Source organism: Trichosurus vulpecula, chromosome 8, assembly GCF_011100635.1.
Source record: "Trichosurus vulpecula isolate mTriVul1 chromosome 8, mTriVul1.pri, whole genome shotgun sequence".
NCBI classification, from domain to species: Eukaryota; Metazoa; Chordata; class Mammalia; order Diprotodontia; family Phalangeridae; genus Trichosurus; species Trichosurus vulpecula.
Window position 1 is genome coordinate 176,450,772 of NC_050580.1, and position 72,089 is coordinate 176,522,860.

The 72,089-nt window shown below is 40.2% G+C and overlaps 1 protein-coding gene across 1 annotated transcript; it reads right to left on the reverse strand.

Annotated features, from left to right (window-relative positions):
• Positions 1–2,822: 2,822 nt before the first annotated feature.
• Positions 2,823–28,837, reverse strand: LOC118828144 (dehydrogenase/reductase SDR family member 4-like). Its single transcript, XM_036734564.1, has 8 exons — positions 28,580–28,837; positions 26,050–26,227; positions 19,439–19,540; positions 17,184–17,254; positions 16,984–17,035; positions 5,764–5,898; positions 5,162–5,217; positions 2,823–3,145 (listed from the first exon to the last, which is right to left on the reverse strand). The coding sequence occupies exons 1-8, from the start codon at positions 28,717–28,719 to the stop codon at positions 3,031–3,033; spliced, it is 849 nt and encodes a 282-aa protein (XP_036590459.1). The 5' UTR covers positions 28,720–28,837; the 3' UTR covers positions 2,823–3,030.
• Positions 28,838–72,089: the final 43,252 nt, after the last annotated feature.

The window sequence follows — 72,089 nt, forward strand, 5'->3', positions numbered from 1 at the left end:
ACCCCGGGACTACATTGGCCAACAGGATAAGGATGCTCAAAATACAGAAAAAGCCCAGAACAGAGAAAAGGAGAAGAAACCAAGGAGGGGCGGCCGCAAGAGCCTCACTACTCTTCTTGCCGTGAGGATAATTTCAGGGATGAAAGAAAATAAGACCCACTAGGCATGTATGCCTTTTCTACCTTGGTTTAGGCTCACCACATGGTGGAATACAACCAAGCTGCCAGGCGGCCTTGAACTTGATGTCTGGTCTGAACAGACAGGGTGACATGGTCACTATGGGCCCCATCACTGTGAATCACAGTATATGGTACACACATCATTCGGGGGAGGGGGATTACTATGTACAAGCTTGTCTCTCATATCCCTATTTCTTTGTATCTACAAATTTATGGCATAATCAAAATGTGACATGAGATATAAGTGATTTAGAATTTATCACCCACCTAATTGAACACAGCAAAACCCCAGGAACTGATCCTGAAGGCATCACCAATGAGTTATTGCAACTCCTAAAGCAAGTCAACCCATTAAGCAACATTGTTGCCTTTTTTATTCTACTTTCTTCCCTTGCTTGCCTTCCTAACACTGTTGTGTCCCTTAGGGCACTGTCTTCTAGAAGTCATTATTTGACTCATCATTAGTTTAAGCTCCATCTTAAAAAAAATCGGGGGGAGATGTAGAGGTCCAGCTCTGAGAAAGTCCATTCCGGGATAAAATACAGGCCAGGTTTCCCCTGAAGCCTGTTCTTGCCCTTGGGCTGATAACTGAGGGTGTAGGCTCTCCAAACCCCCTCATCACACACATGCTAAACACCACCTGAGGGCTGTTAACACGATATTGTTACACCATAAAGGGAAGAAAGCACGAGGATGTCACGCAATGTTTTGCATGAGAACTTGTTGATCTGTTTGCCTATAAGATATATAATCCTTTTCCCTCAGCTTAATAAATGGAGTTGAGCTATACTCTTCCACCTGGACTGTGTATTCTTTTCACTCTCCACAGGATTTGGCCATCTCCGGGTATTCTGTGCCACAGCCAATGGCGGCACTTGACTTGTTTGCTCCCTTGACCGTGTCTACACTTATCCTCACAGGAAGCTGGAGGGGATGTAGTCCTGTTGCCATGGTAACTAGTGCATCAGAAAGAAAGTGCTGAATCACAAGCCCTTATTTCTCTCTAGCACCTGCCCTCAGAAGCTCTGGCCAGGACCTCACATACCCTCATAGCACATCCATCCACAGGTGTTCACAGAGTAAGGGCTGGGTGTATCTGAACACTCTGAGATGAACTTTACCATTGGCAGTTTCCCACATGGGGAAAGTGCCCTTGGACAGGTCAGACTGCTTTGGAGCTTTTCTCATCTATAAAATGAGAGAATTGAACGAGGTGATCTTTAAAGCCAATTGAGGGATGGTCCAATGACAATGCTTGCCCTGGTTGGCACACTTGAGCCACATTCCATGTATGCCTATGTATTTACCCAATAATACGTTTTCCCCCACCCCACACCCTTTTGAAAGAAGGGAAATGAACTCTGGAACCAAGAAGCTGGTTGAACTCCAGTATCTGGGAATCCTAATGATTCCTTCAATTCACCATTCAGTTCAAATCAATTCAATTAGTATTTATTAATTACCTTCTTTATGCCAGGCATTGTGCTAGGCACTGGAGTTAGAAAGCCTCAAGGAGCTTACATTCTCTTGGTGGTATATACAAAGTAATCACAGTGAAAAGGGAGCATAACCAGTGGGGTAGGGGTCATAGGGCAGGGGAAGGATGAATGGAAAAGGCTTCATGTAGCAGGTGGCAGTTGACCTGAGGGGGATGTGAGCTGAGGGAGCTTTGGAGATCCAAAAAATAAAGGTGAGGACGGCTGCCATTTGACTTAGGTTCTCATCCTCACTCACCCAGTGACTGACCCTTGGATGCCTTCCTCATCTGTAAAATTACCTTCTGTAGTCTGTTCAGTTTAAAATTCTATGATAGGACTTGAGTGTGCCTTTCCACAAAATGGGCTGAGATTCTCTCTCTATTAGATGTTGTGAGAATTGAATTGCTTATGGTACCCTGGTGAAAAGCCATTGGTCAAAAACAAAGCATCTTAGCAGGTTTAATTGACAGTAGCCATCTTTCCTAACAAACACTAGCTGAAAAAAGTCCTCAGGAGGATCTATTGTGAGCCTGGAGGAAGCAAATTATATATTAAAAATAATATAAAATGAATGTGTATTCTTTCCCGTTTCTGCAGCTACAGCTGCTCCCCGCCTTTGATCTTGGACCCTTACCCTATTTCTAAGAGATGTAGCTCAAGGGTAGGAGTGACTTCTTCTATGTCACAGGAAAGCTGATGCCCAGCCTAGGGCTCCTTAGGAAGAGGCTCATGAGTTATTCACGCCAAAGGCCCTGGTGAAGCTCTTCTTCTCCTCCTTCAGGTGCAGAGCTAATGTATGACTGGGAAAATCTCCCAGTCCTCCCTGTCCTAATGAGGGGTGGGGGAATGTTGCTGCTATGTGTGAGAGAGGAAAGGCTAGAGATTAGGGAGAAGTAAGAGATGTCTCAAGGGTGTGTGGGGTGGGGTGGGGGAGTGACCTTGGTTCACTGGGGAAACATGTTGGTCATATTGCCTTTCTTCCAATACTCCCCACTGCCCCCACTTCAATCTTCAGAGATGTACTGTCAAACTCAGGAGCAAGAGGCGATTGGGGCTAGTGTAGGGAGGAAATCCTATCCTCAGAGGCTGAGGTGGTGGGAAGATGGAGGACCCTAAATGCATTCAGTTCTACCTTCATATCTCATGTAGTTTTATACAGGACAGATTTCCTTAAGGAAGGACTTTTATTCCCATACATGGCAAACAGGGGGTTCCCTAGCTGCTTCACAGGCCTTTTTTTATTCCAGGGAAGTCAGTGGGATGGGCAAGGTTAGAGGAGATAAGTCTAGGAATTCAGAAGTCAAGGTCCAATCTTGAGCCTTCTCTTCATTATAGATAGCTTCTAGAATCTCAGGGTGTTCTTCCCAGGCTGATCAAAGACGGGAAGGAGCCCCTCCAGCCACTACTATAGTTTCTCCTGTGATGTAGCTAGCATCCGGTGAACACAGGAAAGATACGATGCCTGCACAATCATGAGGCTCGCCCAGCCTGGAAAAGAGTAGTGATCATAACAACAAGAATAATTACAGCTCACACATTAGCGTCTTACATAATCTCACTAGATCCTCCCAATAGTCCTCAGAGGGAAGAGGAGAAATAGGGAATAAAATGAAGTGGCTTGGGTGCCTTGACCCAGCTCTTTCTAATCAACTGCCCAAAGCAAATAACATTTGTCTGTTAACGGGTAGCAAATATACTTCTAGGCACCAGCCTGCTCTGTTCCCTCTCCCTAATCTATATCTGAAAGGGTTTTTATAAATAAATTGTTTTAAGAAATACACTGCTACTACTATTGAAGGCAGTATGACATGTAGACTTGTAGTTTGGAAGACTAGGTTCAAAACCAACCTCTGACCCACTAACCTAGTCGTAATCTCTGTATGCTTCTAGCAACTGCCTAGAACTTAAATACTCAGTTATGTGGACAGGAGGCCAACTTCTTTGGTGGAGAGAGGTCCCCATACCAGGAATTCTGGTGAAATCACAGATCTTTCATGTGTTTATGTAATAATTATAATTCTACTAGAGTCGAGTCCTCACCCTGGTGACCCTGAGTTCTTCAAAAGGAATACAAGCTCCAGGAGGTCTTACCAAGCTGGAATAGGATTCAAGAACAGACTAGGTGACAGACGGTACATCTGTCCTCTGAGAACCAGCCTCTCTAAATTCAGGCTCCTCAACAGATTGGCCTAAAAGTGATGAATATTTTGGTTGCAGTAACACTCAAAGACCACCTATTATTCACCAAGGAATTGCAATGGGCATCCCTGGAGGGCAAACCCATACTGATGAAATCATAAGCTGCTGAAGAATTATAGGAGTCATATCATAATAAAATAGTTTGGATTTTGTTCAGACTCACCCTGTGAGTTCATTGATGTAGAGAACTCCTAAAGTGAGGGAATCCCCTCTCCTGATGCAGACTAGATTTTTTGCTCAGAGGTAAGTCAGTCAATAGGGGATTGAGATAGCATTTGGACCTATATATTCTGGACATTTTACTTTTACATCACACTGCCTTGCTGCTATAAAATGATGATGACAAATTACAAGTATTCACTGCTTTAAGAAAACTCAGTATAAAAAAACCAAAGTTTTGTTGCTGCTCTGTCATTTTTCAGTTGTTCCTGACTCTTCATGACCCCATTTGGGATTTTCTTGGAAAAGATACTGGGGTGGTTTTTCATTTCCTTAAGCAGCTCATTTTACAGATAATGGGGCAAGCAGAGTTAAGTGACTTGCCCAGGGTCATACAGCTAAGTGTCTGAAGCCAGATTTGAACTCACTGAAGATGAATGTTCTTGACTCCAGGCCCAGCACTCTACCCACTGTGCTACCTAGCTGCCCCTATAAATTAAGGGGTAGTGGCAATTGTTTGTGTTACAAAGGCTCCTTCTTTTCCCTAAAGATCACACTGAGAGCTTCCTTTAAATAGCAACATTTCCTAGTACTCTCACAATGTGTTTTGATTTGGCTCAATTTAGTTTATAGGCAGTTTCTCACTTCAGAAATTCACTTATTGTTTAGAGTCAGACACACCAATAACCACCATCATTACTGTATGTTTATCTACTCCCCAAATAGCTTTCATTCAATATTCATTCAACAAACATTTCCTAAGTGCTTATTGTGTGTCACATTTTGTGGAAGGCCAGGGAAAGAGCCAAAGATACATGAGATACGATTCCTGCCTACAAAGAGTTTACAATCTAGTGGGAGGAAGAGAACAAGACATATACATAGTTAAGCATAATACAAATTAGAATAGATCATGGCATAAAGGGAGAACCAAAAATTTAGTAAAACACCTACTCCATGCTTGTTTGCAGTGTCCTAAAATCCTTTAAATGTTTGTGTATACTAACATCAGTGACATGTTCTACTCTGGGGGATGGTGCCACCACTTGCTTGATCTCCTGTGACACATCTGGATTGTCTGGGTGACTATCCCCTTGCAGTACTTCTCTTTCCTTATCCAGTTACTCACCAAATGAAGACCCTTACCTGGATATATTCAGGGCTTTCTTCATGTGGGTCTCGTTAGCCTCGTTTTCCCAGAACTGTTGGGAAAGGGGAGACACTGGCATGACATTGCTTTTGCCCAAGAGGAAGATGCTGGGGGACCCTGAGAAAAAGGGACTGGCTTTGGTTTTTACTAAAGTGATTTAGGATTAGAAGCCAGGTGTAACATGGCCTCATCCTTTTCCTCCCCTTACCTACTTCTTCCCTGAGGCTTCTTCTGTTCTCCTATTTTCCATCCCTCTCTTTTGATCACTTTCTGGCTAGTCACTCCATTGGAGCTAAGAAGGGTTACGAGTGTCATCCCTGAAGGGGTCAGAGAAGAGATGGGGATGGTGGCTTTGGTCCTTATTTTCACCCCATATGTCACAAAAGAGAGGTGGGGGAGGGATGATATGGCAAGGGTATATCAGGAAGGCCAGGCTATTAGATAAGACATTGGGAAACTTAAGAAACAGATGGGGTCTCCTCCCCTGAATCCCCACAGGAAGACAGCCATCTCTTTGGAAAAGAGGAAGGACCTCAGTAGGGACTCCCAGTGGGTGGACATTGTCCCTCCCTTCCCTCTCTGTCTTAGCCATCCTTACCATGGAGCTGAAGTTCGTCTTGATGAGGCCTGGTGCCAGGCAGTTCACTCTAATGCCCGTTGGTTCCAACTCAGAAGCAAAATTCTTGGTGAGTGCCAGCAGGGCTGTTTTGCTAACATTATAGGGGCCCAGGGACTAGACGGATGGAAAGGAAAAATGTGGTGTTTTTTTCCTCAATGTCTATTAATTTCTGAGTTTTCTAAGTGAGGAGGTGGATAGAATCCTTATACTCTCTTTCAACACAATATGAAATCATTGAGACTTGCTGGAACAGTACTCATGGCTGAAATATGGTTCTGGTAGTTTTTAACTTATTCAAAAGGACCAGAATGTGCAAAATGGATAGTGATGGTGGTGGTGAAGTAGTATTGAATATTAAGAAGATATGGGGGTGGCATTCTGGGAAAGTGGTGGAGTAGGTCAGAAATTTCCAGATTCTTCAGATTTCTTCCACAAACAGAAAATCTCCACAAAATGAACATAGAGCAGCAAAAATAAAGGGGTAAAGCAGGTGTCCTCTTAAGATAACTTGAGAGGACCTCAGAAAAGACAAGACCTTGAGGAGCTGAGATTTGACTTGAGTGAAGTGTAGACACCTCCAGTCTGGCTCCATTGAATCAAAAAATAGAAGGCCCTGAGACTCTTTAGGGAGTCTTACTAGGCCTCGAAAAACTTCTCCTCAACTTTTACCTCATTGATGGCCTCAAGAAATATCATCTTACAAGGAGTTATAGAGGTGAATAGAATTTTAGGAAAGTTAGATATGATAGACCTCTGGAGAAAACTGAATGGGAATAGAAAGGAATATACCTTTTTCCTCAGTGGTAATGGCATCTATACAAAAATTGACCATGTATTAGGGTATAAACTCTCACATTCAAATGCAGAAAGGCAGAAATAGTAAATGCATCCTTTTCAGATTATGATGCAATAAAATTACATGCAATAAAGGGCCAGGGAAAGATAGATTAGAAGTTAATTGGAAACTATATAATCTAAACCTAAAGAATGAATGGTCAAAAAAAATCATAGAAACAATCAATAATTTCATCAAAGGGAATGACAATAATAAGACAACATACAACAATATATGGGATGCAGCTAAAGCAGTAGTTAGGGGAAATGTTATACCTCTAAATGCTTACATGAATAAAATAGAGAAAAAGCAGATCAATGAATTGGGTATGCAATTAAAAAAGTTAAAAAAAGAACAAATTAAAAATCCCCAATTAAACACCAAATTAGAAATTCTGAAAATAATAGGAGAGTTTAATAAAATTAAAAGAAAAGTATTGATAAATAAGACTAAGAGCTGGTTTTATGGGAAAAAACAATAAAAATATAAGCCTTTGATTAATTTGATTAAAAAAGAAGAAAACTAAATTATCATCATCAAAAATGAAAAAAGTGAATTCACCAACGATGAAGAAGAAATTAACGCAATAATTAGGATCTATTTTGCCCAACTGTATGCCAGTAAATCTGACAATCTAAGTGAAATGGATGAATATTTACAAAAATCTCAGTTGCCCAGAATAACAGAAGACTGAAGAAAATACTTAAATAACCCCTTTTTAGAAAAAGAAATCAAACAAACTATCAGTGTATCCTAAGAAAAGATCTCCAGGGCCAGATGGATTTACAAGTGAATTCTACCAAACTTTTAAAGAACAATTAATTCCAATACTTATAAAGTATTTGGAAAAATAAGTGAAGGAGTCCTACTAAATTCCTTTCATCACACCAATATGGTGCTGATACCTACATAAGGAAGAGTCAAAACAGAGAAAGAAAAGTATAGACCAAATTTCCTAATGGATATTGATGCAAAAATTTTAAATAAAACATTAGCAAAGTGATTACAGCAATATATCACAAGGATCATGCAGTATGACCGAGCAGGATTTATATCAGGAAAGCAGGGCTGGTTCAATATTAGGAAAACTATTAACAAAATTGACCATATCAGTAACAAAACCAACAGAAGTCATACGATTATCTCAATAGATGCAGAAAAAACTTTTGACAAAATATAGTACCCATTCCTATTAAAAACACTAGAGAGCATAGGAATAAATGGAGCTTTCCTTAAAATGATAAATAGTATCTATTTAAAAACATAGCAAACATCATCTATAATGGGGATAAACCTTCCTAATAAGATCATGGAGGAAACACGGATGCCCATTATCACCACTTATTCAATATGTTAGCTAGAAATGTTAGCTTTAGAAATGAGAAGAAAAAGAAATTGAAGTAATTAGAATAGTCAATGAGAAAACAGAACTGTGACTCTTTGAAGATGATATGATGGTATACTCAAGAAATCATAGAAAATCTACTTGAAATAATTAACAACTTTCGCAAAGTCACAGTCTATGAAATCAACCCATATAAACCATCACCATTTCTATATATTACCAACAAAGCCCAGCAGCAAGAGATAGAGAAAGAATTTCCATTGAAAATAAGTGTAGACAATATAAAATGTTTGGGAGTTTACTTGCCAAGAGAAACCTAGGAACTATATGAACACAATTACAAAACACTTTTCACACAAATAAAGTCACAGCTAAACAATTGGAAAAAATCAATTGCTCATGGGTAGGCCCAGCTAATATAATAAAAGTGACAATTCTACTTAAATTAATTTACTTATTCAGTGCCATACCAATCAAACTGCCAAGATTATTTTATAGAGATAGAAAAAATAATAACAAAATTCATCTGGAAGAAGAAAAGATCAAGAATATCCAGGGAATTAATGAAAAAAAAAGCGAAGAAAGGTGGCCTCACTGTAACAGATCTCAAGCTGTATTTTAAAGTATCAATCATCAAAACCATTTGGTACTGGCTAAGAAATAGAGTGGCGGATCAATGGAATAGATTAGGTACATAAGACACAGTAGTAAAAGACTATAGTGATCTACTGTTTGATAAACCCACAGACCTTAGCTTCTCGGATAAGAACTCAGTATTTGACAAAAACTGCTGGGGAAAGTGGAAAGTAGTATGGCAGAAACTAAGTATAGACCAATATCTTATACCATATGGCAAGATAAGGTCAAAATGGGTACATGATTTAGATATTAAGACTGATACCATAAGCAAATTAGGAGATCAAGGAATAGTTAACCTGTGAGATCTATGGAGAAGGGAAGAATATATTTCCAAACAAGAGAGAGAGAATATTATGAAGTGCAAAATGGATAATTTTTATTATATTAAATTTAAAAAGTTTTGCACAAACGAAACCAATGCAACCTAGATTAGAAGGAAAGCAGAAAGATGGGAAACAAATTTTACAGCAAATGTTTCTGATAAAGGCCTCATTTCTCAAATACATAGAGAACTGAATCAAACTTACAAGACTACAAATCATTCCCCAATTGATAAATAGTCAAAGAAAATGAAGAGGAAGTTTTCAGATGGAGAAATTAAAGCTATCTATAGTCATATGAAAAAATTCTCTAAATCACTATTGATTAAAGAAGTGCAAATTAAAACAACTCTGAGGTACCACCTCACACCTATTAGATTGGCTAATATGACAGAAAAGGAAAATGATAAATGTTGGAGAAAATGTGAGGAAATTGCAACACTAATGCATTACTGGTGGAGTTGTGAACTGATCCAACCATTCTGAAGAGCAGTTTGAAACTATGCCCAAAGGGCAATCAAACTGTGCATACCCTTTGATCCAGCAATACCACTACAGAGATATTGTAAAAAAGGGAAAAAGGACCTACATGTACAAAAATATTTATAGCAGCTCTTTATGTGTTGGCAAAGAATTAAAAACTGAGGTTATGTCCATCAATTGGGAAATGGGTGAAGAAGCTGTGGTATATAAATGTAATGGAATACTATTGTGCTATAAGAAATGATGAACAGGCAGATTTCAGAAAAACCTAGAAAGACTTATGTGAACTGATGCTAAGTGAAATGAGCAGAACCAGGAGAATACTGTACATAGTAATAGCAACATTGTGTAATGATAAACTACAATAGACTTAGCTCTTCTCAGTAATACAACGATCCAAGACAATTCTAAAAGACTCATGATAGAAAATGCTATCCACATCCAGAGAAAGAACTATGGAGTCTGAATGCAGATCAAAGCATACTATTTTCATTTTTCTTCATTTTTTGTTTTCATGGATTTTCCCTATAGTTCTGTTTCTTCTTTTACAACAGGACTAATGTGGAAATATGTTTACATGATTGCATATATATAACCTATATCAGATTGCTGTCTTGAAGACAAAGTTGTGACAAAGAAAAATGGGAGAGTGAGACATTCCATGGCATATTTCCTGAATTTTTGTACATTGGATTCTAAAAGTGTTCAGAGAATGATTATTAGGATCATATAGACTTAAATTCTACAGAAGATAGCTGAAGAAGAATAGGAAACTCAGGAATGAAATTCTGAAGACACAAAAAGAAACAATTTCTCTGAGGAGTAGAGGGGGGCGGCTAGTTATCTAAGGAGACTAATGCATATAGGGAACTGCCTGATCAATTTAGATTAAAAAAAAATCATGTAGAGAAAATGGAAGCTAGGAAAGGTAATGGAGGAAGAGTGAAAAAGTAAGACATGTCCTTGTTAGAATAGTGCTAGGAGCACTAAAGCTTGATGTGAACTTAGGCTGATGAGAAAAACTAAGGAGAAGGAAAAAATATTTAAAAAAATTACATTGGAGAAAAGATGACTAAAGAAGAGAGATGATGACAACAGTGGTAGAGAAGGTAAAGCTGCTCAATTTTAAATCTCTCTGTCTCTCTCTCCCTCTTTAATGTCAAGCAGTCTGGGTTAAAAGAGCAGTAGAAATAGCTAATAGGGAGTTGAAGCCCGAGATAAACTGAAGCCCAAGATAACTGAGAACACTAGAAGAAATTATCTTGCTGTCCTTGATCAATTAATCAACAAACAAGTGTCTATTAAGTGCTTATCAAATGCAGGGGATGCAAAAAAAAGGCCATATCTTCAGGTCTTGATGAACTATTTCACAGGAAACTGAAGGAACAAGAAGACGTATTTGCTGAGCAAAGTCAACAAGCTTTGAAAGGCCAAGGAGAGGATTTTGGCGTCACGTGAGAAATAAGATAGTGGGCTAGACATGTTCTCTGATCAACTTTGACCTCTCAAACCTTTCCAAAAGAGGAATTATGCTCCAAAGATAAAAACAACTTTAGCTATCTCCATGATCTAGGGCACCCAGAATCCAAAAGAAGGTCAATAAAAACAGATCATGAACTGATGCTCACTGACACTGAGCTTACTCAGCACCCCTCATCTACCTCTCATACTACTGACAGAAAGGCTGCACTAGCAGACCCAATACCCAATGCACAGGCATTTAACAAAATCCAACTTCACACTCTTGGGTCCCCTCTCCCCTCCCTCTTTTCCTTGCTGAGGGGACCACTCTAAGGAAATTTGCTTTGACAATGAGAGCTATAACACCCAATGGGTACCACCGGGGGCCTCTAGGAGTCAAAGTCATCCTGAGGCCATGCCAGACAATCAGTGCTTCAGCAGACAACCCCAAAGAACTAGATCCAAAATGCTCAGGTGCTGCGGAAGTCCACCCTGTAGCAACAGGACAAGGATTGAGGAACAGAGCGAGTAGGATAAGACATTTTGTGTGTGTGTGTGTGTGTGTGTGTGTAGGGGGGTGTCATGTGTCACTCCACTAAGGCTGAAGGAAATTACTCAGCAAATAAGTGGGGCCGGATCTATGCACTCAAAATACACTTGGCACATGACCTAGGCTGGTGATTTGTAAATTGCCTAATTCAGGAGGAGGTTGAGATATTCTGAGATTGAACTCCCAAAGAAATCACCATCAGAGGGGAGAAAGAAAATGTACAATACTGGAAAATAAGAGGGGTGGGGGTGGAGGGAGGGGAGACTGAAATTACCAAAGTTTTAGGGAAGAAAAAAACTCAAGAGGATCTAGAATATAAGCACATAAATGAACAAGGAAAACACTAACAGAAGGAAATACGGCCTCCAGACTCCAAAGGAGTTCAGGCATCTATGAAGACATACAGCAAAACAAAGAAAAATGATCCAGATGACACAGACTACAGAATGTAAGACCATGGAATTACAACATGTAACTCCTGGGTGGTTCAAAAGTGAAATGAGAATCACAAGAGCATAATTTATGGACTGCAAAGCAAAAATAATGGGAAGAATAGAAAAACTGCAAGTCTCACCAAAGGAACAAAAAAGAGAACAATAAATTAGGTATGCAAATATACGGAAATGAAGGACAATTTAGAAGAAGAAAATAAAAAAAATAATGTTTACAAAGATATCCTTGCTAGGCAAGGAAAGAAAGGAAACATAGAGACAAACTAAGGATTATAGATCTCTGAGAAGAACATAAGACAAAGAATTTGAACAGTATAATGCAAGAAATAATTCAAGAGAACTGCACAGAACTGAACAGAAAAAATGAAATTCCATTTGAAAGAATTCATGGGTCACCTCCAGAAAAAACCCAAGGATGCAAACCCCAAGACATATAATAGTTAAATTTAACAATTCAATTCAGAAAGAACAAGAGGTTAGAAGAAAGACTTTCAGATACAAAGGAGAGGAAATTTGAATAACACCATTCTTCACCCACCAGAAAAATCAGGAGGGAAGGGAATAAGATGTTCCAAAGAGCCATGGAGCTCAGGATATGGCTCAGGGTAACCTGCCCTGCAAATCTGAGCTTAAGTACAAATAAAAAATGGACATTCAATAACAAAGAGACATTTGAAACATTTTAGAAAGAAAACCAGAACTGAAGAGATTATTTGTTCCTTGAACACCACAGATAATAGAAATGCAAGAGGAATAAATTTATGCAAACAGCAGCATGATAGCAGAAAGACTAATAAGAAACTTTTTTTCTAAATGTATACACAGGAACAGGGGTAAAGGAGGGAGCCTGGTGGAGATCATAGTGTAGAGGCAAGCCTAGGGCATTATGGACAGAACCTGATGACATCCTGCCTACAGGTGAATGAAGGAATTTTGTAGTTCTACATACAACATGGAAAGGTATATAAAAGAGGAAGAAGGAAGGAGGATAGAAAGAAATGTGTTGTGTCTGGGTCTAAATAAAGGCTAGCAATGAGGACAGGGTGACCCCTGTGGTCTCAGTGAGAGATGAGAATGCAGAGGAGTGAGTAAAGAGGATGGTGGAAGAACTGAAAGGGGGAGGAGAGGAGATGTTGCTTTGGTGGTGGGAAGGGGTTCTGCTGACAAATGTGTCTATGAGTGAAGAGAGAGGTTGTGTGAAAGGAGATGGGGACCTTGTGCTGGGTGTGGTCTGGAAGATTTGGTTCTATAAAGAAATGGAGGACTTGGCATATGATATTCCAGGAGGCAAAGAATCTAGTATTACTGCCACGAATAACTTATTCCCACAGGGGAGAAAAGATATTTGTTGAAATAAAAGATTTTGAAGCATTCTTGATAACCTGAGCAGAAAATTTGACATTGAATAGAGGCCTTAAGAGAATCATAATAAGGTAAACATGCAGGAGAAATCATAAGGGAATAAATGAGGTTAAATTGTTTACATTCTTATGTGGGGAGAGCATACACGTAAACCCCTCAGAACTTTATCATCCGAAGGAATATAATTACACAGAGGGCCTGGGTGTAATTTTATTACTTTGGGATGTTCTCAAAAGAATAATAGAAGAGTGGGGAAAAGTAGTGCATTGGAAGAAGAGAAGAAGAAAGAAGAACGGGGAAAATTACCTAATATAAATTAAGTGCCCAAGGAAGAGTTTATACAGTATAGGGGATCATGGGGGTAATGGGGTGGGGAGTGGGCAACTTAAACTTCACTCTCATCTGAACTGGTTTAAGAAGGGAAGATTAAACATATACACACAGGTAGGTATAGAAATTCATTTTAGCCAATAGGGAAGTAGGAGGGAAAGAGATTATTAAGAGAAGGGGCTGAGGAGAAGAGGGAGAGATTAATAGAAACAGTGGTCAGAAGCAAAACAGACTTTTGAGGAGAGGACAAGGTAAAAAAAGAAGGATAAGTGTAAGAAAATAGGATGGAGGGAAATATACAGTTAGCAATCATAAGTGTAAATTTCAATGGGATAGACTCACCCACAAAATGGAAGATGATTGCAGAATAGGTTAGAAACCAGAATCCAACAGTATTTTGCTTACAAGAAATACATAGAATTAAAATAAGAGGCTAGAACATAATCTATTATGTTTCAGCTGAAATAAATCCAAAAAACAAGCATCATGTGTAAAAGGGATACAATAGAACCTTTCTCAATCAATACAGGAGTGAAGCAAGGATGCTCACTCTCCTCACTATTATTTGATATAGTTCTTCAAATGCTAGCCACAGCAATAAGACAACAGCAAGAAATCAAAGATATTATTATAGGTAAAGAGGAGACATAATTATCCTTATTTTCTGAAGACATGGTAGTATACTCAGAAAACCCTAGGGAATCTGCAAAAAAACCAATTGAGACAATTAATAGTTTCAGCAAAGTTATGTTACAAAATAAATCCTCAGAAATCAACAGCATTTCTATATAATAATGGCAAAACATTGAAAAGTAGTAAGAAATGCAAATTAACCCTGAGGTTTTACTTCATACCCTGCAAAATGGAAAACATTATAAAAAATGGCAATACTTAATGGAAAGTTTATGGAATGATAGGCACACTAATACATCATTGATAGAGCTATGAAATGGTACAGTCATTTTGAAAAGTAATTTGGAATTATGCAAATAAATTGATGAAAATGCCCATACCCTTTGAACCAGAAACTCCGTTACTGGCTTATATACCAAGGAAGCCACTGATAAAAAGAAAATCCCCATGTACTCCCAAAATATTTATAGGAACATTTTTTGTGATAGCTAAGAATTAGAAACAAGCTAGATTCCTATCAATTTGGGAACAGCTACAAAGATTTTGGAATAAGATTGTTATGGAGTATTACTGTGCTGTAGTAAATGATGTGTGTAATGAACACAGGGCAGCATGGAAAGAACTATACAAACTGATGCAGAGTGACGTAAATGGAATCAAGAAAACAATATACACAAACGTAGAAGGAACAACTACACATCAAAGAAGGGAATGTAACAAAACTATAAAGATCAAGCAGGACTTGAATGGACAGATGTTAGAAGACACTGCCAACTCACCCTTTGTAGAGATGAGAAGTTCATAGGTGTTGCACATTGCACAGGTTTTCAGACTTTTTCAATATATTGATCAGTTATGCTGATTTTTTTCTTCTAAAAATCTACCCCTATTTTTTTTAATGGAATGTCTCTCCAGGAAGGGGTCACAGAGGAATACTTTTGATAACTATGATGATGTAATAAAAATATCAATAAAAACTAACAACAACAAAAAAGAAAAGCTTTGGAGAACATGAGAGCTATTATAAGACTCATAAGGGACAAATATTGTCCCAATTTCCAAAAAGAGAAGAGAGAAGAATCTGCAAAATATAGGACAGTGGGCTTGACTATGATAACTGGACATTTCTAGAACATATCATTAAAGGAATGGTTAGTGTCTAGAATATGAAGTATAGGTCACAAAGAAGATGGCTTCACCAAGAACAAGTCAATCCAGACTAATCTACTTTCCTTTTCTAGGTATCCAGGTGGCATAGTGGATTTAGCTCAAGTGCAGCATCAGACACTTAAACAATGTGACCCTGAGCAAGAATTCACTTAGCTCTTGTATGACTCGGTTTCCTCATCTGTAAAATTGAGATATTTTCAGATAGGGTTACTAGATCGGGGGATGATATAGGTATAGTCTAATCCTTAATGAAATCTTAACAAAGTAATTTGACAAAATAGCTAGAGCAACTCTTTTAGACAAGATAGAGAAGGGGGCCAAACCAGTGGTGTCAAACTCAAATTAGAACCCAGGTCATTAATCTATATGCCAAGATGCCATCTACTACATACATATATATATATATATATATATATATATATATATATATATATATATATATATATATATTCACTTAGTTTTAAAATGCACCTTTATCTGTGTGTTAGTGCATTTTTATTTATTTTGTTAAATAATTCCCACTTACATTTAAGCTGGTTCAGGCTGCACTCAGAAGTATTGTGGACTATGTGGGGCCCACAGGCCATGTATTTGACACCCTTGGCCTAAAAAATTGGACAGTTAGGTAGATTTGGAGCTGGTTGAATGACTGAACCCAAAGGATAGTCATTAACGACTCAGTGTAAATTTAGGTCTCTAGTGAAGTGCCCCAGTGATCTGTTCTTGAGCCTGTTCAGATAAAGTCAGGAGCATTTCATAGGAAAGAGATCTGAAGGTCTTAGTGGGCTGCAAAAGTAATACTTATTAACTGAGTGATATAGCAGCAAAAAAGGCAGATGTGATCTTAGACTGAATCAGGAGAAGCATAGGAACTAGAGAGAGACCAAATAACATAGCCAATATGGAGGTGGTTTAGGAATCAGGAAGAAGTGAGTTTAAGTCTTGCCTTGGGTTCCTTCCTGGCTGAGAAACCCTAGATAGATCATTTAATCTCATAAGAGTCCTAGGTAACTCTCTCAGACAATTAGTTTCTTTTTTTGGGTGGTGGGGATGGAGGCAATCAGGGTTAAGTGACTTGCTGAGGGTCACCCAGCTAGTAAGTATCTGAGGTCACATTTGAACTCAGGTCTTCCTGACTGGAGGGCTGGTGCTCATTACCTATCTGCCCCTTCAGATAGTGAGTTTCAGAGTAGGTGTTGCTCTGCATTGGTAGAGGGAAGCTTTTCTAATAGTGATGAAAGTGCAGGTCCCGCTGGAAAAAAAGTACTGTAAAAGTAAAAAAAGTCAGGGAAGGGATTGTGACCTGGTCAGATTGTTTCTGGAATCCTGTGCTTGGTTCTGGATACAGCATTTTAAGGACACTAGTTAATAGGATAATGCCCAGAGGGAAGAGAATGAGAGTCATGGGCCAGGCAGGAGGGAGTCATGCTGGTGCTTAGGTGGAAAGGAGAGCCCCTCCTAGCTTATCTCTCCATTTAGTGTTCAGATTAGGTTGTTCCTTCTGGAAGAAAAAATGTGGATAGCTGACTCTGTAAAGGAACAAGAGTTAAAATCTTGGGGCTAGAGAAAGTTGGGTATGGAGAGAAGGAGGACAGACACTGAATAGAGGAGTGTTTTACCTGGAAGGGATTGAAGGCAGCAATTGAGGACACAATCACCACTGAGCCACCTCTGGAAGAGACAATGACACTATTGTTGCATTCTCATGTTAGAGACCCCCTACCCTTTTTTCCTTTCCTTTCAAATGCATGAGGGATGTCTTTCCCTCATTTTCTCTCTAACTCCCCACCACCGCACAGGTCCCCTTTGACTCCTGTACCCTCTCTTCTTCATCTCTGGCACCACCACATTCATTAGCAGGGCTGTGGCCTTCACATTAACATCCAGAATCTGAAATGGAAGAGGAGGAAAATCAATTATTGGGAAGGCAATGTGAAGAAAGAGTGAGTGATAGGTCACTGGATTAGGGTTAGGGCCAGCTAAGCAAGCACATGGCCCTGTTCTCTCTGTCTCCACAGACAAGGTCAAGGCTGAACCCACCCTGATGGTCTTGTTTTGATCAGAAGAGACCTGAACATTGAAGGCTACCATGGAATTTGCTTGGCACATCTGGGGGCCTTCTGATTGGGGATGTCATGTAATTAGTAGAATGTAAGCATCTTTAGGGAAGGCATTGCTTTCTTTTTGTCTTTGTCTATCTCCAATGCCTATCTTGGTGCCTTGATTGTAGGCACTTAAGAGATGCTCATTCATAGATTTGAAGATAGAAGGGATTCCAGAGGTCATTTAGCCCAGACCCTTCACTTTAGAGACAAAGAAGAGATTTTAAGTGACTTGCTCAGTGTAAACTAGATTGTAAGTGTAAGAAGTGAGACTTGAACCCAGGTCTTCTGACTCCAAATTCAGCATTCTTTCCACTGTACCATGCTGCAAGAATGAATTGAATTGAGTTGAGCCTCTCTGGGGCTACTCCATACAGGAGAACTGAACTTCTCAGGGATGGCCCAGTCTAACCTGGGACATGTGTCTGAGGTTATTTTAACACTGATATGGTCTTTGGGAAGGGGAAGTGGGGTACTCTTGTGTTTTTCTGGCCACATTTTCTGGAAAGTGGGATCATGAGGGAGAACCATAGTGACAGGAATTGGGAGTCCTGGCAAATGCTTCTATCCTATTAATTTAAAAAAGAAAATATGCAATAGGCAGGATGGTGTTGAAATGTTGAATTTGGAATCGGAGGACCTGGCATCAAATCTCAGCTTTCTCACTTACTACAGGAGTGACCTTGAAGAAGTGACTAAAACCTCCCTAGACCTCAGATGTAAACCAGAGGTTACATCTCTCTCCATCTGTAAAATGAAGGGGTTGGATTAGATAACCTCCAAGTTCCTACCCAGTTCTCTATACATAATCATGTGAAAATCTGGCACAGCTACTTGACTCCCAAACTGATTTCAAAACTGTCTTGAGCAGGCATTGCGTATTAAATTAGTCTCCTTATCTCAAAGAAGACTATAACCAAGTTCAGGAACGAAGTTGTTGAAAAAACAAAATTTCATCCTTATGAACGACCAGTGTTTTCTTTTAGTTTACCTCAACCACAGTGTGAGGAAATCACTGACAGAGCCAGAAGCAAACTGCAGAGCGATTATGACCAATTTAGCATTCCTAAGTCTGGTGGGAATGTTAATTCTACCAAACAAACAGAAATATTTTAATTAAGAACCTTGTAATTGCGGAAAAGTTGGCATGTGGAATTTATCAGAGAAATATCATTTGAATTATATGCATTACTATAGCACAGGGGTTGGCCATATTTGTCTGTGTTCTTCTTGAATGTCCTAACCTTCCTAAATGTAAACGTAGCAATTTTCTTTTTTTCTTCATTCATTCATTTATCTGTCTCTTTTTCCAAATGATGCAATATTCTTGAAGTGATACAATTTGGATTGTCTTACCAGAGATGATATTTATTTCACAAGTATGTTCATTTTTGGCAACCGAAGGGGAGAAGTGTGGGTCTCTTAGTTGAATGGTCGATTTTGAGTCATCGTCACATTACATGCCAAATGAGTCATTTGGGGTTTTGCATAGTGTGTTAGGATTGGAGCTTGGAGCATTTGAATTCAAATCTACCCTCTGATACTTACTACCTATGTGATCCTGGGCAAATTCCTTAGCCTGTCTCTCAGGTATCTATTAAGTCAAGCCTGCATCTGTGCAAGGATTCCTTACACAGGGAATCTGCTACTCTGATGAAATGCAAAGTCCGTTTATTTTATAATCTCTCTCATATATATCTCTGATGGATGTTGTCTACAGAACGATGTTGAGGTCAAATTGGGGAAGGTAGTCACAGGAAGTAGGGACACAGAATGGAAAGGGAAAAAACTGAAGAGAAATATGAAGGATGAGCATAATACCAGGGCATACAGTGTAAGTGGGGTCTTCCAGGGTAATGTTTGGTCTCCTGAGCTGTAGATGAGTCATTTGTTCTGAAGAGAACTAAAGTTTTCCTTGGTAAAATAGACCATTTTCAAGGCTCACTTCTTTGGTGCTTTAACCCTTTCTCACCTTGTCCCATATCTCCTCACTGGTGTCCACCAGGTTGCCAAAGAAAGGGTTGACAGCAGCATTGGACACCAGAATGTCAATTCCTCCATGGCGGTCCATAGCCTGGGAAAAGGAATATGGTCAGAGCCAGTGATGAGGGTAAAGTTAGGGATGCTTAACTGGAAACTCCCTTCACCAGTGGAGATCAGGTACTCATTATCCGATTATGATAGTATTACTGAGTTATCTGTGATAACCAGAGGTTACATGGCTTTTTCATGGTCACATAGCCAGTATGTGTCAGAGAAAGGACTGGAACATAGATCTTCTTAACTCCTTGGCCAGTCCTCTGTCCTCTGTACCACAGCACCTCACTCTTAGCACTCTTCTCTTAGTTTTTGTGAAATTACACAGTAGTACTTTGTTAAATTATAATATAGAGTTCATAATTGTCACATTTTTTTGCTCCTCCTTTGCCTCTTTGATATTTTCTGGGTTTCACTTATGACCAGGACTTGGTGCAAATGTGGACATCATCAATTTGCTCAGGTGATGCTACTTTTTCAAGTCAAGATTTTATTCCAATAAGTATTTAAAATTATACAAAGCCACATATACACTAATCAAATTCAAATGTAATAAATCCACTCAATCACAGTCCTTCCCTTCTCTATCTACCACAAATAATTTTTAGAGTGATTTCAGTAAAACCTGTCTAGGAATGTGTGTGTAGGGAAATAGTCCTGCAATCCATGCCATTCACCCATAGATGCATATTGGGCCTATTAACAGTATTATATGCAATGGCCTGCTGTCAAGGCAGCCACTTTTGCAGAAAATATTAAATAGTCTTTCTAAAGAGGTTTTACTGTATTTACATCAAAGCATTGTGCAAAGTAGTGTTGTGTTGTCAGAGAAAGATTGTGTGAAGGGAACTCCCCCTTCCCCTGCCCACATACACATACAACCAGAGCCACCCAAACACAGGGCTCTAAGTCCCTACACTGATTTTCCTGACTAGCTTTTGTAGTATAGATTAAATCCTATTACAACTTGCTTCTTGGAGTCATGATCATGTGTAAAGGAAGTACCTTGGACAGATTGTGTTGCATGTGTAGACATTCTGGAACTGGTTCTGGTCAGATAACTGAGTGGTAGAGAGGAGGCTTTTTGTTTTACTCATTTAGTGATTCCTTTGCATGAGCAAAGGCAACTGGTGGAAAACTGTTGAGATGGGGAGAAGCTATGGGATCCTCTCCCCTCTGAGACAATATGGCTCTGTGAGAGGGTATTGGTCCTTGGCTTCTTTCTCACTTGAGGTGAAGGAGGTCGGAGTTTCTATGAGTCTGTGAATGCTAGAGGTCCAGAGGGTGACTCCGCATCCCTGAATTCTAGAGTCCAGAGGGTATTTGGGTGTTCAGTGCAGCATTGATTACCCAAGGAGTGGCTTTTGGGACCTCAGACCCATGGTGCTGACATAGGACTCAACTTTGGACCAGAACTTGGAGGGACCAAGAATAATATATGGGAACTGAGCTAGAGTCTATTCTCCCTGGTGACCAAGGCAGTACAGGGTAGTGTACTGGACTGACAGTAGGAAGACCTAGGTTTAACTCTTACCTTAGATACTTAATTAGCTATGTGACCTTTGGTAAGACATTTAAACTTTCTGTGCCTCAGTTTCCTCATTTGTAAAAATGAAAGGCTGTACTTGATGGTCTTTAAGGTCCTTTCCAGCTCCAAATTTACGATCCCCATTTGTTTTAGCTCAGCTTAAAATTATGTAGCATTTAAAAATATCATAATTAATAACTGTTGTTTTCTGGCTTTGCTAAAGATTTATCTTTTGTTGGAAAAGTGTAGATTAATGGCAAAGCATGCTGATTTATTCTCAGTCAGCTATTCACATGGGAAATTCAACTTTTTGGGCAGTTTACCACTAGCTACCTGTTGGCAGTTACATAAGTATAGTACCTAGAGAATAAAAACCACTGGAGGACTAATCCTGGGAACACAAAGCTATAACATGACAGCAAATTTCACAGATATCACAAACTTCTTTTCAACTTTTCCTCTGAACAATTACAGCTCTTTTTGGCTGTATCCCAAAATTTAGCACTTAATGATATCATGTGGCCATTACTTTAGGGCTATCTACCCAACTAGGGCTAACCCAGTTAACTCTAAATGTGCTCTTGTGTACAGCGCAATAGTGCCTGGAGGAAGGGTGGGAGGGGAGAAGGGAAGGAAACAGACATTTACAGGGTACCTACTATGTGCCAGGCACAGTGCTTAGTGCTTTCCAAATATTAATTCAGTTGATCCTCTCAGCAACACTGCAAGGTATGTCCCCATTTTACAATTCAGGGAACTGTGGCAAACAGAGGCTAAGTGACTTGAACAGCGTCATACAGCTAGTAACTGTGTGAGGCCAAATAAGAACTCAGGTCTTCCTGATTCCAGGCCCAGTGCTCCATATATAGCATTTTCCCATGTATAAGACGCACCCTTTTCCCAAAAATTTGGGGTCTAAAAATTGGATGCGTCTTATACAGTGGTTATAGATTTTTTTTACTTATGTTCCCTGCTTTTTTGTGCTTGTTTTTGTGCTCATTGTTGTAGATTTTTTACTTGCATTTCCTGCTTTTTCACGCTTGTTGTCTTTGAGCTCATTGTTTCACATTTGTTACCGGTATATTAGGTTACGTTTTGCCACATGCTGCCCAGAAATGGCTCCAACAAGATGTTCGTACAGTGCTGAGTTCAAGTTAAAAGTGATCCAGTTTGTAAAAGTGAATGGAAATTGTGCTTCTGAACGTAAGTTTGGTCCTCCTTCAATTGAGAAAACAACCTGAGACTGGCTGGGGAAGAAGAAACCCTACTGAAAACGCCACGGCTGAAAACGGCCATGAGAGGCAAGATTGAAGAAACCAACTATAGGAGAATTTTGCAGCTGGGTGAAAAGATCCTGGGATAATATCAAGATTGAGATCGTTGTCAAGTCATTTAAGAAGTGTGGCATTTCAAATTCCATAGATGGAACTGAGAACAAGGCAATATATGAAGACAGAGATTCATCATCAAACATAGATGAGGACAAGCTAATGGATGGGAGTTTTGACAGTGATGAGGAGTTGTACGAACTTGAGTTCAATAACTTTATGTAATACATTTTTTTTTTAAATTTTGGGCACCAAAATTAAGGTGCGTCTTATACATGGGGAAATACGGTATGTGCTGCCTAGCTGTCTCTGACAGGGTCTGGAACATTGCTAGGCACAGAAAAGGTAGAGGGGCAAGGAGGTATAGCAGATAGCATGCTCAACTTGGAATGAAGATCTTGGTTCAAACCTCTCTCTTTTTTTTTTGGAGGTGGGAAGGCAGGGCAAGTGGGGTTAAGTGACTTGCCCAATTTCACACAGCTAGTGAGTCAAGTGGTTGAGGCTGGATTTGAACTCAGGTCCTCCTGACTCTAGGGCTGGTGCTCCCCTCACTGTGCCACCTAGCTGCCTCTCAAACCCCTCATTGATAATTATGATTTAACTCCATGATTATAGTGAAATTACTTAACTGATCTGAGAGCCTCGGCTGCCTTATCTTTAAAATGGACATAATATTACCCATTACTAATATACACCTTAGGGTTGTTGTAAATGATGCGATGTATGTATTTTAAAAACTTTGAAGTGTCATCTAAATGTCAATTACTACTACTTGTATTATTATCCTTATACATAATTATCATATATTGTCATATGTAATGTTACCTATTACTATGAGCCGTTAGGTAGCATAGTAGACAGAGGTCTGGACCTGAAGTTAGGAAGATCTGAGTTCAAATTCAGCCTTAAGATACTTCCCCAATTTTTCCTCTTAGAATCTCTGATTTTCTTCAAGATTGAGCTCAAATGGCAATGTCAACAGGAAGCCTTTGAATTCTGTCCTCATCCTAACAGTCCCATATACCTGTCTATGGACTTGTCTCCTGCACTGGAATGTAAACTTGAGGACAGGAGTTGTTTTTGCTTTTTCTTTGTATCCTCAGAATAACGTAATATGCTTAATGTTTGTGGATTGGTTTATTAATTTAGGCCAGGACTACAGATAAGGTGAAGATTATCTGGCAGAACCTGATAAGATGTTTTTGTAGGCAAAGGTCATTGCAGTGAAGGGAGCAGGCCCTGGGAGATTTCTCTAAATTGTGATAGTAAGTAGTATACAAACTGTAGTCTGGCACCCATCCTTAGGCAGACCTCTAGTGGCTTCTCAGTGCCTTAGAATCAAATACCAACACTTCTTGGCATGTGTCTGCAGAATTGTTCTCTGATCAGCTAACGCTGGTATCTGCCTTCATTTCATTTTACACCCTAGTCCCTCACCAGTCAAAGGTGACTTTCTTTACATTCTGCATATCTGGTTCTTCATCACACACCTTTGCTAAAATGGTCTCCTATCCATGGCACAACCTCCCTCTTCCTGTCTACCAAACTGTATTTCTCCCCTTCTTTTAAATAAAAATCCAAGGCTCTCCTCCAGGAATCCCTCTCATTAGGTGCATTGCCTTTCTAATCTGTTAGGCTCTGCATTCTACTCTAGGGAGGAAACATTCCCCAAGAGGGAGGTTGAAGGGAGGCATTCCTGCCACATCCCCCATATTCTGTCCCATAACTGGACGGGTAAGTCAGCAGTCTCCAACTGTGGTTGGAAATATTGGGGTTTTTGTTTGGCAAGCCCCTTTCAACAACAACGACAACAAAATATGTTGTGAGCCCCCAGGGTAGTTTAATACACAACTCAAAATATGCTGCAATTATTTACCATTTAAGGCTCCGTTAAAGAATTTTAACACAAATCCCTTAGATCACAGTCATGAACACCTTAGAGTTCCACTAAATGGGAACCATTTGTCTAAGTACCAAATACTGCATGTTAGACATTTCACTCTGGAGGCCAAAGTAGACCAGTATTACAGTGGGTGCCTGGGGTCTCCTCCTTTGCTAACATGGCATGTTATGGCAGAATGTAAGCAGGCAACTTGTGATAGACATTCTCTCCCTTGGAAAATAAATCAGCTTTGGGGGGTTGGGGAAGGAGGAGCTGTCCTCTTCACATCTCCATGAGCAGGAGCTCCAATTAAGAAGTTCAGAAATCTTTTTTTCTGTTATTCTTTTTAAAAATACATATTTATTTTATATTTATGAAATAAAACAAGCATTTCCATAACCTAGTAGAATAAAGATGACTGCACATGAAACTGCAAATCCATTATGGATAACTTGCCATTCCTTTTAAATATGTAATAAAACAAAAAGTGGGTTGTGAATGCATTTGTGTGTCCATATTTGTGTTGAGAATAAGCTTATATGCCTTATCTGCTCTATTAGAACAGATTCTAGAAACTTCTCTGAGAGCTAGGATAGTGGTTGGTTAAGATAGGTCCTAGGTCTCTGATGTATTTATTCCACTGGTGAGATTCTAGGTCAGGGCTTCTTAACCTTTCTGGTATCATGGATCCCTCTGGCTATCTGGTGAAACCTGTGGATCTTTCTCACAATGAGGTGCTTAAATGCATAAAGTAAAATTCTTAGGCTTGCAAAGGAAACCAATTACATTGAAATAGTTGTCAGAAAACAATAAGCACCACCCAAGTTGCTTGTCTCCTCACCTTCCTCCTACCTCACAGGTTACTGCTCCAAAGGAAATCTAAAGTCTGGATCCTCTGCAAGGGCAGGTCATCCTGAAGGTGTTCTCTGTGTTTACTATGTGGTATATTGTAGGCAGCTAGATGGCTCAGGTGACAGGATGCTGGCCCTGGAGTCAGGAATACCTGAGTTGAAATGTGGCCTAAGATACATGGGCAAGTCATTTAACCCTGTTTGCCTCAGTTTCCTCATGTGTAAAATGAGCTGCAGAAGGCAAACCACTCCAGTATCTGCTAAGAAGACCATGCGGACAGTATCGTCCACAGGGGTATGACTGAACTACAATAACAATATAGTAGACTGGGAGTGAGGACACCTGTGTTCTGTCCCATAACTCCTCCACTAACTATGAACCCTTGGATAAATCACTTAACTTCTCTGGGACTTAGTTTCTACATCTGCAAAATAAAGGAAATGGACTAGATCAGGGATGTCAAATCTGTGGCCAGCTACACTCTCCATTGTAGCCTGAACCAGAATAAAATGGAATTGGGAAATATTTAAGAAAATAAAGAAAATTACAATTAAGCATAGATAAGATTACTTTTTAGAACTAAGTCAACATGCCGCCCACAGGGATCCTTATGTATAGCTTAGTGGCCCCCATTTTATTTGAGTTTGACCCTATTAGACTAGATGGTCTCTGAGCACCCAGTGAGTTCTAACTTTTTATAAATCTATGGAAAAGGAACTTGGACTAGGGTGCCTCTGGATGCTTTTTGATTAACCGAAGAAAAACGCTATGCAAATGAGCGTTCTTTTATATGGGGAAAAGGTATTTAGGCTAATCATTAGCTCTCACATCTTATGTAATACATGGGACAGTAATACTAAGTAAGTAATAATGAGTAATATATTAATATAGTTGGACTTTAGAAAGGAAAAGGGATGCTCTCTCCCTCCTGTTGGTCTTGTGTCCCTGCTGCTCACCGTGGCCACCAGTCGTTTTCGATCCTCGGCCTTTGCCACATGGCACACGGTGCCCGTCACACTCAGCCCCTCCTTCTGGAGCGCTGCCACAGCTCGATCCACATTCTTCTGCTTTCGGCTGCTCACGATCACATGGGCCCCATCACGGGCCAGACGCTGAGCAATGGCAAAGCCGATCCTGGGGGTAGAGATAGGAGGAAGATGCTGTTCTAGTCCCAAACCAGCCTGGCCAGTCCCTTGGCTTTGTCCCAACCTGAGCCTGAGATAAGAACTGGAGTTATATTTCACTGGATCCTGCACAGAGAGTGGACTCCATAGCCCATAGGAGGCTGTAAGGAAAGAGGACAGAGGCAGTAAGCTGAGTACTTAGAACTCAGTACTGAGTACTTAAGCATAGCCTAAAGATGAGATTTTTGGCGTGATTTGATGAGATGACACATAGACCCTCTTTCCCCCCAAATATCTTCTGGGCCAGCTGGAAATGTCATTAAGCCTTGCCCTTCAGGAATCCCTTTCCGTCTATACTAGGTGTCCGTGAACTGTTTCAGGCATCCATGGATAGATTTCAGGAGAACAATGAACCTCCTGAAATTAAAAAATCAAAATGCCAAAAAAAAACCATATGGGGGAAAGTACACCTTTAGTTCTACCAATCTAGAACTAAAACTTAGTATTTCTATCAATTATTCGAAAAACATTATTTTGAGAAGGGGTCCATTGGCTTTGTCAGACTGCCAAAGGGATCCATGACACCAAAAAGGCTAAGAACCCTTATTCCATACAGAATCCAGGCTTAATACATCATCTCCTTATTACTGCTGCGGGGTACCTGGTGTGTGGGGAAGGAGAATGGAGGACTGAGCTCAGAAGTTCAGGTACACAGCTTTCAGGCTAAATCTGTGATACCTATCATCACTGTCTAGATTCCTTTTTAGATGGTCCCTGGGCATGCTCAGGACTTGAACGAAGACCCACAGAGATACCTGGGAAACATGACATCCACAAGGGACCCTGAGTCCCTTTCACAGTGGGTTGGTAGCAAGGAACCAGACATAATAAGACAGAAGGAAAATAGAAGGAGCTTGGGACCACCACAGATGAGTCACTTTTCGGACCTCTGCTTGGCATTTCACAATCCCAAGCATGGGTCAGCAAATGGCATCAGAGGCTGGCCAATCATATATCTCTTCACTGTTTTCTTGGACTCCCCTCAATAACTCCATAGGTCCTATTTTATCCATTAAATCCCCAAATGTTAATGTAATCCACAGCCCTAGGAAGGCAGAAGTAGTCTCTGATAGTTTGGGAACATGGGTACTGAAGGGAGGGAAGCAGGCAGCCCTTAAGTGGGACATTACGATGGGGAACTCCTGCCACTTGGATGGGAAGGGGGAGAAGAGAATGGCAAAGGAAGGGGAGAATCGGATATGAGGGGTAGGCAAGGTGGGATAATTTTTAATATTATTTTTCCATATGCACATATTTTAGACATGTTGTTACAGTGAAGGCCTGTTGCTTCTGGGGGACAGGATCAAACCTTGCCTCTGTGTGTTTGAATTTCTTAGCTTGGCTCTGTTGACATGGCACAGGAGCAATTAGCATAGGCAGTGTTCGCACTAGTTTTTTAGGGAGACAAATTATTTTCTCATACCAAGGGTGGCAATAAAGGGCAGATGGGGAGGACCTATAATAATAAAATCATAATTAGCATTTGTGTAGCATTTAAAGGTTTGCAAATTGTAATACATGTTATCTCTTCACAGAAGCCTTGTGAGGCAGGTGTTCTTATACCCATTTTAGAAATAAGGAAACTGAGGATGACAGAAATGACTTACCCGGGTCCCACAGTTAGTACCCCAGGCAATTTTCAACCTGAGCTTGTCCTGATTTCTAGTCCACATTTGGGGTGCCAGGAGATTGTAATGGAAAGAGGCATGGTGAGAAATTGAGTGTAGGGATAGGATTTGGTTCCTAGGGTTTGCAGTGGGTGTGTGTATGGGAAGGGCTAATTATCAAGCAGTCTACAAACACCTATGAAGTCCCCACTATGTGTATTAAATCCCTACCCTGTGCTGGGGGCTGAGGGTGCAAAGAGGAAAGTCAGACTGTACCTGCCCTTAAAGAGCTTACCCTCTGGTAGCAAAGAGAATGAAAACAGGAGTTCTCTGGCAGGAGAGTGAAGGTCCCTAAGGTGAGTGACAGTTAATAGGTGAAAGGGTAAGAGAGTAGGAGGGAAGGCTCAGAATTATTAATGTCCTGCAGGCAGGCTGTGGATGGGGCATAGAGGAACCAGGACTGGACCTAGACTGAGCAAGGCCTGAGTTCCAATCCTATCCCTAGCTGTGACCACGGGTATGTCAGGTATTGTTAGTGCATCCATCTAGTAACGTTCCCCCTGCCTGGTACCCCCATAAACTACACCCTTTTATGAGGCACAGTTTAAAGACCAGCGTCTGCAGGCTATCCCGTAGGAGGGGAGGCTCTTCCAGTCTTTAGTTTCCGGGGACTTGCTGGGAAGACACTCACTCACCCATCAGTGGAGGCAGTCACCAGGGCTACTTTGTTCTGTAATGGCCCCTGATTGCTTCTGAAAGTTCCAGCAGCCTGGTTGCTCATGTTGACAGATTTCAAGATCTTAAAGCAAGTAGTTGGCAGGAAGGCTCTAAGCATATCCCGATCAAGAAACTGATGACTTAGTCAGCATACAAAGGTACAAACAGACTAGCCTCCCACCCCTAGCTGGGCTGGTGCACTTTGGTTTGCACCCCTCCCCCTACTTCCAGGCTTCAAAGTGAAAGTATCAGAGTTGTGGTAGAGGAGGGGGAGAGAGAGGAGCTGGTATTTAGCCGGAAGTAGCGTGGGAATGGAACAGGCCAGGGGCTCCCTCTGCTGGCACACTGAGAGCCTAGTTGGACTCTTGCTACCACTTGGCTGGAGGGAAGCTCTTGTCTGGGTCCCACCCTCTGCTCACTGTCTGCAGATTCACTCTGTTCTGGAAGCTCTGCCCTGGAATAGGCACTTCTGCATTCATTCCAATACGATTCAATTGATTTTGTTTCAAAAAGCATTTATTAAGGGGGTACTAGGTATTGAGGACAGAAAGAAAAAATGATATAATTTTTACCCTCAAGGAGTTTACATTCACTCCACTGGGGTGGAGTTAGTGATGGAGATAAGGGAGAGATCAAGACAAAAGTTTTTCAGGAAAATTTTGAGGAGGGAGAGGACGGCGTTTAGGGAAGAGGGAGGAGGAGGTATCTGGCCTGGGCCCTGACAGAAGATTAGGAAAGAGTGTATTCCAAGGTGTGAAGGACTACCTGCCCAAATGCAGCTCTACTAAATTACATACTCTTGTTTCTTTCTGAGAGAAGCTCTGGGGAGGACCTCACCTGCCCTCACAGCATGCATGTTGAATTCTAAGTTCGCAGGGCATTTGAGTGGCTGGTACCTTGTGGTGAGGGGGAAAAAGACAAAGATTTTTATTTTGTTGCTTGGGATGGCAAGATGACAGTTTTAGTTTGATATAGGCATTTGACATTAATTCATTTCAAATAACATGTGTCTGTATTAATCAAATCAAAGGACGTGATATGGTTAAATTTTCCTGGATGTCCTTCTGAGTTGAGGCCTGGGAGTCCCTGTAAGACTCTGTGTGTCACAAATTGGGGTGGCAGGAACCCTGGGCTTGCTTAAAAAGCATTTGAAGTAGCAGATTGAGGTGAAGCCCGGCATGCCCTGTTTCCCTGACTTGTTTGCTCCCTTGCTCATGTCTGCACTTATTCTCACAGGCAGCTGGAGGGGAATGTAGTCCTGTTGCCATGGTAACCAGTGCAACAGAACAAAAGTACTGAATCATGAGCCCTTATTTCTCTCTAGCACCTGCCCTCAGAAGCTCTGGCCAGGACTTCATGTACCCTTACAGCACATCCACCCACAGGTGTGCACAGAGTAAGGGCTGGGTGTATCTGAATACTCTGGGATGAACTTTACCATTGGCAGTTTCCCACATGGGGAAAGTGCCATTGGACAGGTCAGACTGCTTTGGAGCTTTTCTCGTCTGTAAAATGAGAGAATTGAACGACGTGATCTCTAAAGCCAATTGAGGGATGGCCCAATGACAATGCTTGCCCTGGTTGGCGCACTTGAGCCACATTCCATGTATGCCTATATATTTACCCAAGAATATGTTCTCCCCCACCCCTTTTGATAGAAGGGAAAGGAACTCTGGAACCAGGAAACTGGTTGAAGTCCAGTATCTGGCAATCCTAATGATTCCTTCAACTCACCATTCAGTTCAAATCAATTCAATTATATTTATTAATTACCTTCTTTGTGCCAGGTATTGTGCTAGGCACTGGAGTTAGAAAACCTTGAGGAGCTTACATTCTCTTGGTGGCATATACAAAGTAATTACAGGGCAAAGGGAGCATTACCAGTGGGGTAGGGGTCATAGGGCAGGAGAATGAGGAATGGAAAAGGCTTCATATAGAAGGTGGCAGTAGAGCTGAGGGGGATCTGAGCTGAGGGAGCTTTGGAGATCCAAAAAATAAAGGTGGGGAGGGCTGCCATTTGACTTAGGTTTTCATCCTGACTCACCCAGTGACTGACCCTTGGATGCCTTCCTCATCTGTAAAATTACCTTCTGTAGTCTGTTCAGTCTAAAATTCTATGATAGGACTTGAATCTGCCTTGCCACAAAGTGGGCTGAGATTCTCTCTCTATTAGATGTTGTGAGAATTCAATTGCTTATGGTACCCTGGTGAAAGTCATTGGTTAATAACAAACCATCTTAGGAGGTTTAATTGACAGTAGCCATCTTTCCTAACAAACACTAGATGAAAAAATGCCTCAGGAGGATCTATTGTGAGCCTGCAGGTAGCACATTGTATATTAAAAATAGTATAAAATGAATGTGTATTCTTTCCCACTTCTGCAGCTACAGCTGCTCCCCGCCTTTGATCTTGGACCCTTTCCCTATTTCTAAGAGATGTAACACAAAGGTAGGGGTGACTTCTATGTCACAGGAAAGCTGACGGCCCAGCCTAGGGCTCCTTATGAGGAGGCTCATGAATTATTCACAGCGAGGGCCCTGGTGAAGCTCTACTTCTCCTCCTTCAAGTCCAGAGCTAATGTATGATTGGGAACATCTCCCAGTCCTCCCTGTGCTAATGAGGAGTGGGAGAATGTTACCACTATGTGTGAAAGAGGAAAGGCTAGAGATTAGGGAGAAGTAAGAGATGTCTCAGGGGTGTGTCGGGTGGGATGGGGGAGGGGAGTGGCTCAGTGGGGAAAGATGTTGGTCATACTCCCCACTTCCCCCACTTCAGTCTTCAGAGATGTACTGTCAAACTCAGGAGCAAGGGACGATTGGGACTAGAGTAGGGAGGAAATCTTATCCTCTGACGCTGAGGGGGTGGGAAGATGGAGGACCTCACCTCGGACTTTTGGCGTCTCCGATTGGCATTGGTTTCTTTGTATACCTGCCTGAATAGAATCCCAATTCGTGCCAGCAGAGCCTATTTGACTCTCACGGGGGAAGGCTGCAGATCTGCCCCTCTGGCTTCTCGTTTGCTCTTTACTGTACATCTCCAATTGTTTGCTCTGTTGCCTTGAGTAAACCAGGGGGCTCAGTCCTAGAACGTGTTCCCTTCTTTCTGTCTCCACATGCCTCAGACCAAAAGAGTGCATTTTAAAGAGTTATTTACAAGTGCAAAGAGGATAAACAAATTTACAAGTGATATGGCAGGGTAAGGTTATTAGAAGTCTGTGTAGTGGCACAGTAAGTAGAACACCAGCCCTGGAGTCAGGAGGACCTGAGTTCAAATCCGGCCTCAGACACTTGACACATTTACTAGCTGTGTGACCTTGGGGAAGTCGCTTAACCCCAATTGCCCTGCCCTCCCCCCTCCAAAATAAAAAAAAAAGAAGTCTGTGTAAAATACTTCTAAATAATCCCAGACTGAATGGCAACTCGATTTTCTTATTTAATCATAATTCTTAATTAAAGTTCCCCAGGGTTAGCAGGGAAGCACATACTTGATGGCCTTTGAGTAAGAATGCTGGCTTCTTTCTCAGAATACTCTCATGCCTGATTTTTGGATTCAACCAGCTGGGTTCTCTGGTCCATTCTTCCCATTCTAGTCTGTCTTTCAGTCATTTGGGTGCAACTGTTCCACAATACTTGGTTACCTCACTTCCACCTGTCTGTTACCTAGGAGAAAAGAAGGAAAGGCAACATCGGTTAAATAATCTCATGACTTCAAAAAGATCAGAATTCAACCCAACTCACAGGTCCTGTCAGAGTATACAATATATACCCACCCCCCACCCTTTAGTTATACAAATGCAGCAAGGGCTTCTGGGAAAAACTGGCAGGGAGCCTGACCAACATCAGATGGCCCCATAATGTCTGAGCAGGGTTGATATTTGCCTTTCATCGCCATTTCTCTTGGGAAATACCTGGGAGTTGTTTTATGAGCAGAAAAGAGTAGTGAGGGAGGGGAAAATGGGAAACTCTCTTCTTGCCTTTATTCCTTAATCAAGTTAGTTTCCTCTCTTAATTACCTGGGTGGATTATTCCTTTTGGGGATTATTTCTGATGATTTTTTTAAAATCCCAAGCAGTTTCCTTCCTATTATCCAACATTTGCCTAAAATGCTTTCCCAGAGTAGCTTTCCCAGGCTCTCTGCTGCTGGTGAGTTGCTTACTAAGGGATACGTATTTAAGGTCTGTGATTTGGTTTCTGCTGAGAATTTCCACCAGCAGTACTCTGATCTGTAACTTAGTGGATTATCCAAGGAAGTTACCTGAGGTGTGTAGATGTTATGACTTGCCTGGGTCCAAACAGGTAAGTGTCAAACGCAAGATCTGACTTGATCTTCTGGGTTCTGAACCTAGCTAGGCTATCTCCAGGGGATAACAGCAACAGCCACTTTCATTTAGGGACTGCTTTGGGGCAGCTGGTGGTACAGTGGATAGAGTGAAGGGCCTGGAGTCAGGAAGACTTGAGTTCAAATCCTGCCTCAGACACTTACTAGCTGTATGACCTTGGGCAAGTCATTTTACTCTTTGCCTCAGTTTCCTCACCTGTAAAGTGAGCTGGAGAAGGAAATGGCAAATCACTCCAGTATCTATGCCAAGAAAAGCCCAAGTGGGGTCACAAAAAGATGAACATGAATGTACACAATTATAATTTATAATTTTATTAATTTTTTTTGGTTCTGTTTCTTCTTTCTCATAATTTTATTAATTATAAAACATTTAACAACTTCCCACTGTTACTGTGCTAAGCTGTGACAGTGATACAATGTTGAAATAAGAGATAGTCCTTTGTTCTCATAGCTCTTATAGTTTGGTGGGGGATAAGACACAAAAAGATAATTTTGATGCAGAAATTAACAAACGTGTAAAACACATTTTTAGGGCATGTGCCAAAGCAATTTCATTTTTAAAAAGTGAACAAGTTTCTTGTGTTTAATCATAAAGGGCATTATTTTTCTTCATCAAATTAAAGAGACTGTACTTTTTAAAATTCACAGCTAAACTTTACTCAGAAAAATACAAATTTTATGAAGGCCTTCTTTTAGAATAATCCTTTTTATTTATTAATCTATCTATTTATATAATCAAATTTCAGTTTCAAATTCTTTCTTCTCCCCTTTGCACTGAGAAGGCAAGAAATATGATACCCATTGTACATATGAAGTCATACAAAACACTTCTACATTAGCCATATTTTTAAAAAAAGCAAAACAAAGTGAAAAAATATTTCAATCTGCATTCAGAGTTCATGAGTTCTCTCTCTGGATAGCATTTTTCATCATGAGTCCTTTGAAATTGTACTGATCAGAGTAGCTAAGTATTTCACAGTTGATTGTTATTATAATATTGCTGTTACTATGTGCTACATACACCTAGTTCTGCTGACTTTACCTTATATCAGCTCATTTAAGTCTCCTCAGGTTTTTCTGAAACCATCTCCGTCATTCTTTCTTACAGCACAATTATATCCCATCACCATCATATACTGTGACTTATTTAGCCATTCCCTAATTGATGGGCATCCCCTCAGTTTCCAGTTCCTTGCCACCACAAAAAGACCTGCTATAAACATTTCTGTACATATGGATCCTTTTCCATTTCCTTTGGTCTCTTTGGGATACAGACCTAGGAGTGCTTTGCTGGGTTAAAGGATATGCACAGTTTCATAGCCTTTGGGTTAGAATTCCAAACTGTTCTCCAGAGTGGTTGAACTAGTACCCAACTCCACCAACGATGCTTTAGTGTCTCTATGTTTCCACATCCTCTCCATCATTTGTTATTTTCCTTTTATTTCATGCTAGCCAATCCTCAGAATAACCTTTTTGGTCTTGTCTTCTTGGCTAAAAAAGCATCTTCTCAATTGGGACTTGTTCCTCTTAGCTCTGCATTTTGATGTGAAGGGCTGGGAATAAAGCTTAAGGACTAGCGATCAGAGGTACAGCCTTTAAAATTTAAACTTATTTTTTGTCTTCCTTGCTCATACTAACCAGAGCCCCATGTTCATGTATTATCAGCAGATTGAGAGAAAACAAAGTGGGCAGAGGAGTGGAAGGGGGAAAAATGTCTAGCTAATTTTTCCTTTACTTGACTTGAACTTTCTGGACTCTCCAGAAAGGAGTGGACATGCTCTGGAGGGGGTTCTTGGGATTAGGAAGGAGGAGGGTAGATAGCCTGCCTGACCTTAGCAGGAACCGGATTCCATTGAGCAGAAAAAGTCAGGAGAAGTATGGAAGAGGGTCCCACATTGCTTGGTGACCAACCCACTAACTACACAGCTATTCTTTTCCTAGCATTAGAGTCTTTTGGAAGTTGCAGAGGGAAAGTGAGTGGGAAGTAATTGAGAAACAGAGGAAGGAAGTAGGAGTAGCAGGGACAGATCTGGCACTTGGGAGTCCCCAGAGAAGGGCAAAGTTGCCCCTGGCCATGGCAGACTATATCCTGGGCAGTCCATATGGGTGATAGGGCTGCTGGCACATTAAGTTTTGCATTGGTTCACCCGCATCCCAGACAGAGGCCAGAGAATTGTAAACCAAAGTGAATTCTGATGGGGAGGGTTATTGCCAACAAGGGGGTAATGTGGGGAGACACAGAAGTTTTCATGGAGGAGGTTACATTTTGACTTGGACTTTTAAAGTATGGGTAGAAACTCAGCAAATGAAGGGGAAAGGACATTTCAGGCATAAAGAATAGTATGGCTTGGAGGGGCTGGGAGTAGTTCAGTTTGTCTAAAGAAGAGTGTATATGACAGTAACATAAGGTAAGGTATGAAAGCAACTGTGGTGCCAGACTGTGTAGAGTCTTGAATGCCAAGCAAGGAAATTTGAACTTTACTTAGTTGGCAATAGGGAGCAACAGAAGATTTTGGGGCAGAGGAGTGACCTGACAGGATTACTAAATAAGTTATGTTTTCCTGGTGGCCTTAAAAATAGTGGATTAGAGGGGGTAAGCAATTAAGGGTGAGGATGGGGAGACCTGTTGGAAGACAGATGATAATAGATACTTTTATTGTCTGTGTTACTGTGGAATGTTACCTGGTATGCAGGGATAATTACTTTTGATTTGTTCCTTATAGATTTAAAGGATACTGGGTTGATCTTGTAAGGGATTTCAAAATTTCTGGCCTGTGGAATAATATAGATCTAGGCACCCTGGTTCCCTACACAGTAGTGCTTTGGTGCCAATAGATTCAGACAGAAACAATCCCAGAGTTCATCAGTTAGTCCATGTAAGGTTAATGGGGAATAAGATCTTCCCTACCCATCAATAGACTTCATGTGGAATCCATTAAGGGAAGCTTGCTTGCTTGTAGGAAGGCTTGCACACCTTTTATTAATAAGCTAATTAGGCAATGAGGTGGGTTGTGACGCCTTCTGGCTCTGAGCCTATTAGCTGAAAGAGTATATATTGTGAGAGGTGAGCTTTTGCTTTGGGGGCTTGCTTATGAGAAAGATGTTGTGATTCACTGGTCAAGACTGAGTGGCTATATGTTCAGAGCTTCCTGACTTCTCAGAGGTGAAGGCTCTCTCGATTCAGTGGTGGATGTAAAGCTTTAATTCAGGCAGTCGAGCCTTGTCTGTTGGTCTTTATTTCTCTTTTCTGTATTTCCTGTGTCTGTATTTTATGTGATTTATGTGATTGTTGACCCCTGAAACAGCTGTCTTTCCTAGTAAAGCAGATAAAAGAACCTGCACTAACAGCCATCCTGGGTATGCCAGTGTGATTGCCGTTGCAGTCGGTGACATCTTTTGTACTTGGTTTACCAGGAGAGAGAGAATTTGTTCTCCCTGTGGTACCATACAAATGTCCTTGGTCAAGACCATCAGATCTCTGAATGCTTGCTCCTCTGACCCCTTCCACTGAGTCTTTGGTGGGCTGCTATTACTGGACAGAATAGTAAGAGCTGTGAGGTATCAGGAAAACAGCATGATGGGCCAAGAATGAAGACTGGTGAGACTAAGTAAGCAGTGGGCCAGGTCATCTCCCTGTCTTCCTGCATCCATTCTAGGTGAGGAAGTGGTTACCCATTAACCACCCAACTCATCTGAGTTCTGTTCCCACCCCACTTTCCAAAAAGCAAGGGGGGAATTAAAGTGAGAATCTAGCAGCATAAGCAACTGACTTCTTCCTATCCAAATAACAGTTTCCTTCTTTTCATTGTTTCCAGTGTCTCACCAGCCATCACTCTTAGCTCTCTGCAGTCTCTCATCATTTCACATCTCCAATTGCTCTGGTTAGTAATGGAAGCCCACCAAAGTCTTAGAAGGAGGGCTCAGGGCAGGAGGCATACAGATATTGGCAGCACTTGACCCTGCTCGCTCATGTGACATAAGATGGAAAACAAATTTTCTTCTGCTTTCTCTCTCCCATATTTCTCTAAAAGTATAGTCCTGGAGAGTCAAGTTTAAAAGACACCATCAACCAGTAAACTCTGGAGTACCATCTGCTTTAGTCTTTCATCTCCATGGCAGTGCTATATGCACCAGGAGTCCAGGAAACCATGGCTACAACTGTGATAATGTAAATGAAAACAATACTAAAATGGATTTAGTTTTAATGACTAATCTAGGTTACCTGAGGATAGAGGATGAAATCCTTCCATCTTAGTAAAGGAGCAGAGAATAATGGAGGTAGAATGTCACATGTGCTATGTCTACCGGTTTGCCTTAATTGTTTTTCTTGGTTACAAGAGAGGGTTCAATAAAGGGGTTTGGAGTCTGGAAATGACTATGGCATAAAAGCAAAAATCATATGCCCCCTCAACCCCGCTACAAAAAACCAACCAACCAACCAACCAACCCCACAAATTGAATGACTGTGAGTTTGGAGGTGGTTTCTTCTAATTTTATCCCACCCCCTTTTCTCATTGACATTCTCTGTTCCTTTCCACCTAGTTCTCCTTCTACAACATGGCCATTAGAACAATTCTGCCTTTGGAAAAGACCTATATCTGTATTTAGTTTTGAAAATGAAGTCCAAAATACAATTCTTCCTGCTGTGTTAGTTGTAGTTTACATTGAACACAAGAATCGTGGGCTAAGTTCATTCTTCTCCTTTCTTAATCAAATGAATTAATATTTGAAATAAAATAGCATAGTACCTGGCACATAGCAGGCATTATACAAATACTTATCCCCTTTCTCCTTCCCCTCTGTCAACAATCTCCTGCTTTTTCCAGAATACAGCCTTGAGGAGCTGGTACCTTGGAGTAAATAGAACTATGGCCCCTAGGACTCAGGAGCCCTAGGAGAGCTCATTAGCTGTACACCCTTGTCCTGAGTGTGTTCCAGAAACTTTCTAGTCTCAGGGCTAAGGAAAATGGTGTAGGATATGGGTTTAGAAGAGTATTGGCCTGACATTAGCTTGTGTTTATATAGCCCTTTGCAGACTAATTTCCTTATGTGGTAGTAGCTATCCCATGAAGTATGCTGAATTACCATTTCTGGTTCTAGTCAGCCACATGGTAACTTTTGGGACTACTTCTAGCCATGTTTGACTCAGGGATAAAGGGCTTGTGCTTTGAGTACATGGCATATAAAGCTCTAAAACTTGAGCTTGAAAGACCCCTTTTGTGTTTGTTTGTTTTTTTTTCTGATCTAAGTACTTGTCCTGAGATAGGTGTGTCAAAGCTTGTGAGTTTGGGAAGTCCAGAGATCACACTGGTAAGAGCTGAATGTCAACAAGGAAAAAGTTCCCTGAAACTATTAAGTCCCAATTCTAGTGCCTTCCTAGACCCAAGCCATCTATTGGTGGAGGGAGTTCTGCCCCCCGCGCCCCCCCCCAGGATCTCATTGATGCTAGAGTCTCTTCAAACCATGCAGATCAAGACCAGCTATATGTTGGTAAATGTTGAACAAAAATGTACTTTTAGTTTAGTCAGAATTATGAATATTTCTCCATCACTTTCTTACTTTTAGACAACTTAGCCATCATCATGTATGCTAATTTCTTTTTTTTTGCATTTTCCATATCTGAGGTTTAAACATTCACCCTGAAAATGTAATAATTGGCTCTTCTGAGATGGTTTTAGCTGACTCCAACACACCAGCATCAAGACTCATCTGCATCTGCCTATCTTATGGTACTCTACTCAATGGATTCTCATAAATCTGACACAGGAGTTCCAACCAATGTATAAGGAGTTCTCTATGCTGCAGAAATCCCAGAATTTGAGAGTTGGAAGGCACCTCAGGGATCATTTAGTTCACTCTATCCATAAAAGGAATTTCCACTCTAACATACCTAACAATTGGTTGTCCACTGTCTGCCTGAAGTCCTTCAAGGAGCCCATCCTCTAATATGACAGCATGTTTCATTTTTGGCCAGCTCCAATTGTCGGGAAGTTTACTCTGACTTCAAGGATAAATTTACCTCTTTGTAACTTCATCCATTGCTCCTGCTTCTGCCCTCTGAGATCAAGCAGAAAAAGGCTAGCCCCAATTCTGCCTTATTTTTCTTCAAATACTTGAAGACAACTATCATTCCCTCCTAGACTCATGTCTTTTCTCTCTCCCTCTTCTGTATCTTTTCTTCTCTAGGTTAAACGTCCCCAGTTCCTTCAACAAATCCTTATGTGACATTGTCCCAAGGCCCTTCACCTTGTCCTTTTTTGAATGGTCTTTAGCTTATCAAAGTCCTTCTTAAACTGTGGTGCCTTAAGAAGAACTGAACAAAATCCTCTACATGAGATCTGATGAGGGAAGAACACAGTAGGACTAACCCTTCCCTCATCGTGGAACCTATGACCCTCTTAATGCAGCCTAACATCTCATTAGCTGTTTTTGGTTGCTACATCGCACTGCTGACTCATAATTCTCCCAATTCAATATATAAATGCCAGTTGTTATCAGTATTCCCATTTTACAAATAAGAAAACAGAGGTCTGTGTTTTCTATGGCACTGAGATGTCTTTCCCATTTCCATGATTCCCCTTTATGCCTATTCAGCAAGAATCTCAATTGTAGAAGGAGGATAATTTCAGGTAGGAGGATCAGTAATGAAGCTTTTACCCTTATTCTTTTGAAGGGAAATTTTAGAGAGGTATTATTCTGGGAGAATTCTCTTCAGCCTCAGTAGGAAAACAGGTACCAGGCTCCTAGAACGGTATACCTATATCACACGTTCTGGTCCCCATATAGGCTGCACTTACTGTCTTCCACTCTCCCCGAAAAAATCCCTGAGTTAAGCCTTTAATTAAGTTCTGACATATATGACATTTCATCTCCTGCCTTCATGTATTTGTACAGGCTGGCCCTCCATCTCTGGAATGCATTCTCTCTTTACCTCTCTACCTTTTGTAATCCCTAATTTCCTTAAAACCGTAGTTCAGTGTTGTGCTGCACATACAGGAGGACTTTCCTGATTCACCCATTGTTAGTGTCCCACCCAATTATTTTGTACACTTATGCACTTATCTATGTACATGTTGTTTCTTCCTAGTTAGAATATAAGATCTTGGAGGGCCAGGACTGTTGGTTTTTTTGTTTTTCTCTGGCACTGAGGCCTGGCACATAGGAACTCTAAAAATGCTTGTTAAATTGAATTGAACTTTTCGTTGATAAAATTGGATTGTACTTAATCTACCAAATGTTAATTAAGCATCTATGTGCCCCCCAAACTGTAATTGGGAATGAGAGAGATATGTTCCCCCTACTCTCACGAATCTTACAATCTTGTTGGGCACGTAAAACATGGAGCAATTAAAAAAATAGTTGAATACTATCCCATGTGACCCTGACTGTGAGGCCAGAAGGAATCCAGGGAAGGGAGATCAGCAGAGGTTGGAATAATTGAAGAAAGCATCATGATGAGAAAGGAAAGGATTTGTCTTATGTGGAGGAAGGGAAAGTGTAAGGGCAAGCAAAGTGGGACTTTTTACTGTTTTTTTTTTTTCTTTTGGAGTGCTTCTCGGCACTGAGGCAATCAAATACCATTGACTGAGTCTTGCCTTTGTTTGTAGGAAGGCCCACACCCTTTTGTTAATTAGGTCAGGTGTGATGCTCTGGAGGTGTGAAGCCCTTGGGCCCTGAAAAAGGGTACATATACTCAGAGGATAGCCATTGAACTCAGAATCAAGAATTGGGAATAGAGAACTCTCAGAACTGTGGGAGGAGAGGTTTTGCTTTGGGGGCTCACTTGTTGGAAGAGTGCTCCTGTGACTTGGCCAGACAGATTCTGGATGGCCATTAAGGAGGCGCCCCCCCCGCTGCCCCGCTTTGAAAACCCAGATGTTGGTGCTTCTCTCTCTTGTAATTATGTAAACCCCTTAAAGTTGCCTTCTTTAGAAAAGCAGATCAAAGAACCCGTGCTAGCAGCCCTCCTATGTGCTGGTGTTATTGGTCTTACACAGCCACAGTAGCTGCAAGTAGCATTGTTATTACAGCAAGTTAGAGAAACAGCCTGGAACAGTGATAGTGCGACCCATGGCATTGTTGGCATCTTTCATTGGTCTTAGAACATATATAGCACTTGGTATACAGGAGCCAGTCATTAAATGTTTAGGAACAAGAGCTGGAATGGACCTCAGAGATTCCCTAGTCCAATCTCTTCCTTTTGTAAATGAGAAAACTGAGACCCAAGGAGGTTGTGACTTGCTCAAGATTGTTTACTGACTCTAGATTCAGTATTCCTACCACTGTACTAGGTTGTCTCCTAAAGTTGACAAAACAATTAATTAAAATAGTTAGATTTCCCTCGGCCATTGGACAGAGATGCCCTGCTGGACTTTTGCTGCTTGGGGTGCCCAAGAGGACAGGAAAATTGCTGAACATTTTGTTGTACTTATTGTGAAATTCAGCCTCCTCCAGGGAGGCTACTGTTCTGCAGTAGAAAAACAAAACAAACCTTCCTAGATCTGGAATTAAATGATCTGTGTTCCAAGACCCAGCTCTCCCAATTTTTAGCTATGTGACTCTGGTCAAGCCACTTAATCTTTTGCAATGCTCAATTTGGAGTTGAAGGTCCAGGGTTTGATCCCAGCTCTGCTCCTAAGTGATACTGGCTTGGTCAGTTACCTCTCTGGAGCTCATCTATGAAATGATGGGGTTGGACTAAATGACTTCAGGGTCCCTTTCCAGTTCCCAATCGATGGTCCCCTTTGAGTCTCAAAGCCTCATCTATAAAATGTGGATAATAATACACTACCCTCTTGTAAACCCTAAAGTGCTGAGAATCATTGCTATTATTATTCTAGAAACTCCAGGTCAGTCAGCCTGGCAGGGGCAAGAGGCTTCTCCTAGAACAGGGGTTCTTAGCCTTTTTTTTTGTTTTATGGACCCCTTCTCAGAATGTTTCAAAATGCATAAAATTAAATATATAGGATTACAAAGGAAACCAAATGTATTGAAATAAAGATATATATATATATATATATATATATATATATATATATATATATATGTATGTATGTATGTATTTTTTTTCCTATCCAAGTTCAAGAATCTCCTGGAATCTATGCACAGATACCTTGGGAATGTATGGATCCCAGGTTAAGAACCCCCTGATTAACATACTATCCTCAATCTTGGGGGCAATGATTTGATCTATTCTATAGTAGATTGGTAAAATATCTAGTCTAAGCATTTAGTTAGGTCTGGAGTCCCCAGTAACATGATCCTATCCTCACCCAGTGGTCCCCAGGGACCTAATATCTAACTTTGCTTTGTGACAAAATGTACTGTCTAATGTACTTATGTAATGCTATATCAGAGCTAAGTGTATAAGTGCCTTATCCCTCTGCTAGACTTAATTCCACGAAGGCAGAGACTATGACTTATCTAAATTCTTCTAGTGCTCATCACAATGGTGTGCACATAAAAGACATTTAACAAGTGTCTGTTGAATGAATGAATGAATAAATGATGCTTGGCCTCCTTGTTGTTTGTTGCAAGTTTGAGTCTTTCCTTTGCTTGGCTGGGTGTAGAGAGGGCTGCCATGACACTATATGACCACCAGAGGGGGCAGGGGCTGGCATCAAGGTCTATATTTCCAAGGGCTGGTGGATCCTAGCTGTTGCCATGGGGACAAGCTGACCGCTGCATCTCCTTTCATGCCCTGTTCCTCAGGCCCCTTCTTGCATCAGATTCACCAGGCTACCTGCCTTTACTGTTCTTAAGGATGGCTGGGAGGAAAAGACCCACCCATCAGATGTCTGGGTTATAATTTGGGGAGATGGTTTCCCATTTTCCATTCCCTCCCTGATTCTCATGTTAACTGGTCTTTTTGCGTTTGGTTGAATTGCTTTGAACCATTTACATGTTGAATGGTTTAACTATAGTGGGAAGAAATTTGGGGTACAAAAATGTACTAAAAGGTTGTGGATTGGCTGCCTTTCTGATGATCGAGCTCTAGACACATAATAGTAATAACAGTGAGAAGAACATTATTTTAGCTTTGGTTTGCAAGCACTTGTAATTTCATAGGTTTAGCTGGCCCTCTACAATGCTATGGATGGTCTGCAACAGCAGCCACGGGCTGACGATTCATCACTTTGTGGCCAACTTGGAGGATGAGCTTTTCTGAGTTTGGTAGGTGGGTCCTCAGATGGCACTCACACAGTCTTTTATGTACCTTGTGTTTGAAACCTTTGCATCTTTGTGAGTCTTATCGGAGTTTGTCCTCCAGTAGAAGCAGCAGCAACAACAAGAAACATTTATTAAGTGCCTATAGAGTCAGCTAGGTGGTGAAGTGGGTAGAGTGTTGTGTCTAGAGTCAGGAAGATCTGAGTTCAAATCTAGCCTCAGAAATTTACTAGTTATGTGATCCTGGGTAAGTCACTAATTTCTGTCTGCCTCAGTTTCTTCATCTATAAGATAGGGATAATTTGTAAAGAACCATTGTAGAGTGAAGAAAGTAGAACAAAGAGAATACTATACAGACCTCAATAAAGTAAACAAAAACAACACAAAAATGCTTCTGAATTCATAAATTTGAATCAAAAATCTTGGTCCCAGAGAAAAAAGACAGAAACATACCTCCTCTCTGCTTGTAGAGAGGTGGAGGAATATGGGCATGGTATGATGCAAATATTGTCATCCATAATTGCTTTGTCAGCTGATTTTTTCTCACCATCTCTTTTTCCCTCTCTACTAAGGGACACCTCTCAGCTCTTGACTCAGCCAGGAATTAACTGGGTTTAGTCCTAGGAGATCCTAGTCCCTAAAGAGAAAGAATCGTTTTCTTGTGTCCTTTGGCTCTTTACATATCATACCTTGTCACAAGAAAAATCATTTAAAGCTTATGTTTTGCCTTATGTCTCAGTTCTCTCCAAAAGGGAAGTATAAAAGTATCAAAATCAAGTATAGAACAGCTATTAATTTTCTTCACACAAAAGAAATGCGGAATACAAGCAACTGACAAGCCTGTGTTGACAAAATGGAAAACCCAAAGCAGTTAATAACTGTTTTACTCTCCCAGGAAAGTGGGACTTGGACATCAAAGCATGAAAAATTTTTGAAACTACTGCAATGATATTTTACTTTCACCTCAGCACTGTGCCGTCTAAACAATTCCTTTCAGGTCCATGTCTTCTGACAAAGCCAGGCCATGGGTTGACCTTCTCCTCATTCCAGTGGCCATCTTTTCTAAGAAGAGAAACAGAAGGAAACAAGTCTTGTGTTTCTCTGAAAAGAGAATACTCTCAGTTCTCTCCAAAACGGAAGTATAACAGTATCAAAATCAAGCATAGGACAGCTATTAATTTCCTTCACACAAAAGATATGCTGAATACAAGCACTGTGCTAAGAACTTTACAAATAATATCTCACTTGATCTCACAACAACCCTGGGAAGTAGGTGCTATTATTGATGTTATATTTTATTAATAGTCTTTTCTGCATCTACTGATATAACCGTGTGGTTTTTATTGTTTTTGTTATTAATATGGTTTATTATGCTTCTTAATATTGAACCAACCCTGCGTTCCTGTCATAAATCAGGTCTGGTCATAGTGTATAACCTTTTAGACATGCTACTGTGCCCTCTTGCCCAATATTTTATTCAATATTTTTTGTATCTATATTCATTACAAATATTGATCTATGGTTTTCTTTCTCTGCTTGCTTTCTTCCTGGTTTGAGTATCAAGATCATGTTTGGCTTGCAGAAGGAGTTTGGTAGGATCCCTATTTTCTCTTTTCTTTTTCCCACAAATGAATTATGTAATGTTAGAGTTTTTTCTCAGTGTTTGATAGAATTTACTTGTAAATCCAACTGGCCCTGAGGATTTTAGTTTGAGAGTTCATTTATAGCTTATTAAATTTCATTTTTTGAGACTGAGTTATTTAAATTCTCTTTTTCTCATTCTGTTAATCTGGGTATTTGATAATTTTGTAAATATTCACAAATTCATTTATCAGCTTTTTTGACATATAATTGGGCAGAATAATTTCAAATAATTCTTTTAATTTCCTTTTTATCTTTGTGAATTTTACTTTTTCATTTTTGATTTTGGTAATTTGGCTTTCTTCTCTCTGCTTTTTAAAATCAAATTAGCTAATGGACTCTTTATTAGTTTAAGAGCAGTTTCTTATTTTATTCAATGTTTTTTGTTTTCAATTTTGTTGGTATCATCTTTGATTTTTCAGAATTTCTACATGTGCAACTTTTTTGGCGGGGGGAAGCATTGCTTTTTTATGTTTTTGAATTGCTTGCCCAATTCACTGTTTTGATATTTTTTTGGATGAAAGTATTTAGTGATATAAATTTTCCTCTAATAGCTGTTTTGGCAACACCCCAAAAGTATGTTCTCTTATTATTATAATTTTATTGATAAAATGATCTATTGTATCTTTGATTTATTCTTTTATTCATACATAATTTAGCATTATATTATTTAATCTTCATTTATGTTTAAAACCCTTCTTCAAATTCCTTTTATTTATTATTATTTTTATTGCATCATGGTCAATAAATGGTGCATTTCATATTTCTACTTTTCTGCCTTTGTTTAAGAGTTTTTAATGCCCTAGAATAGGAGTTGGCAAATTATAGGCCAAGGGCCAAATCCAGCCTATCTCCTATTTTTGTATGGCTCATGAGCTAAGAATTTTATATTTTAAAATAAAATTTTGTTATGTTTAAATATGTTTGTTGGCTGTGCAAAAGCAGGTCATGGGCCAGATTTGGCTTGCAAGCTAGAGTTTACTAACTCCTACCCTAGAACATAGTCAATTTTTGTAAAAGTGACAGGAAAAGCTGAAAGATATGTTTACTCTTTTTGATTCTTATTCAGTAGTTGATAGGTATCTGTTATACATAACTTTTCTAAAATTCTACCCAGCTTTTTACCTCCTTACTTTTTTATTGTTTTATTAGATTTCCCTAACCAATCAACAAAATGGGCACATTGAGATTATCAAATATTATAGTTTTGCTGTCTATTTCTCTCTGTAGTTCAATTGGCTTTCTTTTAATACTTAGATAACATACTATTTGGTGAACATACATTAATTATTGATACTTCATTATCTATGATGGCTTTCACCACATAGTTCTTTTGTTTATCTCTTTTAGCTATTTTTATTCTTGCCTGAGATCATGATTGCCACTTGGCTGCTTTGGTTTCACCTGAGCCATGATAAATTCTGCTTCAATCTCCCATTTTGATTTTGAGTGTTTCTTAATGTTTCAAGTGTTTCTTGTAAATGCAGATTGTTTGATTTTGCTTTCTAATCCATTCTGGTACTCTCCTCTGTTTTATGGTTGAGTTCATACCATTTATATTCGTGATTATGATTATTTGTTGTTTTCTCCATTATAACTTCATAATTTTTCCTCCTTTTGCTGTCTGGTTTTCTTCCTTATGAAGGAAAAACATGGATAAGGAAAGGAAAAAGGATCATTATTAGTAATAATAATAATAGCTAGCATTTATGTAGCACTTTAAGCTTTGCAAAGTAACATGTTATCATGAGACAAGACATGTTATGTCATTTAATCTATGTTTAAAGTAATCTGATCCCATTCTTTTCTTCCCTTTTTTTTTCACCCAGTCCAGACCTCAATTAGTCTTACATATTTGTATGTCCTGTGTATCTTGGATAGAAGACTTTTGGAAAAGACTTTTTTCCCCAGGCAGTTTCTCTTATTTGAATCACATTGATTTTCAATTTTACAAAATCAAATTTGCCTATTTTTAAAATGATAATCTCTACCCCTTGTTTATGAATAGCCATAGTTGTGAAAATGGGTTAATTAAATAAGGAGAAAACTTTAGCCATGACATTTTTTTTTTCAGATTTACTCCCATTAAATATACATAGTTATCATGCCTTTGGAAATACTGGTTATTGAAAGGGGCAACTGGGACAATAATGCTTTAGCTTTTCCTGATGCCAGGATTTGCTCCTTCCAAAGGAAATGTTTTTTGGCCAACTTCTTGTCAGATCTCATTAGATTGTCACTGTTTTACTTTGTACTGTAGTTGACAAAAGACTCATACTATTTGAGTAAAAAGCATGAGTTTTGTCATTTCCTTGTTTGCTTGTACTCAAATTATTATTATTCTCAACCTCCAGTTTCTTTGCAAGAGTCATTTTAAGCTATTCATTCATTTTGTGAGAGTTAGTTTAATCGGTACTGAATAATATATTTTGTGAGTCCACTTAACCAGAACCAGGCACACTTCATCTGTAGTATATTTCAATATGCTAAATACTAGCAAACAAATGACAGTATCACTGTCTACTCCCCTGTTTCTTTCTGTGCTCCAATACATGGTGTCGCATACCCTCTAGAGAATGAGCCTTCTACTTTGGGGACCATTGGACTACAGGATAATACAATTAGGTAGACTTTCAGTCTGGCCATCCAGACTATTCTGAGTCTGATTGTATTTTCCTGCAGGCCAGTCTTAGGGACTTTGAAAGCATCTCCCTAAAGAGGGTGCCCATTAGCACCTTGTTGAGATCATAAGACATATGAAGAATTTTCAGTGTCTGAAATTTAGGCCAAGATGAATTGATTGGTTGAGAGCCATCCTTTGGCATCTCTTAGAGAATGAGTTTTATTGCTGGGCGCTCTTCCCAAATTGAATTAATGGTTCTAGACACTTGAAAGGATGGATTCTGTTAGGAAGGGGCACCCTTTGTGGCTCAGGCATTTATCCTTCATCTCCCCTCATTCCCTCTTTCTTTCTGAAAGATCCCAAGAGTCTAGAAGGGGTGGGGTGATATCTCTAGTAGTCCCAGGTTTCAGAATTCTGTAGTCAGTCCAGAGAAGGGAGTTTTCAGAGTTTGCCTTGTAAATAACCCTATAGTTGTAAGATTCAGGCTTTTATCAAGAGAAGGAGAAGTTTCTGAGTACTGCAACTCTTGGCAGGAGAAGAGGATTCCATATGTGGCTCCAGTGGTGGGAGAAGCAGTGAAAAGGGACTAAAGCCACAATATTGAAAAGCAAGGAATTTGCACTTTGTAGTCTGGTATTACTGTGATTTAAAGATAGTGTGGGTTCAATAGGAAGGTGGTTTGCCTGTCAGCCACTAGTTAGTTTCTCTTTTCTGAGAATCTAAGCTCTCATAGTAAGCTGAATATTTATATGGTGTCTCTATGGGATATAACGAAGAACTCAGTAACGTTGAGGTTTTGCCTTTCAGACAGCCCCAACCAAATTCATTTCCATTCTGAAGTGAGTCTAAAAACTACAGGGCTGAAGTATGAAAGACTTTAGCACCCCATGAAAAAGTGGGACCCACCAACAAGAAAGGAGAATTTTGTCAATTGTTTATTGATTATTGAGTGCTTGATGTGTTTTCTGAAATTTTTATAGTCTCCTGTGAATCCTTCATATCTTCTGCATCTATTGAATGAAATAAAGACTGTCCTGTACCTGATAAATCTATTTATTAACTTGAATATTTTTATGGGAAATGGAGATCCTCTTACTACATCTGTGGAACTCTAAGTATGATCTATATTCTGAGATATCAGAAACTAAACTCTGGAAGGAGTCAACAGAAACAACAGAGTTAGTGATATTTTGGGTTCAATTCCCACTATAGGACCCATTCTGTTTGATCCCAGGACTTGAGGTTCTGGGTAAAAGATTAACATTTGCAAATGAAAGGAAGACTGTATGCATGAACTTCAGAAAGGTAGTACCAGCACTACCATCATATTTTGCCTGAGTTTTGATGTTGTTTAATATCTTTATTTAGATAGTGCACTCATCCTATGCTTTTAGAGCTGCTGCTATCTTATCATTCACTCTGTCGTGAAGTACTTACTGCATTATAGTAGTTTCACTCATCTTTATGCACAGAAATGATGGCTCATTTTATATGCAGCCCAGCCTGGGTCACATGGGTGTGCTTTATTTCTTTTCCAGAGACAGAAGTCAGCAAGGATCTTTTCACTTGATTACACTCAGGGGAAATAAACCTATCAGGCATGCCCCAGATCAAGCCAAGCTGACTGAATTAAAAGGCAGTGGGATATGAGGGGTGATAAGGGGTAGAGGCAGCGAGGGGGTAATGCTTCTAAATCAGGCAATGGCTGGGGCAGACACATTGACAGGAGGGTCAAAAATGATTAATAATTATCTGTGGTCAACTTGTTTTCTGGCGTTTCATTTTGTAGGCACAGGTGAGGAAAGGAAAAGGCTGTAAGGCACCATGAGAGTGCACCTCAGATTTGTACGACTGATATAGTCACCTTAGAAAAGCTGACTTTGTGGGAAAAGGCTTCTCAGGTTTCAGGTTGTGACATTATCAGTAGGACAAAAGGAGCTAATGAGGAAAACCAGCTAACCATGGAGACTTAATGAAGAAAAGGCTCTTTTGGGGCAAAAAAAAATATCTTGTTCAAACCCTGTGTTATTGCCAAGGTAATGAAGCAAGGGTTTATCGTCATGTGAAGTACCCTAAGTCCTACCCTAACTCCTCCTCCCAAGCTGTCTACCGACGGATGGCTGGGTCTGCTATAAGTTCATGAAGTCCAACATCAGCTGGGTGCCAGCCCCTTGATTTGCCGCCTTTTGACTCCCTAGCACATTCTTCACAGTTGCTATTCCAAATCTTTTCTTCTTGCCTTGAGGCCCTAACTCCACTCTGACTAATCTCACTTCCATAGTGGTCTTTGTCTCCTCCTTAATTGAAAAGACTAGGGACATCAAATCCCAGTTGCTTCAACATCATTATTTTGCTCCCTTCAAAGATAACCCTTCTCTATGTGAAAACAAAAATGAAACTTATCTTCTCCACCAATACCCTGGATTCTATCCCCTCTCGTCTATCTCGTGACCTTGTTCTGTCAATCAGTAGTCTCTTTTCCATGCATCATCAATCTCTCCCTTTACTAAACCTCCCTAAACCACAAACATGCTCAGATCTCTCATATCCTAAAATCCTTTCCTGGATCTTGACTTCCTCTCAGATGATCTCTACCTACTTTCCCTTCATCACCAAACTTCTTAGAATAGTAATGCCTTTTCCTCAAACAGAATAAAAGATTAAAATATCTTTAATATATAAATTTTAACTTTCATTGAAGATATATGTATAACCCTTATTTGGAAATAGTTTGGGTTTTCTCCTCTGCAGGTTCCTGGTTTTTTAGACACCAGAAAGGGAAAGGAAATTTGGTAATATGCTGGAAGTTTGGGGATGGGGTGGGCACAAGGAGGGAACTGAATGGTATGAAATAAAAACATTCTGAACTTAAACACCAAATAAAATAATCATGTCCATATACATAATAGAATAGGAAGAGAGGATTGAACATGAAACAGAATCTCTATTATGTACAGCTGCTTTTCTTTTTTAAGTATATGTGATGTTACTTTCAAAGTTGTCATGCTTGTCTATAATTCTCTCTGGTATTACTTCTGTTCATTTTAAAAAAGATACTAAAATGAACCTTTTTTCTTTTTGCTATCCTAAACCTGTCCTCCCTTCTCTTCTGCACCCAACAAATAGGAATTAAAAGAAAAACACAACCCTTGTGTGTCCTCCTAACAACTCCCCCCACCTCTAGTCAGTATGGTAAGTTTATTGTGTTGTTGTTCAGTTGTGTCCTACTCTTTGTGATCCCATTTGGGGTTTTCTTGGCAAAGATACTGGCATGGTTTGCCATTTTATTCTCCAGCTTATTTTACAGATGAGGAAACTGAGGCAAACAGGGTTAAGTGACTTGCCTAGGGGCCCACAGCTAGTAAGTATCCGAAGCCTGATTTGAACTCAGGAAAATGAGGCTTCCTGACTGTAGGCCCAGCTTTCTATCCCCTGTGCCACCTAGCTGAAGAAAATTTGTAGGTAGCCAGTACGAAGGGGCAAGAGCAGGAAGTAAGATGCAAGGGGGAACCTGGAATCATGCCAAAGATCAAAGGAACATATTTTACAAATTGCACCCTGTATTAACCAAAATTTACATCCTGGTAATATGTGATGCCATCTAGGCACTGCTTTTCAAGATTCTGGTTCTGTGATATGTAAATTCCAGACAAAATCCAGACCTCTGCAGCTCCAGACCAGCAGAACATCAAGAAGATACTGACAACTTGGAGATGACGACTTTGAAGTTTTACAAATAACTTTGAGATAATTTGGATATGTTAATGAGCTACCCCAAGGTGACACAGATAGGAGTTGGTCTGTTTTCTCTAAAAAACCCTGTAAAAATAAGACCTTGAGCTCTTGTCCCCCCAATCCTCTTCCCATATCCATCAAGGCTATGCTGCTGAGTGCTCCCAACTCTAATCCATGGTTCTGTGAATAATACTCATAAGTTATCAATTTACCTTGTAGCAAATATGCATAGTGAAAACAAATGTCCACATGGACCTTCTCCAAATATATATTTCATTCTGCATCTTGATTCTACCATCCTTCTTTCAGCAGCACTGCAAAATGCTTCATCATTAGTCTTCTGGAATCATGACTAGTCATTTCACTGATCAGAATTCTCAAGTCTTTAAAAGGTGTTTTTCTTTATGCTACTCTTGTTATCATATAAATTGTTCTCCTGATTCTGTTCACAGTGATAGATGATTAATTGGGCCCCTATTTTATTCCAATCAGTATTAATTAGTTTGATATGATTCCATGGGGGTAGTGATTATAAGTTCTGTATATTAGGCCCTAAAACTGTGAACTACAGATTGTAAGTTCACTTGCTTAATGATAGGAAGCTAACTAGAGGACCTCCACCCTTGTTTTTGCCTTATTATGGTGACCAAGCCCAGCATGGCAGAGGTGACTCAATGACATGGAAAGTCCCCCAGTTATTTTTGTTGCCCCTCTGTTCCTTGATTGCCTAACATAGGGAGATGGCCATGAGCATATGACCAACAAATGGCCTTGTTTGCTGGTCTATGTCCTGCCTGTCTATCAGCCCATTGACCCATGTAGATGTTTTGACATCTGTTTATCAGCCCAGCCCATAAGTCTGCTCATTGGCTTGGCAAGAACAGCAAGAAACATGTTGACATGGAATTCCCTGGACAAATGAGTTTAGCAGATTTGATGGAGCTTGGAAAAGCTAGAGCTGATATTTAAGGTGAAGCCTTGAACATTTTCCAACATCATAGGAAACTGGAGGTACTGGGGAAGAGTGGTGCTCCCCTCACAAGGATGGGGATCCAAAAAGAGAGTAATTAATCTTTGCCTCACCAGCACAATAGTACTTCCCCCACATAACTCCTACTTAGAAATTTTCAAGAGTTTCACTTTGGGGTGGGAGTATGAATCAAAGAAAAAAAAACATTGCCTCTTTGGGTCAGGCCTCTAACGTCAGACACTCTTTGTGTAAGCCTAGACTCCCCTGGGGGGGGGAGCCTTGGATCACATGTGACATTAACTAATGGTAACCCTCACTTTTTTTTGTTTCTCTTAAGCATTTATATGTTCCTATATTATTCTTTGTCCTTGTTATGAAATTTCTGGCAACAAATCTACTAGAATGCATCATTTTCCTTCAATTAAACATATAGTAAGCATCTATTACATACAGAGCATTGTGACTGATGCTGAACATACAAATAAAAAAAGTCCCTTTCTCTTACCAAAAGTATATCAGAATAGTGATCTGATAAGCACATGCGGTGCCTACACATGAACAGAGGTTCTGAATCAGTCCTATTAGGAGGTATGGGAAGCAGCTAGCCACCAGAATGGACTTTTGGGTGACATTTGTATTTCTTCAGGCAGAAAGCTGTCTACGCTGAATTGAAGGGATATTCATTTCAATTTAATAAACCTTTATTAAGCACAAGGTATTGTGGCTGCAAAGAAAGAAGAGTTTCAGACCTCTTTTTAAAGGTGTATAAAGTCTACTAGGTGCCTAATCTCATTCCCTCTGTAGTAAAGGTTAGAAGATTAGCAGGTTTTGGGGGACTGGATCTCACAAAGATGCTACTCTTTGGTTAGGTCATTTTTTTTTTACTAATTACATTTTATTTAGTTTTCTTTTTGATGACATGTAAAGGCAGCATGCTGTTAGCAAGACTCTTCCTACAGACATATGGTTCTTTTACATAAATTCTGTACGTCTCATGAACTTGGGCTCTATTGTTTTGGCAATAGTGAATCTGGCAGATTGTACCCAATGACTCACTGTTTTACAGGTCTTTCTTTGAAAATGGAAATTCAAATTTGTAAAACAGACAGAATTAAATATGTATTGGTCATATTAGGGAAGTTTTAATTCAAAGACAAGTATGCAAAATGATTGTTCATCAAAATGAGAATTAGGTCCATCAAATAACTACTCTGCATTAAGAACTCAGTTTTAAAAACTAACATAATAGTAGAACACGTACACCATTGTCAGGTATAGAAGACCCATAAGGAGAAAGCAGATGATCAAGATTTATCAGAGGGAAAAGACACGAATATACAGAAATCTAGGAACGGAGAGTGGAGGCTGTAACTTTTAGCAAAAACACTTCCTGGAACATAGGACAGAGAAATAAAGATACCTTTCCTTGACAGTTTCTTGATAGGAAATATGACAGACTTCTTCCACTACCAGAAACAGGAAATATTGATCTTAAAGTAAGTGAGAGATTGAGGAAGGAAAAAGAAAGGTGAGACAGTGAGAGAGTTTCTCTTCATTACCTGACCATAAATGAATGATTGTAGTGAGCAGCAGTCAATAGACTGGGCTAGGGATAGGACAAGCCAAGACCAGCAAAGCACCTAATCTGCAGGAATTCCAGTTTGCACTGGATTCTGAGTTCTGTTTTCTACATTAGAAGATTCTGAATTCCAAGTTCCCAACTCCTCTATTGGAAGTGTGAGTCAAACTCTGAATGGGAACTGTGTTGTATTGATACTTCCTTGTTGGTTCATGAAAAGAATGGCACATGAAGAACTAAACAAACTCTGGCCTCTTCAGACCTGAATTTGGAGCAGATTATATACTGTCTAGCATAGAAGTGTCTAGGAAATAGGCTGGTTATGTGGCCACTTAGCGGATGTTTTATTAAACTTGGTTCTGTTTAGTTTAATATCTCTAACAGCCCCTAGATAAGGAGTTGTCAGTCAATACAACTAGCTGGAAGATGGAGCTGTGAAAGGAAGAACTACTGGAGCTCTGTCAGATACATCAGAAATTCTGTCAGATACATCTAAAAAAGTGAATCTGGGCAGATTTGAGAGAGTTAGAAGCTACTAGTAGACTGAGAGAGGCAGGAGCACCGGGCACACGGAACAGCACCAGACCAAACCAACTGGGAATAGCAGAGGAATCCAGCCAACCTGCGGGTCTGGGAGGTCGCTTGGGGAGTGAAACGCCGGAGCAGGAACAGGTCCAAGGAGGAAGTACCAGCTACGGCCGTGAAGCCCCAGGCCTCTCAGCCCAGGATGGGAGTTTGTCCGAGCGCAGAGCCTGCGGCTGCCGGAGAGGCCTCCAACCCACAGACTAAACGTTTGAAACTCGCCTTCTTGAACTTCCGGGAGGCATGACGGCCTGGTAAAATGGCTCCCATCCCTCTCCTGAATAAACTGAAAGAATACTACCTCAGGAGAAATAGAGGAGCCAGAAGTGGGGCTTCAGTAGGGAGAGAAGTTGGAGAGAGGGCCCTGCTTGTGGCGGCAGAAGGAGACTAGTACAGGAAGAGAGGTGTTCCAGCAGCCCTCACCTCAGCAGAACAACGAGAGTAACTAAGTCCCAGGGGGATGGAGCTGACAAATGTCAGTGCCAGGACCCTAGGCTTGGCTCTGCACAGCCAGGGGAAGTGGCAGACACCAGCACAGACAAGGGCTGAGACCACCCATACAAGAAGCTGGTTTTGTGCCAGGGCACTGTGCTAAGGTCAGGAGATACAAAGAAAGGCGAAAGACAGTGTCTGCCCCCAAAGAGCTCACAGTCTAATGGTAGAGACCAAATGCAAGCAAATATGCACAGATAAGCCATATAGAGGATAAATAAGAAGTGATCAACATATAGAAGGTACTAGCAGTAAGAGGGATTGGGAAAGGCTCCCTGTACAAGGTGGGATTTTAGCTGGGTCTTAAAGGAATCTAGGGAATTTAGTAGGCAGAGTTTAGGAGGGAGAGCCTTCTATGCAGGGGGACAGCCAGAGAAACTGCCCAGAGCTGAGAGATGGAATATCTTGTTCATGGAACAGCAAAGAGCCTGGTGTCATTCAACTGAAGAGTATGTGTTGGGAAATAAGGTGAAAGACTTTAAATACCCTACAGAGGAGTTTGTGTTTTGTCCTGGAGGTGCTAGGGAGCCAATGGAGGTATTGAGTAGGGGGACATGACATGGTCAAACGTGAGCTTTAGGAATACCATGTTGGTGACTGAATGTTGGTGCTGTTTGAAGGTGCATCAGAGAAAAATGAAAGATGTGCTCATCTGTTTACGATTAAGGCGCTACTGCACGTGAGGGAGTGGGAGATAAGAATAACGAGCTATTAAAACTTAACTAGCTGTTCCAGAATTCAGGAATTTTTTAAAATTTTAATTCGACAAGTTTATCAATGGCCCCTGCTGCTCTTATAGTTTGACTAGTTGTAAGAGCATCAGGGACCCTGATGTAGATATGTGGAGGTTAGGTCACTAAAGGGGCCACTGATACGCATATGTGGAGTTTAGGTCACTAAAGGGGCCACTGATGTGGATATGTGGAGATTAGATAACTAAACAGACTATCCAAAAATTCTGAAGCAGCTAATTAAATTGTGCCAGCAGCAGAGGCTATTGACAAATTGAACAATGTAGTAGAAAGAGCAGTGGGAGTGGAGAGACCTGGGTTCTAGGGCTGGCAGGCATATTCTGCACACCAAGCCCAGCCAAATTGGACTAGTTTACTGGTCCCATACCTGTTATGCATCCTCCTATTTCTGTATTCTTCCACAAGCTTCTCCTTATGTCTGAAACACCCCATCCCTCGTCACTGTCTATTGAATCCCTATCCATCCTCTGGAATCACTTGCCACATACTCCAAGAACAATTCCTTCATTCTTATATGGTTATATGGTTATCCTTGTTCATTCTTACATGGTTACTTTTGTGTATATTTTATCTACCGATCAGAGCTTAAATTCCAGGAAGACAGGGACTGTTTCTTTATACTTTATTCTTGCTCCAGTGCCCAGCATGATGCTCTGTTCCGAATAGATGTTTAAGTAAATTGTTTCTGGAGTTGAACTTATTATTCAAGTTTGTGTCATTGCTTTGATGGTTTGGACACTTTGGATCTGTGCTTCTAAACTCTCACAGGTTGGGTTGCCATGGTGTCTTAACGGGTCAATTCATGATTGGGCAGAAAGATGGATTGTCTCCATGGTAACAGAATAATAGTCTGTTGAGAAGCATGTTTGACCTTGTAAATGGACTATTTTTATTTCTCTCGCTCTCCCCACTCCTTCCTCCCTCATTGGTTTCCTTCTTTGCAGACAGGAGAATTTTCTTTACAGGAAGATTGCTCTTCTTTCAGTGGGTTTATTGGTTTTACAGAGACCAAATTCTCTCTAAGTGATACTCAGTTTTCAATTTTGATTCTTCTGAGACTATAGTGTTTCATAATTCACCAGCTATAAAACAATTCCAGTAGAATATTGATATTAAAAAGATGGGCATTTGTTTCAGGGAGAAGTTTGGGGGCCATTAAATGAGCTCAGTAACCTTCCATAAGCAGTATGGTCCACCCTTCTCTGCCTGTTTAATTATAGGCCCAAGTGGCTGTTAGTTTGCAGTATTAGCCCAAATACATACTTTATATGTTGTTCATTCAACTTCATTTCACAATCTAGACAATAGAAATTCTTCATCAACTTGACTTTTTCTGTGTGAATGGTTAGGCTAAGGCCTTTTGAATGGCTAATAATCTTCAGCTGTTCTGATGCTTGATGCATTCGGCACAATAGCATCTGCAAATAGAAGCTTATGGAGGAACTAACCATCTACATAGCAGGCATTCTTAACCTGGGGTCCACATACCCCAAGATTCCATGGATAGATGGGGAAAAAAATCTATTTTTTTATTTTCACTAACCCTTAATTGAAATTTAGCATTTCCCTCAATTATTTAAAAACATTGCTATGAAAAGAAGGGGTCAGCAGACTTCACTAGTCTGCCAATAAGGAGTCCCTCTTCATCTTGGACTCTGTGCTGCATCTCTGCTGTGAGAGCCATTAATACGTTTGCTAAGCACGATCTCTTTTTTTTCATGCTTAGCCCGAAACCTAAAACCTCCTACATTTATTGTCTCTACTAGAATGTTGAAAGCAAGGACTGTCTTGCCTTTCTATTTGTATCTCCGGCACTCAGCATAGTGCTTTGCACATAGTAAACACTTAACGTTTTTTCATTCACTTAAAAATGAGCATAATTGGATAAAGGATCTTGAATGATTTTGCTTTTTCCTTTTTTTTGTTGCAAGTATATTATCCCTTTATTGGAGGGACCATCAAAGTGAGGAAATCTAGGCCTGTGGAAAAAAGAAAAGTAACCAGAGCCCAGGCCCTGTGTTCCTTCCCCTCAGGAGGTGAAGGGGAGACCCAGCCATCTAGCCTGTCTCTTACTCAAGGGAGTAAAGTTGATCCAAGAAGGCCACTTTTATGACAAGGTAGCCCCCAAACAAGACCAAATAAAGCAAAACACTGAAGGGAACACTTCTAAAATTGATCTCTTCATGGACGTGTGAGAAACAAAAGAAGGAATTCTGTTTCCACAGGATCAGTGATAACAGGATGTAAGTCAGAGGTGACTGGTTCTAATCAGAACTGTGACCTAGCAGAACCAGGCTTCTGATCAGGTAAAAAGTCAGAAGCTTGTACGTATGCTTAACGAGCTGTTTGAGGGGGAACATATCAAGGAGCAGAACATGAAGTGGGCAGGTCAGTAGGTTGCATCTAGCCAATGGAGAGCAAGGGGAGAAATTCGAATTGGGAACAGGGCATAAAAAACCTTGCATTTGTTTGAGCAAGCGTACTCCATTAGGCAGCTACCTATTCATAAGGAATGTAAAATAAATGTAAAATAAAATAAAAGCTTTTCCTGGCTTCACAACGAGTATTGTTTTTTTCTAGAGTGAGTATGCTTTTCACAGATGCACATAAAAAAGGAGACAGTCTCTATTACAGCTGAAGGAACTCCAGAGGAAGGAAGGTCCTAGGCCCTCTAGTCCAGCAGCCAAGAAGAGAGGGAGGTAGGGTTTAGGAAGAGTTTGTATACAAATATTAAGCCCTCTTAGAGGGCAAATAGTAGGAAATAATACTTTATTGGAATAGAGTCTTTAGGGTGATATTTTCCTCTACTAAATTAAAAGACTTTTTATAATGGAAAAGCAATAAACATAATGGGAGTCTATAATCTCTGCATATTTCAGTCAATTGTATTGTTGAAAGAAAAAAAATCTTCATGAAGGCTTTGCCCTAAATAAATTAGGCAGGTTCAGGAAAAATGGGGCAAAAGGAATTTATTGCTACATATGAAGTATATGAATTGCATGGACCTGCCCCTGAGCTCAGGTCCTGCTTAACCTTTTAAAGAACAAACTTTTGTAACAAGAGAAGTCAATTTTGATAGGTTAAAAGTAGAGAAGGGGTTGGGCTAGTGTTGTATTGATGTTGAGTTTACAACCCAGGTGGGTCACTTAACCCTGTTTGTCTCAGTTTTCTCATCTCTAAAATGAGCTGGCGAAGGATATGATAAAGCACTCCAGTATCTTTGCCAAGAAAGCTCCAAATGGGGTCATGAAGAGTTGGACGTGACTGAACAGTAATAACAAAAAGTTGTCTTCAATTACATAGTTGTAGTCATTCAGCATGCTGCTCTTTTGGTTTTGCTTTAATAATTTTGCATAGACATTTTCCCATATTTATTGGAATCCTTCATATTTATAATTTATTATATCTTAGCAATATTTTATTTAATTAATATACCATATGCTGCAATTTATTCAACTGCTCCCCAAATGTTGGGTGCAATTTGTTTTTTAATCTAAAAAATATTGCTACTATGAATATTTTCATTTAGATAGGTTTCTTTCTGGTCAATAACTTCCTTGGGATGTGAATCCAATACTGGGATCACTGGACCAAAGTATACAAGTGATTTTGTAACTTTTCTTACATGATTCCAAATTGTTTTTGAAAATAATTGGACTGATTGATAGCTCCCTCAGCAAGCAGCATATTAGTGTGCCTGTTTTCCAACATCCCTGCCAATCATGATTTTTTTCCAGCTTTACCAAGTTGATGGGCATGAAGTAATATCTTGGATTTGTTTTAATTTCTTGGAGTTTTTCGTTCCTTCCCTCTTCCACTCCCAACACTGTGCATCTATTTTGTGTGTATCTGATACTTATTTTGTATGTTGTATTTTTCCAGTGGAATGTAGGCTCCTTGGGTGAAGAGACTGCCTTATTTTTGTGTTTATATCCCTAGTTCCTTCCTGGTATTGTTCCTGGGACATACAGTATACTGATGCCTTGTTGATTCAGTGTCAACATTTTTATATGTTTAAACTTTTAGGTCTACCTATGGCTGCCAGTTTTCAGTTGTGTGCTCTCTTTGAAAATGGTGTCTGTTGATTTTCAAGGTGCCTTATTTTGTACACATTGCCATAGACAGCACCTACTCTCCCTTTAACACAGAACTTATATCACGGAAGCTCGTTGTTGGTATGGTTTTGTTTTTGTTGGTATATATAAGGGGCAGGGAGGGTTTATTTTATGTTTCGTGTACCATGGACAACCAAAATTCCAGAGCCAGCTTTTGAAATTTGTCCTAAATCTACTGATTTGACAAAAGTCCTATTTGGGACATTCTGGTTCTTATTTTCTAGTCTAGATATGTTGAAGCAGCTGGGTAATTTACAAGTGCAGTTGAAGAACTAGACCCATAGAATTAACTAAATAAAATGTATGGAACTTAACTGCAGATGCCTCAAGTAGTTTATCTTGGAAAAGATGTCAGATTTCTTCTAAGTTTCTAAGTCACTTGGGGTTGAAATAGTCTAGTAAAATTAGTGATAAAAGAATTTTGACTCATACATTTTTTTAAAGCTACAAAACATTTTATTAATTCCAAAATTAAAAAAAATAAAATCCCTGGTACTCAAACATTCTTTTCCCAGTTTTCCAATAAGGCAGAGCATATCTGTGCTTGAGAGTTTCTAGCTTTCTTATGTTACTCTTTAGGGTAGAAATAGATTAACATAAAGATGCCCACCAACATTTATTCTCTCTACATTCATCCCATTGCTAGTGAGTATGACTTTTGGGATGGCAATCCTGCACAATCAACACATAGAAGACTTGGAGGCCAGAGAAATTTTCAGTGAGGACAGGATTCAGTGTCAATCGTTGATTTCCATTTTGTTTTCCACATTTCCTTGTTTTTTGCTTCCTTCTTGTCTTGTTTTGCTTTCTCCCTTGTCACACTAGGTGAAATCCAGACATTTCTTTCCTTTTCTCTCCGGTGCAGGTTAGCAATGAATTGCTCTTCCTGGCTAAGAGCTTCTCATCTTCCGTGTTAACTGTTCTTCTTTTTTGCACGTCATGCAAATGTCTCAACGTCTTTGGCAAAAAATTCACACCGTTGAAAGGTGACCTCTGAAGTGACTGTTGTGGTTTGTTTGCTGAACTCTTATCTCTTTGTCAGATGCGGCTTCCTGGCGTGCAGAGCCAGTAGGGTTGTGGACTGCTGCTTTTAGACTGACTGGATCAGTGAGAACTTCTGCTGATCCTTACCTTCCTCTTCTCTGTCTCTGGCTGCAGTGGCGCCAGCCATGGGGGTAGGGGGAGGGGAAACTGCTTACCGTACATTGTTCTTTAATAAGGAGAAGGCCAGAATTTCAGGGGGCTGAGGAGGCAAGTAGTTGGAAGGAAGAAAAAAAAAGGCTATGATTAGTAGCCTTGACAAGCAGACAGTGCAATGACAGAGAAACATTGGAGATTCACACCAGACCTGAAATATTAGATGCTTAATTGATTCAACGCCCTATACGTACATCTTTCCTTTGAGTAGGAACATCTTGAAAACTGAGTTTTAAGCATTATTATGAATGCAATATTTTATTTTGTGAGTGATTGTATGGTGAATGATGAATAAAAGTATAAGGCTGATTTCCATAAGTGATATAGGAAAACAAATCTTTTTTTTTTTTATAATGAGGCATGTGCGATATAATGGACAGAGTACTAGACTTAGAGTCAAGAAGGTCTAGGTTCAAATCTCCCCTCAGATACTTACTAGTGTCCGTGGGCAAGTCACTTAATCTTTCTGTGCCTCAGTTTCCTTATCTGTAAAACCAGTTGGACTCAATTGTACTCTAAGGTCCCTTATAGCTCAAATGTATGATCCTGTGATTCTATAATCATGCTGGATCACTAGTGGTTCTTCATGGTTAGGTAAGTTGATGCGGACATAGTGATAATGAGATCAGTGCACCTGGTGATGCCAATCAGGACTAGTTTTGATTATTCTTGGACTAAAGTCCAAGTAAACTAAAGTTTAGTTATCTGTTAAAAAAAAAGCATTGGATTAGATGATCTCTAAGGCCTCTACCACCTCTAAAATCATGATTCTTGGTCCACAAGGCCACATTCTCTAAACTCTGGCTAGTAGTTTCATACATTGGGGGTGTATGGGCTGCTTAGGGAGAACTGACACCTCCGGTGGGAGGGCTGCTCGTCTACCTTTGGTGTCCAGTTTCACCCAACTCTTACCCTTGGCTCTGTGCAGTGGCCACACCCTGGTAAAACCTTCTCAGCTAAACCAAGTTGGCCTCAAATCCGTTGGGGAATTAGGAGGATGTCTACCCCCAATGTGTGAAGACCTTCCCCTTTCCCACCCCCATTGAAGAATGGGAGGATGAGGACAATTTGTTACAATGGCCGTGAAGGTGACTGGAGTAGGCACTATGGAGCACTTAGAGCTTGATCGTTCATTGAAGATGGATCCTGATTCCACTGCTTCTGGGCCATCACCAGTCATCTCGACTTTTGTGTTACTGCTGGACTTCATTGACTCCAGAAGAGAGAGTGAATCTGACAACTTTGTGCAACTCTGCCTCACTTAAATCCGATTCACTAGTGGGTGAAGATATTGCCCTGTGATGTCATTGGTTTTCTTCAAAACAAAGGACAAACAACTATCATCATCATTCAATCAATCAAAAAGCATTTATTAATCACCCACTGTGTACTAGGTACTTCGCTAAACATTGAAAATACAGAGACAAAAATGGAGCATTCTTTATAAATAAATCTATTGAGCACCTGCTATATGTTGGGCAATGGATACAAAGACATATGGTTCCAAGGTCCCTGCCTTCAAGGGGAGGGAGAAGAGTAATGTATAGATAAATATAAAGAATACAAAGTGGATAGCAAAAAAAAAAATGAACATTGACAGTAAGTTATTTCAGAGGGCAGAGCAGTCATGGGACTTTTTGCATTTGGGGAGAGGCAGATGTTAAGTTAAATAATTCTTAGGTGCTTCCATGGGACAATGGGTAGTGCCTTGGGCTAGTAGTGATGAGAGAGTATGGTGCAAAGAGCACTGGCTCTGGGGTTTGAGGACCTGAATTCAAATCCCACCTCTGATAATTATTGCCTGCATGACCTTGGGCAAGTCACATATAATGTTCTGAGGCCAGAGTTTCCTCACCTGTAAAATTTGGGGTTTGGGTAGAAAGGCCTTTGAATTCCTTTCCAGGTCTAGAATCTAGATCCTGCCTACTTCTATAGATGACTGTCGATAATTTGTGTTTCATTTTTTTTGATACCTGGGAGTGCAGAACTCCACGTGGGTTGGAGGTTACTAAGAAGTGATTTGTTCTGCTTTTAATAGCACGATAAACTCTGAAACTCCATTTTCCCTTCATATTTAACAAAAGGTCAGATGCCACTGTCGCTGGGGGATTAAACAGGGCATGTTGAAAGGGGGCCTTCCTGATTCTGGCAAACCTTACGTTTTAGCTCAGAGCTTGGGCGTTTCAGAGATGGTGAAGCCTGCTGCTTCTGATCATTATATGACTCAGTGTAGACGGGGAACTGGCACTTTGAGGATGATAAGGCAATCCTCATGGACTCTTGACTGAAGAACCGATGACTCAGTGGACTTTAAAAAAGGAGGGACTCTGACCTGACTTTCTCTTCTGTTCTTCTCTTTCTAGCCATGAATCTTGTCAGGGTTGTTTCAAATTATTCTTGTAAGGCTAAGAAGAAGGAAAACCCACCTTCTTCCTCATCCCATCTGCCGTGTAGTCATGAGCGTATAGAAGGTAAAGCTTGTGTTCTGTCTGAGTGAACCTGACCCCAGATTTTGGGCTTCTTTTTCTGTGTCTCTTCTCTCCTGAATTTATGTGAATGAATATTGATCCCAAGGTAGATATATCCAGGCCTGAAGGCCGTAGTTTGTGGATATTTTGGCTGCTGCTGATTGGGAGAGGGGTCCCCAGCAACGACTCTAGCCCTTTTGGAGAAAGAGACCAGTTGAAGGAGGACAAACACAACCCTGGGCCAAAGATGACTTGTAAAATGATCAAACGGCGGTCTCATAAGCTGCAGGATCATGTTTCAATGATTGGAAGTGGGCTGGTTGCTAATTTTATATTTGGGAGAATAGATACCAGGGCATAAAGTACAGTTCATTTCCTCTTCTCCTTCAATAGGGCAGAAGCTGTTTTGAAAGCTTTTATTCTATACTGTAAAGTTTCCTTTCTAATTTCTGTTTATTAAATTTTCTTTTGCTGTTCATAAAAATTTATTTGTTCTAACTACTGTTGATTTATGTGTTGCCTTAAAATAAAAAAAATAGGGCTGCCTGAGAGAGTTACAGTGTTTAAGTATTGGCATTTGGAGATACAGAAGGGACTAGGTTTGAGTTCTGGTCCAAAAGAGTGTCAGGCTTTCTCCTGGCTGGGGACTGATCCAAACTGAGAGGCAGAATCCTATGATTTTGATATATTAGTAATTTTCTGGATAAACTTTCCAAAAGGCAGAACTAAAATGAAAGGCTTTTTCCCCGCCCCCCTCTTATGCCCTAGGCTAAAAATGAGCCAAACCATTATTTTGCTATCTGTCACAAGGTTGGGCTGTTGGGACACATTTCCCTCAAACCTTCCAACATCTCCCCACGTATGCACAGGGAAAGCTCTCTGAAGGGTGGAGTCCAGGTTTGTGACTAGGGCAGGGGTTGGGAACCTGTGGCTTTGAGGCCACATGTGGCCCTTTAGGTCCTCAAGTGCAGCCCTTTAACTGAATCTAAATGCAGAACAAATCCTTTTATTCAATTATTCAAATTATTTTATTCAGTCTAAAGGCCAAAAGGATTTGAGGACCTAGAGGGCCATATGTGGCGCAGGTTCCCCACCCCTGGACTAGGGAGTAGGAACTTCCCAATGAAAAGGGAAAAGATGTGGCTTGAGAAAATTGAATTGATTCTGTGTCATTTTCTATTGATTTCTTTTATAATTAATTGATTTTGTCCTATAACTGCTTAAATAATGGCCCTTTGTCTCTGAACATAGTTCAGAAATTCAACCGGCCTGTAATGGGCTAAGTTTAGAAATCCGTTTCTCCTACCAATCACTGATTCTATTCTTGCCTCAGGGAAATCTGCTATCCTTGAGGGATGCAGGTGGACACCAGGGAGTCTGGTCCACTGTCTCTAACCTTGCTGGTGTATTCAAACAATGAATGTTTCTTAGTCACAGGAGTTCAGCTACCCCTCTGAGTTATTAAAAGAAAACTTGTTATCTCTTCTAAGTTTAGCTCCTGAAAAACTCCATGATATCTGTTTGCTATCTTTGAAGGCCTACAAGCTGACCTGCTACATTTCCATAAGATATACTATCCATTCTTGCCTATCCTTGCTCAATTAAAGGGGGTGGGGGGGTCTTATCGCTCTCCCAGGAGCCAGGAAGTCTGCTATCTCGGCTGCTATCAGTAGCCTCAGGATGAAGATAAGTCCCATAAATCAATCAAGCATCCCTCTAAGACTGAAAAGGGTGGTTGCTCCTTTCATGTGAGTATTAGGCCATTTTTCTCAATGTAACCAATTATGTGGTCCTCACCCCCATGATGCTGCCAACCGTATAACAATTGTATTATTTTCCTCACCTACCCTGCTCTGTTCTTTGTTCTAGGCTTACAAAAAGGCACTGCGCCTCCTCCTCTGGGTCTTTCAGCCAAACCGAGGTAGCTATTTGGCCTACTTTATTAACAGGCTTGTGCCCTGCTAATAAACTGATAAAAGCTCAGAATTCTTTGCCTCAGTTTACCTTTATTAAATTCTATAGAAACAGACTGGTCCTGGCCCATGTTGCAAAGGTGAATGCCACAGGAAGGAGGACTTTTTCCCCTCTTGGATTCACTTTCTACCTCAAGTCTATACCCAGACAGGCCTGTCTAGCTACACAAATATGCTATATACAATGGAAAGGGTCAAAATGTAATGAATGAGACAACATTCTGCTGTTCCTTTCAACCTTGTAATCCAAGACCCTCATAATCCTGCACTGATGATCCCCCAATGAACAGGACAGATAGGACTGTTAAGCTAGTTTTTATGTCTGTCATGTAGGTTGACAACTGTCTGGCTCTCTCTGTCTGAAGTCACCTTACATTTTACATGAGTTTACACTGGTTACTCATTTGTGATCAGGTCTCAGATTAAAGTCATTGCAACAAGTCCACTGAAGAAAGGGCAAGATTTCAAAGTGCCAAGTTAGGTTCACTAGTCTCTCCTGGCTGGATTCTGGTCTGTCTTGTGACCAATGGTTTCTGGTATTGTATCTTTTCTCCTTCATTTAGAAAGAGGTTTATAGCCATATCTGATGAAAGAGTCTTGGGAACCAGAGTAAAGATACCCCTTTTCTTTTTAGGAGAAGGAAGTTTTTAAGTAGCAGAACCTATGAGTTCCTTAGCTTCAGGGGAATACTTGGCAACATCTGCCAAAGAGCTATAATCCTACCTGACAGAGAACCTAGTGGTAATTTGAAGCTTCCATTTGTGGGACCATTTATTTCACAATGGCCAGAGCATTAATTATAATCTACTTGTCCCTGCCCTGAGGAAATATGTCCCAGCATCCACTTCTTTTTCTTACAGTTCTTCCAGGTGTCTCATTTCAACAGACCATAGCTTTGTCATCGTCTCTGTTTGTCAATGACTGTTAGTGCAGTTGGGAGGACAACCTTCAATAAAGATGGTAGTACAAAACTCTGAGAACAAATAACAGATTGATAGAAAAACTGATTAGAGCCTATTTATTCAAATTGCCTAAGCCCTTCCAGTGTTCTGCCTGAAGGTAGGAATGGTTCTCATGCTAACGAACTTTCCCAGCATTCTTTAGGTAAACATCCCCTAGCCTACCCATATCCCTTCCGTGTGATATCTGGAGTCTAGAATCACAACTACAATGTAGTAGGCCTAGGCTTTAGTAGATTGAAAGTCTTGACTCCACATCCTCTATTTGGGGCCTTTAAGGGAAGGGTAGGCAACTACCTGCTGAGGGTGTTGTAGAGAAGATTTCTGTACAAGTGGAACAAGACTTTGTGTGTGCCCATGTGACCAATGTGGGAGACAGCAGGGACCTGCTTCTGGGAGACTATACTATATTTCCTTACCATAGGAGTGGGAACAGCCTCTTTCCATTGGCTGCATACCCTGACCTGACTGTGTCTTTACAACTACCAGATTGGGACAGTCTCACTTTGTGGCAGTGTCCAGGAGGGTAAAGGTGTCGTTGACTTGAAGCAAGGGCACCATAAACTAAGCTGTGTGGGGAAGGGCTTCCTCCCTCTCTTTTAGGCACTGTGGCCCCAAGAGTTGGGCTTAGGGTTCTGTTTGTCTTATTCAGTTCTAGGCACAGGCAGTACCCGGGAGTTTGAGCCAAGGCAACCTTGGAGGTAGGATTCCAGGCTGGATGTTGCTGCCAGCCCATCAGAGAATTTCTGAAAAGCCAGGGTGCTGGGATACAAACCCAGGGGTACTTGGAATTTGGTAGGCCCATTCTATATGGGAACTGAGTTAAGTTATGAACCCAATGTCCAGAGACTGAGATGGTGTAAGAGGGAATTGTGTCTTCCTTGGTATAGTATGGGGAGAGAAATGTATATATTTTTTTCTTTCTATCCTTTCAAAGTGAAAGTGTTCCTTTGTAAAAGCTGATCTGACTGTTAAGTGGTTAAAATGGAGCACAGGGGGCTTCTAAAATTAGGGGAACATAATCAGTGAGGGCTTGAGCTAGTGGCAGAGACTGACATCTCCCAACCACCTTAAGGGTACAGGAGAATGCTGAGAAAGGACTGAAATAGAATATACCTGGCCCTTAGACATGGTTAGAAAGGTATGGGCTGAAAGGCGCCTCTTATGTCATTCTTCTCTGAAGTATATTTTTCATTTCAGAGGGACTAATAGGCCATTGCAAGCATTTCTCTAGAAACTCTGTTGCTATCCCCACCCAGGGATAAGACAATTAAAAATTTTCATGCTGTGGGTGAGAAGGTAGCATAGCCCAAAATTCTTTCTGCTTTTAAGAATCATGTTCATGGTTGTGTGAATGATGAGTTGGGGAGGTTACTATGGTTACAGTCACTATGATGAGCTCCCAGATGAGAAAGATGAATCAGCAGAGGACAAACAGGTTGAGATCCCATGGAATTCCTACCACCCTTGAGGAGCAGAGGTAGGTGGGATTTGGATAACATGAATAAAGTTGTTTTTGATGAACCCGGGGTGAGACAGCCAGGTGGTGCAGTGGATAGAGCCTTGGACCTGAGGGCAAGAAGATTTGAGTTCAAATTTGGCATCGGACATTTACTACCTGTGTGACTGACTGTGGGGAAGTCACCTAATCTCCATCTGCCTCAGTTTCCTTAACTGTAAAATGAGATAATAATAGCACCTACCTCCCAGGGTTGATGTGAGGATCAAATGAGATATTGGTAGTGCACTTAATACAGTGACTGGCACAAAGTAGGCCCTTAATAAATGCTTGTTCCCATCTCTTCCCACTGAGTATGTCATGCCTTTGGTCTCTGTGCTACAGATGATGTCTTAGTGAAAGCCCCGAAGAACTTTATTCACTGTTAGTGTCTACATCAGGAGTTCTTAACTCGTGGTCCATGAATGTAAAAAAAAAATTATAACTTAACTTTAATTGAATTTGTTTTCTTTGTAATTCTCTGTATTTTACTTCTTGAGTTTAAAAATATTATTTTGAGAAGGGGTCAACAGACTTCACCAGACTGCCAAAGGGATCCATAATACAAAAAAGGATAAGAAGCCCTCATCTTGATTTTCAACAATTATGGCTGACAGAGACAAGGAAACATAGTTTGTCTCTACAGACATTGTAGTGAAAAACATCATCTTTTACTTTAATAAAATAGTTATTATTATGACTTGTAATAAATATGAAAATTGCAAAATATTTAATCAATAAGTTAATTTGTTATATTTTATTGTCAGATTTATATGTCATAAAATTGCAATTAATTCTTATTTTTATATGAATAATATAAAAATGTAGATGCACTTATGTGGGAGTTGAGCTCAGAGATATACAGTAAATTTAGCAATTGTTTTTGCCCCTTCATAGGGGTGCACAGCAACATTTTGAAAATTCTGGATTAAGGAAAGAACCTAATTCCCTGGTTGAGAGTCAAAGAAACCTACAGGATTGATGAAGAAGGTGATTAAACAGCTTTGTCCTCAAACAGATTGAAGTAAGGAATAGTAATAGTATCTGTCTGTGTTACCCAAACCAATCTGTGGCTAGACTTTGGTTATTTTTAGGAAAAGAAATTATCAGTTTTAAGCTTTAGTGTTTTGTAAGTGTTGGTTTCCTAGTAAAATTTGCTCTTGAACTCGTCTCAAAGGAACTTTGAAGAAAAATGGACTTGTTTACACCTATATCAGGATGGAGAGTAGAATCCAGGAAGGCATATGCTAGTATGTATTTAACAACTGGTTCCCCACCCCAAAAAAGTACCCACCACACATGTTTAAGTTTAATCTACATTATTATTTTTTTCTCCATCACTTTAAGTCTGGATGATAATAATAAAAACCCCCCAAACTCAAGCCCTGATTTGTAGGTTTTGTGGATTTCCAATATATATATATGATCACGCTGAAAATTTAACAATCAGTAAAGAAGAAAAAACTCATTTCTGTCCTACAACTAAAAGGGAACAAGCCAGACTGCATCCTGATTTAGCTACCTATGCTATTATATAGGTGATCCTGAATCTTTAGCTAAGCACCTTTCTCCCCCAACTCCAGATCACGTTTCCAGCTGCCTAGGGACATCTTTACCCAGCAGCACCCCAAACTCAACACTTTCAAAACCAAACTCATTACCTTGAACCTTCCAATTCTCTTTCTCCTCTTTATCTTCCTTTTATTTATTTTTTCTCAGAATGGTGCTGCCTTTGCCTTCATCCCAACAATGAAAACATCTTCAGTTTCTCCTTCATCTTCACCCTTCACTGACCACTGCTCCCCCTTCCTTGTCACCCCTGACAACTAGTATTTTGACTGGTTCTGTTGGTTTTAAGGATATTGATCTGTCCAATATTTCTTATATCTGTGTCTTCTTTTCTATTCCCACTACTAATGTGGTTGTTTATGGAAGGTATCTTTTTCTAGATTATTGCAAAACTCTTCCGATTGTTCTTCTGGTTCCCGGCATTTCCCACTCCAATCTATTTATATACTACTCCCAGCTTAATTTTAAAACAAAAGGATAGGTCACTTGAGGCATAGTATAGAATATAAGACTTGAAAAAGACCTCATTTTCAGTACTGCTTCTGGCACATATTAGCTATGTGACTGTAAGCAAATCACATTAAATTATCCGGGTCTCGGTTTTCTCATCTGTATAACAGGGCTAACAATACTTCTAGTATCTGTTTAACAGAGTTGTTGGGCATAAAAGATAATTATGTGAAGTGCTTTATAAATATTAATTATTATTACTATAATAATATGTAAGCATACGATACATTATATATACTTATATATGGTTTAATATACAATATACTATATATACTTAAATATGGTACAATGCATATATACTATATATAATGTAATATATTATATATAATTGATTATATAATGTTATATACTATATAATAACTCTATGTTAATATAATTTAATAATTATATATGATATGGGATAGCTAGGTGGCACAATGGATAGAGTGCTGACTCTGGAGTCAGGTGGACCTAAGTTGAAATCTAACCTCAGACACTAACTGTGTGACCCTGGGCAAGTCACTTAACCCTGTTTGCCTCAGTTTCCTCATCTGTAAAATGAGCTGGAGAAGGAAATGGCAAACCACTCCAGTATCTTTGCCAAGAAAATCTCAAATGGGATCATGAAGAGTTGGATATAACTAATTGTTTAATTGATTAAACAGTAACAAGTATATATACATATATAAAATATTATTATAGTAATAATAACAATAACGACCACAGTGTTCATTGCTACTGAACGAACGAGTGCATGACAATAGCAGAGGGAGAGAGGAGGGAGACCTACCAAGGGAATCTCTCATAGAACAACAGAGTGGTGTTTTGGCTAAAGCTGAAGAGTTAAGTTAAGTATTATATGTGTGAGTGGTGTCAGAGAAGCTACAACCGTGGGATATGGACACACCTGGTAGTCTCTGACTCGAGGAATGATCAGCAATCCCATGGAACACTGGGCCCAGAGGGGTAGTTCTAGGGTAGCCAGATGGCCTAGTGGATAGTGTACTGGGCCTGGAGTTGGGAAGGCCCTTGTTCAAAAGCGGCCTCGCACACTTCCTAGATGGGTTAACAGGGTTAAGTGACTTGCCCAGGATCACACGGTTATTAAGGGTTGAGGCCCGAAGAGTCGATTTCAAGTCTTGCCTGAGCCATTTACTAGCTGTGGGCAAGTCACTTGACTTCTCTCAGATTCAGTTTCTTCCCTTTATAGAATGGTTGAGAAATAGTGGCAGTTGCCTCAAATGGTTGTCTTGAGCATCAAACGAGATGACAAATTTAAAACCCTTTGTGACCTTTAAAATGCTATATAAATATTGGTTACTTTTTAGGGCTCGATAATACTCTATTATATTCATATTTCATAACTTGTTTAGCCATTGGTTAGACAGAAAAGCAGTGAAGGGCTTCTTTGAAGGCAATGAGAAGTGGCAAGAAGAGAAGTAGAGTGATTACACTTGAAGTCAAGGGAGGAGCTCCATCACAACCCTAGGACTGTGATTTGTCTGGGCAACGTTCCTTCTCCCAATTTCAGGGAATCTGTAGGAGATTGGACCCAACTGTGTGGGGGGGATGGTGGAGGAGTCTCCTATTTGATCTTGCCTTCGGGGCTTGCTGCTGGTGTGACTTTGGGTGAATTGCTTAGCCTCCCTGAGACCCCAGTTTACTCATCTGTAAAATGAGGGGATTGTCCTACATGACCTCAGAGGTCTTGTCCAGCTCTACATCTATGATTCTATGATTTTCCTTTATGATCTACTTTGCTATCCAGTCAACATAAAATGTGTTGCTATTGGGTTTCTTGACATACAGAATACATTGGATAGGGGCTCAAGCTCAATTTGTGTAATTATGATTTCTCTAAAAACCTCATACTGGAACCTGGGATAGTGAAGGAATCCAGAGTCATGGGGGGGTGTGGTCTCTTTAGGGGGCTCAGAGTTGAATGAATTTCTTCCAGTTCCCCTTATGCGCCTGGCAATCAGTGCCTGGGTCATAGCCCAGTTTGAAGCTTTGGTAAGTGACAAGGAGACACTGAGCAGCAGGGAATGGATAGAGCTGATGACCTTTGTCTTGATTCCCTGATGCTGTGGCAAATGTCCCTGTCCCCTTTACACAGATATTGTGAATGCCAGAGTGTTTCATTTTCCATGATACGTAGGTATATTGATTTTGTGGTAAATGCATAAACACGTGTGCCACACCAAAAGCAACAAGCCTTTAATGGATAGTAACATAAAAGGATGCAATTCAATCCCAGGGAGTTGCAATTTTCCAAGTTTGTCTAGATTGGACAGATAATAATGCTAGCAGTGATGGCTCACATTTACATAGTGCCTCATAG

Bases quoted from the DNA above. Each gene is read 5' to 3' on its own strand.
- LOC118828144 (XM_036734564.1), bottom strand. From the start codon at position 28,719: ATGCTTAGAGCCTTCCTGCCAACTACTTGCTTTAAGATCTTGAAATCT. The intron at 19,541-26,049 runs GTGAGCAGCAGG...TCCTTTTCCCAG, and splicing joins GAAAACGACTGGTGGCCACG to GCTATGGACCGCCATGGAGG. The intron at 5,899-16,983 runs GTAAAACACTCC...CCATCCGTCTAG, and splicing joins CTGCCTTCAATCCCTTCCAG to TCCCTGGGCCCCTATAATGT.